This window comes from Phyllostomus hastatus, unplaced genomic scaffold (genome assembly GCF_019186645.2).
Source record: "Phyllostomus hastatus isolate PE091 unplaced genomic scaffold, TTU_PhHast_1.1 phas_scaffold_755, whole genome shotgun sequence".
Classification (NCBI taxonomy): Eukaryota; Metazoa; Chordata; class Mammalia; order Chiroptera; family Phyllostomidae; genus Phyllostomus; species Phyllostomus hastatus.
The window spans coordinates 326,614-393,722 of NW_025334039.1; the positions used below are offsets into that span (position 1 = coordinate 326,614).

The 67,109-nt window shown below is 51.6% G+C and overlaps 3 protein-coding genes and 2 non-coding genes across 7 annotated transcripts; all 5 read right to left on the reverse strand.

Annotated features, from left to right (window-relative positions):
* Nucleotides 1-2,169: 2,169 nt before the first annotated feature.
* On the reverse strand, nucleotides 2,170-16,922 carry APOL5 (apolipoprotein L5). 3 transcript variants are annotated; one of them, XM_045826608.1, is made up of 6 exons: nucleotides 16,707-16,922; nucleotides 15,833-16,059; nucleotides 15,342-15,511; nucleotides 12,944-13,051; nucleotides 9,179-9,296; nucleotides 2,170-5,628 (listed from the first exon to the last, which is right to left on the reverse strand). In XM_045826608.1, the coding sequence occupies exons 4-6, from the start codon at nucleotides 12,972-12,974 to the stop codon at nucleotides 4,572-4,574; spliced, it is 1,206 nt and encodes a 401-aa protein (XP_045682564.1). In that variant the 5' UTR covers nucleotides 12,975-13,051; nucleotides 15,342-15,511; nucleotides 15,833-16,059; nucleotides 16,707-16,922; the 3' UTR covers nucleotides 2,170-4,571. The 3 variants fall into 3 exon arrangements, with proteins under 3 accessions (XP_045682564.1, XP_045682566.1, XP_045682565.1); XM_045826610.1 differs by lacking the exon at nucleotides 15,833-16,059; XM_045826609.1 differs by lacking the exons at nucleotides 15,833-16,059; nucleotides 16,707-16,922 and adding an exon at nucleotides 15,667-15,807.
* A 9,182-nt stretch (nucleotides 16,923-26,104) lies between these two features.
* APOL6 (apolipoprotein L6) lies at nucleotides 26,105-31,602 on the reverse strand. The gene is made up of 5 exons (XM_045826560.1): nucleotides 31,418-31,602; nucleotides 31,009-31,072; nucleotides 28,101-28,902; nucleotides 27,230-27,272; nucleotides 26,105-26,376 (listed from the first exon to the last, which is right to left on the reverse strand). Exons 2-5 carry the CDS (start codon nucleotides 31,023-31,025, stop codon nucleotides 26,153-26,155), a joined length of 1,086 nt encoding a protein of 361 aa, XP_045682516.1. The 5' UTR covers nucleotides 31,026-31,072; nucleotides 31,418-31,602; the 3' UTR covers nucleotides 26,105-26,152.
* A 13,385-nt stretch (nucleotides 31,603-44,987) lies between these two features.
* Nucleotides 44,988-45,090, reverse strand: LOC123810751. The gene has a single exon (XR_006784305.1). It is a non-coding gene; the product is annotated as a U6 spliceosomal RNA (small nuclear RNA).
* Nucleotides 45,091-46,472: 1,382 nt separating this feature from the next.
* Nucleotides 46,473-53,143, reverse strand: LOC123810657 (apolipoprotein L6-like). The gene is made up of 5 exons (XM_045826549.1): nucleotides 52,962-53,143; nucleotides 52,552-52,615; nucleotides 49,647-50,451; nucleotides 48,777-48,819; nucleotides 46,473-47,920 (listed from the first exon to the last, which is right to left on the reverse strand). Exons 2-5 carry the CDS (start codon nucleotides 52,566-52,568, stop codon nucleotides 47,709-47,711), a joined length of 1,077 nt encoding a protein of 358 aa, XP_045682505.1. The 5' UTR covers nucleotides 52,569-52,615; nucleotides 52,962-53,143; the 3' UTR covers nucleotides 46,473-47,708.
* A 13,176-nt stretch (nucleotides 53,144-66,319) lies between these two features.
* On the reverse strand, nucleotides 66,320-66,422 carry LOC123810752. The gene has a single exon (XR_006784306.1). It is a non-coding gene; the product is annotated as a U6 spliceosomal RNA (small nuclear RNA).
* Nucleotides 66,423-67,109: the final 687 nt, after the last annotated feature.

Genomic DNA, 67,109 nt, shown 5'->3' on the forward strand with positions numbered 1-67,109 from the left:
TGGGCGATGGATTCTCTGGCCCAGGTATGTGCCCTGCTCTGGAATCAAACCCACAACCTTTTGGTGTACGGGACAGCACCCCAGTTGAGCCACATCAGCCGGCCAGGGCCCCTGATGGTCCTATTTTAAATTGCGTTCTTGCCCACCTGATACTTAGTATTTTACTTCCCAGATGTATTTTTCTCCCTAACACCCATCAGTTTACATTCTATTGCAGGGGTGTCAGACTCATTTTCACCGGGGGCCACAGCAGCCTCGGGGTTGCCTCCTAAGGGCAGAATGTAATGTTAGGACTGTATAAATGTAACTACTCCTTAACTAGGGGCAAGGAGCTCGGTGCTGCTGCTGGGTAGAAACAAGGTGCCGGGCCGGATAAAACAAGGTGGAGGGCCGGATGCGGCCCACGGGCCTTATGTTTGCCACCTGTGTTCTATTGTATAATTTACTTATTATGTTTCTAATTTACTAATGTGTGTTTCTAATTAGTAAGCATAATTCAATTATGTTTCCTCATTTAATTATGTTTCTTGTCTGTCTCTCCCACCATCACCATGAGAGCATAGACCCCATGAAGGCAGGGATTTGTTTACTGCTTTACCCTCGATGCCTAGAACTGTGCCTTTCACATGATAGGTGTTCAGGTGTCTGGATGGATGGATGGTGGTTGATGTTAATGAGGTGACTTTTGCAAACCACCTGAGGTTGGGGGGTACTTGCCAGGAGTACTAACCACGTGATTAGGGTTTACTTCCTTACCTCCAGGGAGGGAGGAGGGGCTGGGGGTTGGATCAACTGCCGGTGGCCGATGAGTTAATCAGCCACACCTGTGTAATAAGGCCTCTGTCAAACCTCAGAAGGAAGGGGTTCAGAGAGCTTCCGCGTTGGGACCCAGAACTCGGGCGTGCACAGCCCTGCCAGACCCCCCGCTCCACGAGGACCAAGCCCCTTTGCTCAGGACCTCCCTCCCCCCATGCATCTCTTCTTCTGGCTGTTGACTGGTGTCCTTCAGTACCCTTTGTGACCAGGCGGCAATGTGGTGAGTGAATGGCTTTCCTGAGTTCTGTGAGCCGTTCTGGCAAATCAGTTCAATTGAAGGAGTGTATTAAAGTCAGCTGTTTCGTATTTGTAGTCAGCTGTTTTGTATTTGTAGTCAGCGGGTCAGCGGGCCCTGATGGCGATGGTGTTTGAAGTGGGCGTGGCCTCGTGGGATGGAGCCTGGGGGTTTCTGGGCAGGTAGTGCCTGCGCTGGATTGGGTTCTCAGACACCTTGTTGGTGTGGGGACTCCTGCACACGCACGTGCGCGCTCACATGCAAACACGCACAGCATGCACACAAACACACACGTAGGGGCTGAGTGCAGGAACCCAGAAGACTAGGCTCCCCTGGCCGTCAGCTGTTGCTCACGTCACGGGAATGGTCTTCAAGGAGAACACTCGTTCTTCTCTCCCTGTGGCTTCATGTGGTGGTGAAGATGGTGAAGAGACTGTTCATCCCAGTGATCTAAGAAGTAAACCAGGCCCTGCCCGGCGTGGCCCCATGGGCTGGGTGTTGTCCCACAAAACCAAGGGTCACCGGTTCGATCCCTGGTCAGGGCACAGGCCTGAGTTGCAGGTTTGGTCCCCAGTTGGAGTGTGTGCAGAGGCAACTGATGGATGTTTCTCTCCCTCTGTTTCTCCCTCCCTTCTCCTCTCTCTAGAACCAATCAAAATTCAAAAAAAAAATTTAAAGTAAATGAACACCAGCAGACTATAAGTTGGTATTTATTATTTTTCATCTTCACCTAAGGACATTTTTTCATTGCTTTTAGAGGCAGGAGAAAGGACAGAGGAAGGCAGAGAGAGAAGCATTGATTGGCTGCCTTCTGTATGCACCTGACCTGGGATCCAACCTGCAGCCTTTCAGTTACAGGACAACACTCAAGCCACACCAGCAAGGGCAAGTTGGTCCTCTTTAGAATGAAAAACATTCTTTTGTTTTTTAAAGACTTAAAATTTCTTTTAGAAAGAGAGAAAAAGAGGGAGAGAAACATCGATGTGTGGTTGCCTCTTGAGAGCCTCCTGCTGGGGACCTGCCCCACCACCCAGGCATGTGCCCTAACCAGGAATCGAACTGGCAACCTTTTGGTTCGCAGGTTGACACTTAATCCACTGAGCCACACCAGCCAGGGTAAAAATTCTTTAATTTTGATGTAAACATTTATTATGTATTCTTTCCATTTTATAAAACAGTAATTCACATACTAGAAAACTTGAAAAGTACAGAAAGGCAGAAAGAAGGAAGTAACCAAAATTCCCTCTAAGTAAAGCCGGCCACTGGGCGGCCCTGCTGCTGTTTCCTAGCGGGGGGTGGGGTGTGTGTGTGTGTGTGTCTACCACACACAGGTTCGCTTCCCCTTGTCAGGTAAAAGGTGAGAAAGTGTATATACAAGTTTCATTCTGCTCTTCTCGTTTAACAGGACAGAACAGCATTTTGCATGTTAATCCAACTATTCACTCTGAAAGCATCATTTGATAGCTACCTAACAGTCTCTTAAGCGGGCGAACAGTGTGTTTAACCAGTCTCCTGGTGCTGCGGCGTTTTCCCGGTGTCCCATTCTTCAGGTCCACGTTCTGCTGCTATAAAGGGGACCACTTTCTCTCAGGGACACGTTTTCTCAAATCGCTGCCGTTTCCCGGCACTGCGCACTGGGGACATAGACCGGGTCCAGGCTCGGGCGGCAGACTCCATGACAACGACCCCGTGCACGGTGGGACTGCCATGACGGATGGGGTGGGGGCCGGGTGAGAAGGGGAGGGGGGGTGTAGAGCATCGTGTGTCATGAAATAAAGGGGGTTTTCCCACTTACTTATCGTTGTACTGTGTAATTACATACACTTTGGAAAATACACACATTCTCCATGTCTCTCAGCCCCAGTTGAAATTTACACGAATATTTAGGTCTTGGAATCTAACCCTATGTGTCCACACAGAGAACCTGATCTCTTGTACATCCGGCCGGGTCCCCGGCACCTCTGGAGTCCCCGGGGGTGGTGGCAAACGGCGGCAGGTCTCCTGGCCCCCTGGCTCGGTGCCTCGTGACAAGCAGAAGTGATCCCACCTGGGGTTTTCGTAGCTGAAGGTGTCAGTTTGCCTCTGCTGAACCAGGGTCCGTGGAGACAGCCCCACCAACAGGGGTGAGAAGGACAAGGAGGCAGTCACTTCCGCAGCGGAGCTGGGGGCCCGTGGCAGGTTCCCAGCTCCCGTGGGGCAGGGCAGGGCGGAGCAAGGTGGCCCTCCACCTGCCGGGCTGGCCCACAGCGAGGCCTGGCAGGCTGCCCGGCGCTACTGTGCTCGGTGACGCTTGTGCTCTGAAGAGCTGAATGGATGGCCCCTCCAGCTGGAAGGGCACACGGTCAGCGTGCAGAAGGACCGGTGAGGTGACTGGCGAGGACACCAGCCCAGAATGAATGTCCACAGAGCAGAGATGGAAGACACCAGCTTCCCTCACCACGTGGGGGGCCCCCCTCCCCACACAGCCCCCCACCTCGGGTGTAAGGGCACCTGTTAGAGGCTCCCCCAGCGCCCTGTCTCCCTCACACCACCTACCCCTCCTCCTCATTAATGGTGTCTCTGGAGTCTGTCCCAAGTACCATTTGGGCAGAGACTGTTTCCTCAGGAGGCCTTAGGGGCCCCGCCTGCACCCGGTCTAAGCTTCTGCTCCAAGACAGGCAAGGAAGAGGCAGGCCAGACCCCTCAGCATAGCAGCCCGAGTGTCTCACACTTCACCCCCAAACCTGCCCCTGCGTACTCTGAAGTCAGAAAGGGAACCCTCGGGGTGAACATATATCGATGAGAAAGGGAAGAAAGCACTCACACCCTGAAGCGGGGGCTCCCAGACTCTGCCCCACAGCAGACTTACTGGGAGATGCTTTAGAACTCCCAGAGCCCGGGCCCTACCGCAGACCAGTTGCCTGCTCCTGGCGTACAGCCCGCCCGCTCGCCAGTGTGCTCTGAAGTTTCCCAGGCGATTGCAACATGCAGACCAGGTTGGGTCCACTTCCTTAATCCTCGGCCCCGCCACCGGCCTCGCTAATTAAAACCTGTCTGATGAGTAGACGGGTGACTGGATCCGTGAGTCTTCTGTGCCCCTTTCCGGCGTCACAGGCAGTGGCCTTGCTACCCAGTCCCATGCCACCCTCTCTGTGGACTTACAGTGGGATTTTGACATTCTGCTTCATTTTCCTGGTGGGAGTTTTCATTTCCTTTTTTTTTTTTTTACAAATAGATGTAGTTAATGTCTCTGAGTAAGAGAGCCTAGAAATACAAACTCATTTTCAAATAAAAGCCCTTTCCTAACTCATTTGAAATGATCGCCTCGATCGGGAAGTTTGGCACCCATCTGGGCACACCCGCGATGCGCGTGGCACTGCCAGATGCCGGGGGCAGGCCCACCCGCCCGCCCGCCTGCCTGGAGGGTGAGCTCTCTGTATGAGGACAGACAGCGAGCACCCAGCGGACACCCCCTGATTTCAGAAATGTCTGCTTGGTGCTTTGGGAGGGTGGCACAGGGTGCCAGAAAGAACACCGGGACCTAACTGAAGTGAGGGGTATGGGAGGGCCCTCCCTGAGAAAGGGCAGATGTGATTACATATCTGTGCGCCTGCCTGTTTAGCAAACCGCCCCCCGCCGCCCCGTCCCCACAACCCCAGCAGCCTTGCTCTCCTTCCCACCTCCCAGCTCTGTTCCTACCTCCTGCCTCCAGGCTCCTGTTCTGCCTCAGAATGATCTGCTGGTAGCGCCTGGACAGGTGGCTCAGCTCCTGCTCCAGCTCCTCGGCCTGTGTCCTCAGGTCCATGGCCACCTCTGTCCTCGCCCCCTCCCTCAGGTGCTGCCAGTCCCGCAGGACGCTCTTCACATCCTGCACGAGTGAGATGCCGGCCCCAGCTACGCCAGCTGCCCTCAGCACCCGTGCACCGCGGGTCATGGCTAGCGCGGAGCCCCCGCCCACAGCTCTCTGCACCCCTGTTGCCCTCCAGAAGGGCACACGGCGTGTGGTCACAAAATTCCTGACCCTCGCCATGAAGCCAGGGTTGGCCCGGGCCTCCCAGTAGGCGCGAAGTTTCCTGACGCTCCCGAGGATTTCACAACACCTCTGAGCAGCCTCCCATGTAGTCTCGACCGGAGAAAGACTCACTCCTCCGCCAGCCTCGGGCTCTGGTGGCTGTGGAAAAGCCACCAGTCTGCTGGCTTGGGCTCTTGCTGACGACTTGCTCCTGTCTTCTAAGACATTTGTCACAACGTTGGTGACAAAAGCTGCTGCCCCCAGGCCCTGCCCAGCCACTGAGAGTAACAGACTGCCCCCTGCTGTCACGGGCGACAGGGCCACACCCAGGATGGTCATGGCCGCGGACACGGCACCTGCAGAGCTGGCTACCAGGTTGGTCTGGGTGAGCGTCTTATGGGCCGAGTCAGCTTCGTCTGCGATGGCTCTCAGTTCCCTGATGGTCTTTTCCAGCCTGTGCTTCCGCCAGGGGAAAGCCCAGAGGAACATTCTTTCCTCCCGCGGCAGACATCCCCATGGCGGGTCCCCTTCCTCGCGGCGCATCAGCTCCTGTCCCAGGATGTAGTGCAGCATGCCGGCTTCGTCGCTGCAGAGAGGCCACATCGCACGGTTACTTTCCCAGCCCTGGGACGGGCTCCCCAGGGGGTGCTAAAGACCCCTGGCCACCTGCGCCCTCGAACACGTTCAGGGAGCAGGGCCTGGGAATGCGGGGACAGCACTCTCCCGGCCAGGCCCCCCGGGGGCCGAGTTTTCTCGGAAGAGCATCGTCCGTGCCATCCCCACTGCGCGTCGAGACTGACTCGCCAGGTGGTCACTGGTGTGATGAGTGAAACATGACAGAAAAGCATTGCTGACTTTTGTCAGCAAACCTTTGTCTCTCATTTATTTTTTACTGTGTTTTTCTCCATTACTGTCTATCCCCCTTCTACCCTCTTCCACCCCCACACGCACCCCCACCCTGGCCCAAGTACCCACACCGCTCTCTGTGCCCGTGAGTCCTTTTTCTTTCTTGTTTGACACCCAGCCTTTTCTTAATAAATACACCTGTGTGCACACATACACAATGTATACGTCTGTAACAGCGTGAGCACTTCCGTCCTGGGAAGTAGAGTGCTAAGAGCCTATAGAGTCTCAGTTTTTAAAAAATGTTTAAAGGCGATCTACCTGGATATGGTGGTTGCTTCCAGGGAGGGGAGCCAGGGAGCTGGGGACAAAGCCTTGAGGGACTTTACTCTTTACCATTCCTCCTTTTGTTCCTTTTAAGTGTTGTGTCTTGTGCATATAGTAGACTTGCTCCAAACAAGTTAGTACAACAACCAACACTTCTAAAGGAAAAGGCGGGGGGACCTCGAGGAGACACCCAACTATTACCTCTCCCACCCGGAGAGCTCCTGGTTTGCTATGCACCTGCCACCGCTGTGCACTTTGGGGACCCAAAGTGGACCTCACAGAGGGGTGGCTGTGCCCAGACACCACAGGTTCCGCTCTGTTCACGCGTTACCGGGCCAGTAGGAGAAGCGCCTTGTCTTTTAAGAAAAAGTGACGACGAAGAAGAAATGCACAGCTGATAAAACCCTCTCCATTTAACTGACATTTCCCCTGTCTTTCTGGAGAGAAGGCCACCATTGTTTAATCTTCCTGTGGGACTAGTTTGGTCCAGCTCCTGGAACAGCAGTTCCGCAGGGTCTTTGAGGATCACCGTTCTAAGTAAATCTGTCTGGGAGGGTCTGGGGCTCCCCGAGTGGACACCACTGGACTGTGCAGGATGCTGCCGTCCACTTCCTGTGACCCTCGAGAGTCTGACTGGAGTGACGGGTCCCTTGGGTCCATTCCTGTCTCCCTTCCAACAGAGCGTCTGCGATGGGCGGGGCCTGGGTTTAAGGCTACGGGAGGGCGTGTCTGCGGGAAAGAAGGCGGGCTCATGGGGCCACCCAACCGAGACCAAGCGACCCCAAGGTGCCGAAGGAACTGTGGACAATGGCTTTAGAGCCCTCTGCACCCTGGGCAAGGCCATCGGCAGCCTCAGGTAGAACAGCCAACTGACATTCGTCCCCATCGAGTCACTTATAAAAAGAAAAGCTTAGCTGCTTAGCCCGAGTTGTCTTTGGGGGTCTTTGTACACGCAGGAGTGCAGCCCCCCGCCAATCCAAACCTTAGACGGAGCTGTGGGACGTTAGACCCAGAGGCTCACCACGACCATCTGCTACACAGATGGGAAGAGGTGCAAACCCCCCTGCCATGTTGGTAGAAAGGGGTCGAGACCACTGAGCTGAGAGGATTGTGAGGCTGCGTCCAGGCTCTTGGGGAAAGAATACTAGGTTCGGGCTGTGCTGCTTCCCGGCACCACGGAGAACGGCCATCTGCCACGTTTCCACCACGAGTGAGGCCCAGCCCCCTTTTCACAGAGGAGAAAGCTGGCCCCAAGAACAGAGTGATTCACATACAGTCCAGTTAGTGGTGGAATTACAGAGAGGATGCGGATTCTAAGGAAGAAGGTACTTAAGAAGGTGAGTGGGTTCCTGGTGGCTAACTGGACCTCAAATTAAACAAATAAAAAACACAACCTAGCAGCCATTTCTACATGCCCCGCGGCCCCCCCCACCGCCCACGCAAACTGCGCTGCAGAGAGAGCCCTGCACTGTGTTTCTGCCCTCTGAGCCAGCCCTTATAAAGGAGGTCCTGGGATCCTGTTTCAGCCAATAGCACTGAGGCTCTCCCCACCCAATTGGATCTGCACAGCTCTGACCAGTCGGAGCAGATCTGACCAATCAGGATAGTGTGTTTTGGACCAATCAAACTACACAGATGTGGAGTTCTCATTTGCATGAGAACATACCAATCAGGGATCAGGGGTGGGGACTTCTGTTCACATGGGTCAGCAGTCCTCTGGCTCTGAGTGTGCACTTTTCCCTTTGCACCACTTTCGTAGCTGAGCTGAAACACTGATCTTGCCACAGAACAGGGCAGACCTGCGCAGAGCAGAGCAGTCTAGCCAGAGAGGGGCCTGCCCCGGGTCCGCCTCCCAGGCGCAGGTACCACAGTTGAGCTTTTCAAAGGCAATGAAGTTCCCTTTTTCACTGCACCCCAAATCGGGGATTCCTGTTGGTGCTGCATTGGCGCCCACAGCCATTGGTTGACAGAACCTAGGACTCCACCTTTCCAGAACCCTCTAGTCTGCCCCACCACTGCTGAAAAAGGAAACACCACCTCTCGACCTTCACCGGAAGAAGGAAGAGAGACGTGTGCACAGGCTCGCTGGAAGCCTCCTGACTTGGTCCAAGTCGGTTGGTCAGCCAGCGGCGGAAGGGATGCATGTTGCTCTGAGTTGGCTCGGGGGTTAACGGGAGCTAGGCGGAGGGATCTGAAGGGTGGAAGAGGGCCCGGTAATAGTGGGAGGCTGGGCTAAGGACATGGCTCCGTAGAAAGGCCTGTTTCCAGTCCCAAAAGGGCAGGGAACTCTGGTTTGCGTCACTAAAGCAGGTTTTATAATTTAAGAGCTTGGGCTAGCACTGCACCTCATTTTACAAAACTCCTAGATACTTAAGCAAGAGTAAGTATGACCTGTGTCAGGCAGCGGAATCTGTTCTGGGAAGAACGCTCTAGCTGAGCTCTGCCGAAGAGCCGGGGTGGCCAGGGGCAAGCTGCGGGAAGGCAAGGCCCAGGCATTTGGGTCTCAAGGGCGCGGGCAGAGAAAGGCCGGGGAAGCAGTGCTCCCGGACTGGGCAAAAGGGAGCAAGTTGTGCTGCTAAGAATCCATCACCTAGCAGGCCGGGTGTCTGAGCACCTCTGAAAGTGCTTACTGGAGGTTTTTAATTTCCTTTGCTAAGATACATCCTCTTATTTTCTCCTGCACATCTCCAGTTGCCAGTGCAGGTACCCGAGACAGCACGGCCGACTCCCGCCACCTCCGTGGGAACACACAGGTTTCCTACTGTGCAGATAGTGCCGGCCCAGAACCCAGTCTGAACATCAACAGTCAGGTCTCCTTCCTCCTTCATTCCAACATGGAGCGCCAGGTCTGTGCCAGGCGCCGGCTCTGGACAACGAGCGCACATCAGCCCAAATCCCTGGCTCCCAGAGCTCTCATCCTGCTGACTCCCCCCCCCCAACCCCCGAACCTCCCTTCTCAGGATTACCTTTCCAGCCCGAGTCTCTCCACCACCGTGTCCAAAGTCCACGGGTTACAGAGGAGCCAGCGTATGTCCTCTGTGGTCAGTTCGGCCAGACGTTGGATGATGCTCTGGTGCAGGTCATCTAATCGTGATATTGGGGAATAACACAGACTAGGTTAGGGTACGTGAAAAATCATAACGTTTCAAAAATGGCACATTTCTGCCTCATGGTTGTAATCAAACTGTGATCGATCACCAGTACCCAGTGCTAACGGCTGCTGTAGCCAAACTGGTCATCTCTTCGGTTTCTGATAGCAAAGCAGGCTGGTGAAGGGCTTCGGAAATTTTGATGTTACAGTTGCAAGAATCTTCTGGCAATCGTCCCATAGCCCAACGACAGACACAGAGACGATCAGGGCCCCTTCACTGAGAATACTGCAAGCTTGAAAGCAGGTGAGCGCTCATGCTGTCCAGCCTGCTACAACCTGTAATCCCGACAGGGTTGTCCGTCTCTGCGCAAGCCTTCCTGGAGACGAGGAGTCCGTGGGCCGGTCAGGTGTTTGTTCAGCCAGGTAGGAGACAGGCAGTGGGCTCTGCCGCCACAAAGATGTCACTTTGGTATGTGGATCCCTTGGGGCTGTGGGCCCTTGAAAAACAGCAACGCACGGAGGCCGGCCCTCTTTGAACGGCCCTCCTCCGCCTGCGGACACCCGAGCCCCCGAAAGGAACTCAGTGGCCACACGCCCGCCCCCCCCCCCCCGGGTCTCGTCAACAGGGGAGACTGGCTCTCGGCCCAGGAGAGGAGACTAGAAGTGGACATCACACCCAGGCAGACTCTGTCACACGTTATCATACCTCCCCTCTATTCTTCCAAGGGCCCACTCTTATCTCCTAAAAAAATAAAAATATCTACTCCCCCTTCAGAGGCCTACTACATCCCCTCCCCTTCCTCTATGAAATGGTGTTGAAGGCAGATTCTAAGCCACCTCGGGCAGTTCCGCGTTCTTCCCTGGATCTCTCCCAGTTGTACGTTGAGACACATGGGTGCACAAACCTTTCTTTTTCTCCGGTTCATCTGTCTTCTGTCGCAGGGGTCTCAGATAAGAACTCAGAAGGCTAGAGGGAAAATTGTTTTTTCTCCCCTACACAGATAATACTGTGCAGCTACCCACGCTTAGAGACTCTCTTGTTGCTCAAAAATCACTTTAAACGTATTTTCAGTACAATTTGACAGAATTGCCCCCAGCACTGTTGATTTTATTCCTTTACTTCAATTTACTCGTCAATGCATCTTCTCTTCCCCATGGCTTCTATCACGTACTCTCCCCGTGTCTGCTGGTTTTAAAATGTGATATTATGGGGCAAGTCTTTTCCTTGTTGCTACGCAGTCGTCATAGGATCCTTTCCGACGACTGCTGTCCCGGCAGAGAGGACCTGCCTTCACATTTGCAGAAACACTCCCTTCCTGTGACACACTGGGGTCCTCACGTCTGCGCCCCCCACATGAGTCCTTCCTGGAACAGACTGGCCCTGCCCTGGTTGCTGTCTCCGCCGTGGCCAGCGACTGGCTGCTCGCGGCTCTGCAGGCAAGACCTGGGGAGCTGCGTAGGTGCCTCGTCGCGCCGGAAGGAGGACCTTCTTCGCCGTTGCAGTGTGGACAAGTGCGGGCCTCAGGACACAGCCTGGCTGAGTGCCAGGTCTGCGGTATTCCCGCCGGGCCGCGCAGCAGGGTGTCTCAGGGACTCTGTATGTCCTTTTCCTTTTAAGTAAGATTTGTTGCTTCTCCAGAGTTCACGCTAACATTGTTTCCTGCTTTTAATATTGTGTTCTCCGGTTTGTTGTTTAGTCTACAGAAATAGTGTTCATTTTTAATACTCCTCTGTGCTTCACTGAATTTTTACTAATCGCAATAGTGATTGAATGAATAACTCATAAATACATAATGCTTGTTTCCCTCCCTGGTCTTTCAATGCTTATTTCTCTCTTTGGGGCTCCGTGCCCTACTAGGTTCGCCTGAATGCTTAAATGACTTAATTTTATGAAACTGACTCCAGTATTTCACCGTTGGCATTTGGTCTACACAAACCACTCTTTCTCATAAGGCAGTGTGCTCTGCTCCTATAGTGACATGTCTTCATTGGGGTCAGAGACTGAATTTTCAGACTCTAACGAAATTATCGTAGTTTTCCTTTTTTTTAAATTTATCCCACGGGTATAGAGTATTATGTTCATAAATTTCCATATATTGAATTATCCTTATATTCTGTGAAAGCCACACTTGACCATTACAGCTTTTTGTATCAGTATGTTACAGATTTATATGCTCTAGTGTTATACTTAGTATGTTCATCTTAGAGTCATAAAGGATATTGGGCTATAGTTTTATTTCCTTATAATCAAGATTTATTAGTAGTATTCTATTTGCTTCACTGAGTATAGGTAATAACCCATTTCTGTTTCTGGAACAACTTCTATGACAAAAAAATGCTGATTTTCCGAACGTTTAAAAGGACTTGCAGGCTTCTCTATGTTTGCTGCATCTCCTTGGGACGCTTTCTTGTCTGCACGGAGCCTGGTGACACGTTAGAACAAAGGCCCCGAGTGCATGACACTGAGGTTCTTACGTCTCACACTGTAGCTGACTGCCCTCCCTGTCCTGGCCCGGGGTCACTCTCTGCCCTGGGGAGGCGGGGAGGGAGAGTGGGCGCGGTCAAAGCTCTGGGAAGCAGAGTGAAATCGCAGCGGGCGTGGGCGGCCCATCCCACGCGTGCTGGGGCTGGGTCTCCCGGGCAGGAAGTCACGGTTTCCTTCCAGGTTTAGTAAAGGCTCTCTGAGCCTTTGTGATATTTATACCTAGGATCACGGGGAAAACAGAACCCTGGCTTGTGTTTCATGGCTTTCTGGCTGGTTTCACAAATTGTCATGTTTCATATCTCACCACATTTCCATAGTTAAAAGTGTGTCTTCTGCTGGGAAAGCGCAGAATACCCCACTATCTGGAAGAAGGCTTCCTTCTGGCCTCTTCTTGCCTGGCTCCTCCCACAGACAGCATCATCCTTCTCTGATTGGTCAAGATTCCCTGCTACTGAGGGGTGCATCTGGTACAGGCTGGTCCTCCTCTGTCCGGGACTGCAGAGGGATGCTCACAGCCCTCTCCCCTCTGTCTGCTCTGCTCCCAGGAGGATGGATGAGCGGGCCCCATCTTGTTCACCATGCCACTGTCCCCCCACACCCACACCCACCTCTCACTTGGGCCCTCTCAGAACTGAAAGGCTAGTCTCCCGAGCTGTGGGTTTGGGTGTAGAGGGAGGAAGAGGCTCTCTGGATTGAACCACATAAGCTGTCCTATCTTCCCACTGCCACGGTCTCTGTCAAGGACACTGAGTGAGGGGGTCTGGCTGGACCAAAACCAAGTTCCGGGAGTTCTGGGGGCCCTGACTGCACAAACAGATGCTGACCTCCAAACTGACCACAAAAGCCTGCCACTTGAGAGTCACGGGGGCCAGGAGGGTAAGGCAGATGCTGTACGTGATATGAAGAGATACTGATTTGGGGCTCCTAAAATACGGTCTCTGTTACTAAGGGAGCCCCAGCTTCTGCCTCTAATTGTAGGGGCAGTGTGAGAGGGTCTTATGGGAAATAGGGACCTAGACCCCACCTTCACTGCAGGAATGGGGGTCACCCACATACAGGGTCTCGAATCACCTCCCAATCTCCAGTGTCATCCGTTATATGCCAAGGCAGTGAACTGGGGATCAAAAGACTTTGCCGAGGAAAGGGGAGGGTCACCTGAGTAGTGTCCAGCTGCTGCCGCGGCCATGGTGCCTCCCGGGCTCCTTGGTGCTTCTCTCTGTACCGGTGACAGTGGGTTCTGGGCCCGAAGGGGTGGAGCTTCGCCTGCTCAAGAAGAGAAGACCCCACAGTCATCCAGAGAGCAGTGGCTTCCTAGAGAGCTGAGACCTGGGGACTCAGACCTGGGAATTCATCAAGAGGTCAAGTCCACGGAAGGTGGCCAGCGCAGGGGGACAGGGAGCTGAAAAGGGAACCCTGGGAAATGCCAGATTTTGGTATCAGTGAATAGGGAACGAGGGACAAGGAATAAAAGGCTGCGGGGGGAGCTTTCCGAGAGGCAGGGGAGATAGAGGGAGGAAACCAAAGTCCATTTCTTCTCATGTCACGTCTCACTCCTGTCCGTCCGCGTGAGAATGTAGCGACGCCCAGATCGTGTTGTATGAACCCTTTGGGGGACGGTGAGTGCTACAAATTATCCATTTCTCTTCTTTGGGCAATTACCCAAAAGTAACACAAAATGATACAAGCACCTGCTACTAGAAGCTAAAAAGAAATAAAAGTAAAAAAATAAGTAGGACCTAGTTTAACAGAAGGCCAAACTCAACGGGAATGGGCCAGGCTCTGGGAGGAAAGCGGGCAGGAGTGCCCACAACGGCCCTTTTTGGAAAGAGTGGGCCATGACTACCGATTGCAGGGGGGAAAGCCCCTCTTCAAGGGGAGGGACTTTCGCAAAGTGCAAAACTAAAATCCCTTTTTAAACTGGGACAAATAAGCTGTGCGGGTTGGTGCTAAATCTGGCTTGGCTCCAAGACACAGGGATGCAGGACTGAGTGAGGAGCAGCGTGAGAACAGCCGTATCTGTGGGACACAGTCTGTCCTTGAGACCAACGGGAGAAGAGACCCTGCACTGTGACCTGTCTGCATGCTGACCGGTTCCTTGCCTGGGGGGTGATACGGACCGACGGCTCAAGCAGAAGGCCCTGCATCCGGAAGAACGGTGCCGCTAGCCTAGAAGGCAGCAGCCCAGGGTTCCTCCTTATTTCCATCGCCCACAAACAGCTGGCCCAAGCGAAAAGGCGGCCAATGCAAGGCCCACTCAAAAAATGGTAACAACTGCAAAAAAAACAAACAACCCAGCTGAAAAAAAAAATGGGCAAAGGACTGGAGTAGATACTTCTCCAAAGAAAGCGCATGAAAGAGGCTCAGCATCACTCATCATGGAGGGTGATAGGCATCAAAACCACAGCGGGCTACCCCTCACCCCCGTTAGGGGGGCTGTCACCAGAACAGAAAAAACACGGTCAGTACCAAGGGTTGGCCAGGTGGTGGGGAAATGGAAACCCTTGTTCACTGCCTGTGGGACTGCCACATGCTGCGGCCACTGCGGACGGTGGGCGGTTACGAATAAAAATGAAAGGCAGCATCGCCCTACGACCCCGAGGTCTCATTTCTGGCTACACATCCTCAGGGGTCGAAAGCAGGGTCCAGAGCAAATGCGTGTGCGTCCGTGCCGTCGAGCGTCATCCACAACAGCTGAATGTCCGGGAATGGATGAGCGTCTAGGTAAATGGGATCCGTCCGTGCCACCGAGTACTGTTCCTCCTTCGGAAGGAATGGAATCCTGCTAATGCTACAGCGCAGTCTGGGTGAACTTTGCAGACACTATGCAAACTGGTTTTTTTTTGAAAGAGTAAAGAATTTAGGTGATACAAAGGAACTTAATAGGGATAGCACTTCATGAAGCAGGTGCTCCCCATTTGGAGAAACGCCAAATGAGGGGGCAGGCAGGCAGTTTTTACAGAGATGAAAAGAGAGAGAGAGAGAGAGAGAGAAGACCTGGTTGGTGGATCCACAGAGCCGAGGTTGTCCGGCCTGAAAAGGCCCAGGGTCGGCTTTCCCTTGGGGGGGACCAGCTGACGAGATACGCTGCATTCCCGGTCAAGTGCAGCATTTACAAGGGAGACAAACACTATCTGAGTTTTGCTGACACAGCACCCCAGGCAGGAGCAGCTCTGTCTTGGGCCTAGAAAGTTCTTTTAACATAACTAAGTGAGCTAAGCCAGTCACAAAGGACACATAGAGTATGGTTTCATTTCTATGAGGCACCTAGCAAAGTCGAATTCACCGAGACGGGAAGCAGGAGGGTGGTAGGCACCAGCAGCTGACGGGCCCAGGCAGTCAGTGTTGGATGGGCACAGAACCAGTGTGGGAAGATGGAAAGTTCTGGAGAACAGTGGCAGGGATGCTTGCCCAACAATACGAACATGCCCACAGCCACTGCCCTGCACACTCAGAAACAGCTGAAGTGGTCAGTTCTGTTCGTACATTCTACCAGACACAGACAAAGACAGTAACCACGGCAGAATTCGGGAGAGGGCAGCCCGAGAACACTCACCTGAGAGCCACGGCAACGGCCCGCGGGAGATGGGGACACTGATCCCCAAGGTGGTGGCGCCGAGCGTGGGAGCGACGCTCACCTCCTCCTAGGACCAAACTGGAACGACAGCCGAACTACAGAAAACTCATCCTGAGTGACCAACGGGACTTCTTCAGCTGGGGAGAAGCCTGAAAATCAAGGCAGACGGAAGAAAACGCTTCACCACAACGGAAGTGATAGGCAACCCCAGGGAGGCGCCAGGGGGCTGGCGGGGCTCCGAGGGGCAGCCACTGAGGTTCTGGAGGGTTATTTCCGTGGCTGGGGGGGCAGGGCAGGGCAGTACCCCTGAAAGATGTGGGGTCTAAACCCCAAGCTGGACTCCCCAGCTTACAGCACCAGAGCCGATGAGAAGCAGCAAGCAGAGTGCCTGTCTGCCAGGAAGAGAAGGCTCCAGATGCAGAGGGCCCCTTAAAGGGCCCACGCTCAAAATTTCATTTGCAGACACTTACCTGGGCTCCAGCAGAGGGAGGGCAGAGCAGACTAGAGCCACCCAAGGAGTGTCTGAGTTGGTGGCTCTGGGGAGAGCGCTGAACAATCAGTGACCAGGATCCCTGAGCTGAGTCATTGCCCACACAGCTGAAGCCATCTTTCTTGGGCAGGGCCCTCCCCTCCATGGGGCTTCAGGCTGGGAGGAAGCAACAGCCCCACCCACAGGAGTCCCTCCTGTGGAGCAGAGCTGGAAACAATTTCACTGATGAGCACTAACAGGAAGCCTGCAGGCCAAAAGGATAGCTGGGTGCTTGGAGGCTTTAGCTGACCCCCGCCCAGCTGGGTGCTGATAAAGCCGCCCTTGGTGTGCAGCCTTGTCCTCTCTGCACACACGAGGGCCCGTCAGCGGAGCCAAGAGCTGGGGATCCCTGAGAGCTCCAAACTAATTGCCCAGGGCCACTCGCAGGCCAAGTCTGACTTCTGCAGCAGAATCTTTGGGGATGTGTCTAATACAGGGAAACAAACACAAAGAGGCAGTAATGGGGAGACAAGGGAACAGGCCCAAATGAAAACAAGAGACCTCTCCAGAAGAACTAGATGAACTGGAGGCAAGTAATTTATCATGTATAGAGTTTGGAGTTGTGATTAGAAGGACACTCAACAGCATGAAAACAGACACAGAAAGCGTGCAAAGGGCCCAGGCAGAAACAAGGAATGCAATATGTGGAATAAATAATACACTGGAAGGAGTAATAGTAAGTGTGATGAATGAAGCAGAGGGTCAGGTTAGCGACTTGGAAGACAAGGTAGAAAAGACACCCAAGCAGAGCAACAGGAAGAAAAAATATTCTTTTCAAAAATCAAAACGAAAAAAAGAAAATTGCGAGCACTCACTTGGCCATGAATCCTTTTTCGTCTGGGAGGCGGTTTCCTGGACACTGCAGGAAGGCCCAGCAGCTCCGCGGGCGCCAGGAAGATGTGGTCAGACAACTGGGAGAATGGAACAGACACGGGGGAAGCGTAGGAAGGAAGAGGCAGGAAAAATAAAGCCGTCAAAGAACAAACGTTTACTGGAATCCACACAAGGGAAGAGAGACCCTATGAAAAACAAAAACAAAACAAAGCGACGCTGAAGGCAGAGAGGAAGAAAGTGAGCAAAATGAAGTGAAAGCAAAATGCTGAAAAGGTCTGGCAGGCATGCACAGCACCGAGGCTCCAACGCACGCCGGCTGGGTGCCTGCAGAAGGAACCTGAAGGATACGGCGCGGCAGCACAGATACCGGAGCAGCACCGGTGACGGCGGCAGGAGCATTGACCGCAGAGGGTCCGTGAGCGTGAGCGTGCGCATGCGCATACGGCAGTTCTGTCACGTTCACGCCCCAGAACATCTTGGGGCCTGGGATAAAGAGGCGTTTTGATTCATAATAACTTGAGTATACTTTTCAGAATGTATCTAGAAATTGATAACGCTTCTACCTTCTGGCTTTTTATTTACAACTACATAGATTTTACACGTTCATTCTAACGGATGCAGACACTTAGGAAGCAGACACAAGTCCCTTTGACCCCACTACCTGGGATAATCACCGTACAAACTACTATTTTTACGGGGGTATTATTTAATAAAGGACTTCACACCCACATTGGTCCAAACAACCTTGTAAAGTGAGTGCGTATGTGTCTCTTGCGTTGTACAGCCAAGCAAAATACAGTTTGTCCAGGCGAAGTGTGTGCTCAGTTTCTCCCTGTGCTCACGGTACTCGGACACGGGGAACCACTCTTTAGTTGGTCCTCTTTTCGCTTCCACACCGGGTGCCCCCAAATTAAAGGCACGTCTCTCTAAGTTCAGAATTTGAGGCAGATGAGATGAGGCAGCTTTGAGTCAGGCTTCCAGACCACTGTCTTCTGTGCCACCCGGACATAGGACAAAGCGCTTGCTAAGTAAGTAACCACTAATCACTGGGTAGGTGAGGGCACATAAACGTTTTGGCCATCCCATCCCAATTAGGCTCAGAATGTAGAGCATATACCTTTGGGACAGAACCTTGACTGGGGACCTCCCACCCCTTCCTTCCTCCTTTGCAATCATGGTGATATTTATGAAGCACGACCATGACCTTGAGGTTCCTCACGTACCAGCACCTCTCACACTTCCTGGGTCCACAAGTGCCCAGGGATCTTGTCAGATTGCTGATTTGGTTTCATAGGTCTTGGAAAAGGCCTGAAATTCTGCGTTTCTAACTATACTCCTGGGAAGCACTCACGCTGCCTGCCTGTCCCAGACCAAACTTGGAGTAGTTCTTAGGCAAGAAACCCTTCCCCGGCTCCCAAGTTCCAGTCCAGACTTTCACTGTGGCTTTGTGGCCCTCGTGACTTGACCCCAGATCGTGTCCAGCCTTGGCCTCTGTTTGCTTTGCTGGATGACCCCTGACCTGCAACATTACTGCCACCACCACGTGTTTAGTGGGTGCAGTGTCAGTTTTGCAAGACGGGAAGGTGCCGCAATGGACGTAGGGGAGGGCTGCACAAGGACGAATGGACTGTCAACCACTGAGCTGTGATGCTCAGACGTGGTTCAAATGGTAAATTTTATGTTATGTATATTTTACAGCAGTCTTTAAAAAGAGAAGGAGAATTGCATTTACCCAATTTTAAAAACATTGCTTGTGCCACACATGCGTAAGCTGTGGTCATTCAGCTGCCCCAAATTCTGTTCCTCTTTCTTAAAATATTATTTTGGTCTACCTTCTAGACCATGAGAGGGCACAAGTCTGGATCCTCAGGCCTGTCCAGGGGTTCCAAGGCTTGCTTCCCTGAGCTCAGCCCATGAGCTCTCCCGGATTTGAGAATTCAGATACCCACACTGTGGCCTCTTTGCCCAGATGAGGGTGGTAGATGTTATAAATAATACTTTTTTAAAAAATGGAATGGAGTCAGAGTGTTTTTTTGCTGAGCTGCTGCAGACCAACACTGTCGAAGGAACCTGCCCCCTGGGGTGGGGACAGCAAAACTTGCAAAGTGGAGGGAGCTGCTGGTGACTTCCCCGGGGGCCCAGTGGGCAGAAGCCACCTTCAGAGAAAGCCTCATCTGGAAGGTTCCATGGAGTTCAGAGTTCACAAGGCACTCGCCAGGAAATTGCCTCTGGGGGTGACGGTGAACTCCCCAGAGGTGATGCTCCATGCTGTTGCACCCCAGGGCTGAGCACTCTGAGGAAGAGGGAGGGAGTTCACATTGAAACCTCCTCCTCCTGCAGCATGTCCTCTGATGAGGAAGCTCAACCTGGAGCCAGGGGCAAAGGAAAAGTCAGGGAGGCCCATCCAGCTCCAAGGCCACACGCCCTGCGCTCAGGGTGCCCTGCACTCGAGGGTGGGTTTGAAGCCGAGGAGGCGCGGTGAGTGAACACTTGGTGTGGGGACAGGGTCCTTACGGCCGTGAGTAAGGGAGTTTGTGGTACCATTCCCGAACTCTTCTCTGTGTTTGGAATTACTCTGAAGTTTAAGAACTTCACTGAAACTGGACAAAATAAGACTTTGGAGAAAAAGATTTTTTTTTTTACATTATGATTTGCATTGGATTCTAAAAGAGGAATCGATTTTGGACTTTGATACTTTTGGACTTGAAAACAATTTGATTTCTTTGAACTTTAAACTCACCAGGACAATCTGATTTCTGACTAATTTCCTTAAACTTTAATTTGCAAGAATATTGACTTTCAGTATTTTTCCCTGGGCCATGTGCAACGTAAAGGAGTTCATGTGCAATGCGGGCTTCCTTCTCATTGGCCCTTTACTATTGGACTATGTTTACATGTTTACATGTTTATGCTAAACCTCAACCTCATTGCAAAGCCTCTGAAGAGCTCTGTTGGATGTGGCTTGACAACATCTGGGATGGGAGATGGGAGAAGAGAGACCTTCTCCCATCGTTCGTGTTCCAATCTGACCCATCTTGAAAGCTCTTGGCGGCACATTTTACACTGGCCGGCAGCCGACCCAGCACGATTCACGCAGCAGAAGTGACCGGCACCCACGAGCAGCTGGGTGGAGCAGAGAGTGGGGCTGCTCTGCAGGACGGCTGATGGCCACCTGCAGACCACAGGCGTAACAGGTAAGTTCAATGCATCATCAAACGAAGGCTGGGAAGGATTGGAAGGATACTTACTCCTCACTCCTGTGTCCGTGTGGAAGAATTCCATCCAAGCAATACTTCCAGTCTCTCCCCTTCTCTCGCTCACCAACTCCAAGAAAGCATGAGTGGGTTCCATGGTGGGAAGATGGCCGGAGGGAGCTGACACTGATTTGGGGTCCGCCGGCCTGAGAGCATGCAGCACGTTGTCTAAGCTGGGCAGGCCTGGCTGACACCGTCCAAAGTGGCAGGTGCCCTGCGGCTAGGACCATCTAATTCAGGAGCGGGTATTAGCCAGCTGACCCGCTCAGCCCACCCGAAGCTACTTCCTTCCACGCCTCTACTCGGGCTGGCACTCTGATCTCCGCCTGCCTGCCTCCTGACCTCCTTCTTCACTGGTTCTAAACCTGGGTGGGAGAGCAAGATGTGCTCCTTATCAGCCCCCCACACCCCAACGCACCGTTCAAATTATCTTCCTCTTCTAAATTCTTTTGTCCACATTAGTGCTATCCAATAGCATCATAATGCGAGCCACACATGTAAGTATACATTGGATACATTTTCTGTAGTCACATTATATTTTACTTAAAGCAATATGGCATCATTTCAACTTAGGATTTAAATGATTGTGAAAATCACCGGCCAAGATGGAGGCATAGGTAGACATACTGTGCCTCCTCACACTACCCAAAGAAGGACAACAACAAATTTAAAAAAAAACCAGAATTGACAGAAAATTGAACTGTATGGGAGTCGGACAACCAAGGAGTTAAAGAAGAAACATTTATCCAGACCTGTAGGAAGAGCAGAGATGGGCAGCTGGGCAGAGAGGACTCTCGGCAAGGCGGCAGCTTGTGGACTGGTTGATTCCACATTCACATGCAGATAAACCTGGAGGAACAACTGGGGAACAAGACAGACTGCACAACCCTGGGTTCCAGTGTGGGGAAATAAAGCCTCAAAGCTTCTGACTGAAAACACCTGTGGGAGTTGAGGTGCCAGGAGAGATTCCCAGCCTCACAGGAGAGTTCGTTGGAGAGACCCACAGGGTCCTAGAATGTGCACAAGACCACCCACCTGGGAATCAGCACCAGAAGAACCTAATTTGCTTGTGGGAAGCAGGGGAAGTGACTGAAATCCGGCAGAGAGTGGAGCAAGCGCCATTGTTTCCCTCTTGGACCCCTCCCCCACATACAGCATCACAGCACAGCCACATGGGTTACCCCGCCCTGGTGAATACATAAGGCTCCACCCCTTACTACATAACAGGTGTAGTGAGTAAAAAAAAAAAATGGCTGAAATTAAAGAATAGATCAAAGCTCCAGAAAAAATACAACTAAGTGACGAAGAGATAGCCAACCTGTCAGATGCATAGTTCAAAACACTGGTAATCAGGATGCTCACAGAATTGGTTGAATACAGTTGCAAAATAGAGGAAAAATGAAAGCTATGCTAAGTAAAATAAAGAAGAATGTACAGGGAACCAACAGTGATGGGAAGGAAACTGGGACTCAAATCAACAGTGTGCACCAGAAGGAAGAAATAGATATTCAATCAGAACAGAATGAAGAAATGAGAATACAAAAAAAAAATGAGGAGAGGCTTAGGAACCTCCAGGACATCTTTAAACATTCCAACATCCAAATCATAGGGGTGCCAGAAGGAGAAGATGAGCAAAAAATGGAAACTTATTGAAGAAATAATGAAGGAGAACTTCCCCAATCTGGCAAAGGAAATAGACTTCCAGGAAGTCCAGGAAGCTCAGAGAGTCCCAAAGAAGTTGGACCCAAGGAGGAACACATAATTACATCATAATTACATTAGCCAAGATTAAAGATAAGGAGAGAATCCTAAAAGCAGCAAAAGAAGACAAGAGCATTACCTACAAAGGAGTGCCCATAAGACTGCCAGCTGATTTCTCAAAAGACACCTTTCAGGCAAGAAGGGGCTGGAAAGAAGTATTCCAAGTCATGAAAGGCAAGGACCTCCATCCAAGATTGCTCTATCCAGCAAAGTTATCATTTAGAATGGAAGGGCAGATAAAGTGCTTCCAGATAAGGTCAAGTTAAAGGAGTTCATCATCACCAAGTCCTTATTATATGAAATGTTAAAGGGACTTATCTAAGAAAAAGAAGGTAAAGAACATGTATAGTAAAATGACAGCCAACTCACAACTATCAACAACTAAACCTAAAAACAAAAACAAACTAAACAAACAACTAGAACAGGAACAGTATCACAGAAGTGGAGATCACACAGAGTGTGGCAGATACCGGCCAGCAGTATCCATCCCTGCTGCAGATGCTCATCGAAACACGAGAAAAACATACGCAGAGACAACTGAGTCCTGTGGGGGAATAGGGCTGAAACGGCCACTCTCTCAAGAGGAGAACATCCCATTTTCCTGCCCAAGCAGGTTTTTATTAAGAATACAGACACAGTTTGTGGATTAACAGTCTGGCAGGGGAGATCAAAAGGAATAGGTAATTTTCAAAGGGTCTGACAGAACTCCCGCTGGGATTCTGGGCAAAGTTTGGGGTTTTATCACTACAGGACCTAAAAGGCTAGTCTCATTTCCTGCTTGTGCCTTCAAATTCTAATTCAATAGCATCCTCCAGCAAGCAGATCTCACAAGATCTTGTATATTCTATGTCCCAGGCCTGATTACCCCGGGGGTCCGCCAGCTCTGGTCTGGACTGCACCGCCCCTGTTATTTCCACAGGCCTGAGTCAACAGAGGAGACAAAGGCAGCCAGGAGATTTGGAATTCTCACAACTAAGAACAAGGACTCAGGCTTTGACAAAGCCAAGGGGGCAGGGGTTGATGTCCATCACCTCTTTATTTCCACAGCCCTGAGTCTCTTCCCAGAGGCCTCCTCGTGATCATGCCTGTCTTAGGCGATTCCCCCGCCCCATGGGAAATCTTACCCGTCATTGGCTAACTGATCAAGCCTAGGAGGCCAGGCACAGAACAGGCAGCATTCATGCCAGGGAAATAAGTTTTGTCTCCTTAGTGGCTCCTGGTTCAGAGGTCTCTCACTCAACCTAAGTCATGGGGGGTTACAGCTTCCTGAGACCAGGCAGGGCGGGCCCCAACAATGGAAGGTTATCAGCGGGGGAGTGGGAGGAGGAGAGAGGGGAAAGAGGTACAGAGAATAAGAAGCATAAATGGTAGGTAGAAAATAGAGGGAGGGTAAGAATAGTATAGAAAATGTAGAAGCCAACTAATTTATACGTATGACCCATGGACATGAACTAAAGGGAGGGAATGTGGGTGGGAGGGGGTGTGCAGGGCAGAGGGGACTAAAGAGGGGGATGGGATAACTAATAGCGTAATCAATAAAATATATTAAAAAATAAATGATTATAAAAATTATTAGTGAGACATTTTATGTATGTTTTCATACTAAGCCTTTATAGTCTAGTGGATCCTTTATACTTACCCCACATCTTAAACTGGACTCGCCACATTTCGAATTCTCTGTGACCACTTGCCTACTGGCCAGCATACTGAACAGCCCTGCTCTATGTGACCTTGGCCATCAGAGAGAGGAAGCCTTGTTTTGTCTGTGATTTTGTGCAGCTGGATCGTAGCCACGAATTAAGAATATCTCTGCCTTCCTGCCCATCACACTAACGTACTCATGTTTTGTTTTGTTGAGGGACCGAGAAAGGGCGCAGGCAGCTTTGCAACACCTGTTCTTGGAACGTAGCACTAAGCACTGGTGGGAACACAGCAGCCTTTTCCTTTCAGTTGAAAGCAAGATTTTAGACCCAAGGGAATGTGACTTCCAGGTGAAAACAATGTGCACTTCATCACCAATTCAGGGCCACTCAAAGCTCATGGTTGGCCGGGGTGGACCAGGACACAGCAGAATGACACATGGAGGTCCCCTAAGACACCTCAGCTCCTCAGGTGCTAATGAACCTGATAGCAAGGTTTCTCAACCTCCATCAGGGCCCACCCCCCTTCGCCAGCCACTCGGGTGTGCTTTTAGGGACCGGGATCCCTAGTTTGCTTTTAGTGTGGGGTGGGGGGCAGGTCATGGGCTGGGCTGTTGACCTCCTGAGGTCACAGGAGTCCTCATGGGTAGGACAAACTCGCTGGCCACTTTGGAAAGTCTAACACTCTGGAAAAACCTCACGCTGTGGTGCTTGTGGTGTTGAGGGGCATCAGGGAACAGATGGGGCCGTTTTCACTGGAATACGTGCATCTCCCTCATCTCAGTGAGGGATACATGATGTCTGGGAGAAGGGATTGTTTTCCCAGAACTCTCTTCCAACGGACCGTGGTGGAGGGGGTCTGCACCCCTCAAGGGCACCCAGGAAGAGCCCCGCTGCACCCAGGGGAGAGGAGAACAGAGTGGGTGGTTCCGGCACCCTGAGTAGCTTGGAGAAGTCCTGGGCTTCCCCTGCCTGGGGGTAGATTATCGTAGTGGGGAGGTATGACGAGGGGAAGGCATCGGTCCACAAGAATTGCAGGTGGTGTCGGAGACGATGCTTCGGAGAAGGAGACCCTGGCACAGGGAGCAGCGTGGGCTTGGAGGCTGGCAGGGAGGGAGCCCGCAGAGGCGCTGCCTGGGTGGGGAGCAGGAAGGCCGAGGGGCCAGAGCTGGGGGAGGAGCAGTTAGTTCAAGAGCTGCTGCCCCCCTGGGAGAGAGTCTGAGAAGGGGAGAAGCGGGGGCAATGAACTCTCCCGCCTCCTCTGATAGGGGTTCCGACGCTTTATTCAGGATTTGCATTTCTGGCAAGGGGATTTCCTGCCAGACCCGCACCACTCTGAGTGGGGCGCCGCACGTCCGCACCCGGGTGGAGCCGTGGACTTCGTTCCCGTTACGCCGACCTCACGGCTGAACAAACCAGAGCGCGGAAATGGCACCAGGCACAGAGGCGTCAGAGATGAGTCTCAGATCTCCATTCCCCAGCTCATTCTTCCCTTTGGTTCCCTCCCGGACACGCCACAAAACAAACACGACTCAGGCCTGCAGACTCTCTGGTTCGTGCCGTGTACTTTTATTGGTGACGTTTATCCGGGACTCCGAGCACTCGCAGACACGGAGAGAACGCTGTGAAAAGTGCAGGGAGCTGTTTCCTTACAGTGAGTGGCATTCGTGACCAATTCCAGCAAAGACGTGAGAGCTACAGAAGCAGAAAACATCACGCCTGCGCGTGGGAACACTGGCCTCCACAACCTCTGGGCCGGAAGACCCTGGCTGTGCCCCGTGACGTTGAGAGTGGGACTCTTTCCTGCGCTTTTAAAATCTTTCCCAAATTCCCTATAATGCGTGTAACAAATGAATGTGGTAGGATGGGGGAGAGCCCTTCTTTTCCTTCATGAGGTCATTTTTTTTATTTTAGGTATCCCAGTTCAGGGACTCTGTTTTTAGGGAAGCATTCTGGGGAAAATGCAACACGCTTTTGGCACACAGATACTCGTTTTACTCCCATGGACGATGAGAAATTTTCAACGACCGAAGAGTTCCTGCAGGGGAAGGGACGTGCAGTGCACGGTTCTTCCCGGTTCATCTTCCAAGCTTCTCGCTCAGCCCACAGACCTTAGGGATCCGAGCAACTAGGGCACACGAAGGCACGTGACCCAGCTCTAACCAATCAGACTGGGTCTGGGGTTTTGCCCCGCCCCTTTCCAGATGGGAGGGGCACACCTGGGAGTGCTGGGGCCATCAACCTGCACCTGCCGGGATGTTGTCTGGGAAATGCAGAGACAGGGGCCTGGTGACGTCATTTTTACCCTCTGGTTCCAAGACACAGCTGAAGCACGGATGTACCCCTTAGGTTCTTAGTCACAGGAGGCAATAAATTGCTCTTTCTATATAGGCCAGTTGACTTGATTTTGATATTGCGGTGACGAATGGAGGCCTAATGCAAAGACTGTGTACAGTCAGGAGAATATTTTACAGCCTGAGACACAGTGAGTGGTAGCGGGTGTTGCGCGTGAACGCAGTGTGTGGGGAAGTAGCGGGTCTGCAGACAAAGGAGAGCGGGAGAGTATGGGGGAACCCAGGGGCTGCGGATCCATGGGGGGCGCCCAGGGGCAGCCAATCACAGCCCCGTAGCGCCCGTCAGTGTGTTCACACCCACCCACTCCCAGGAAGCACAGGAAGGAAATCTGATGCCAAATACAAAACGCTGTCCCCCTTAGAAGGTGCGTGATTTCCACCCTTTTATTTCCTTTCCAGAATTTCAAAAAATTGCTCTTCATCTCAATGCATACGACAAGGAAGCAGCTAAAACATAAACAGCAACACAAAACAAAGCAAAACAAAGGAAATAAATCACAGCACATAAAAATAAATCAACACATTTAAGCAAAAGCAAGGCAAAACCAAAAAGGGCACATATTTCTAAGATCCAACGTTCAAAGGACTTCCCAGATCTTGGGTCTTCAGGGCCACTGGGGTAGAGGAGGTCCCAGAACCAATCTTTTGTGTCAACCGAGGAGGAAGAGAAAAGAGAAGCACAGCATGAGTGGAAGAAGGAACCACACCTTATCAACCACAGTCCCGCCCACAGAGCCACTCAGAAATGGAGCCGGTGCTGTGCTCCCAGAGAGAGTGCCCAGCCCGACTCCGGCCCCAGATCTGGGCAATGTTGCAGTGACCCTCACACTGGGCCTCAGCAATTGTGTGCCCAAAACTGTCTACAGAGATGCCGAGAAAACAGTTACTCTGACGACGGGCCTGAAAATTCAAAGCATTCAGCATCCTGTGTTGGGTCATCTGCACCCACAGAAGAGCTGTCCTTCTGTGGATGGAAATGCCCCCCCTCTCATACACACCCTGCCTTTGACTCTGAGCAGTATGTCATTCGGGCCTCTGCCTGAATCCCTGATGGCAGAATAGGTATTCTTAGGGATCTCCAATCCACAATTGTTTCCCTCTCACTTTGAAAGGCCTTTGTATTTTGCGGGTGACACCCTCCACGTCAGGGACCCCACTGTCTTGCCATCAGCACTCAGTATAGAGCCCAGAATGAACAGTGATGCAGACTGACTGTGGGACTGAGTGACTGGGGACTGAAGGAGCCGAGTGCCCGAGAGAGCACCCCCCGCCCCACCCGGCCATCGTCACGAAGGAATGGGCAGTGAGTCACAGAGTGGCAATGGATGGGACAGAAGGACCTTCACCACACTCCCTAGCTGACAGTGCCCTGGGGACCCAGCAGGCCCCCCAGCTAGTGAGTCTGCAGGCCTGTCCTCTGCCAACCTTGCCCACAACCACCCTGTCCCCTTTATTGCAACAGAGGCCCCGGGGCTTAGCCTGGCTTTGTGCTCACCTATCACCGGGAGTACTCCTTCCCAATACCATCGCCATTTTTCCTGCAAGAAACAGAAACACCCATCAAGGACAGCTCTCGGAGTTCCAGGGCCCCACGGTGGACAGATCCAGCCCAGCCCTGACGTCAGGCTCCCTGGTCTCTCCATCCTGACTCTACCCCACCTGGCTGGGGGGATGGGCCAGGTCACATAAGCTCCCTGTCATGGTCATCCCAGACATCGTGATGGAACACCACAGGCTGGGAGGCGTCAACAGCAGGAAGGTATTTTCCGATGGTTCCAGAGGCTGCAGGGCCCAGACCAAGGGGCCGGCCGGTTTGGTTCCTGGTCAGGACTCCCTTCCCGGCTGGCAGACATCCGCCTTTTCGCTGTGGCCTCACATGGCCTTTTGGTTGGGCTGGCACAGGCTGAGGGAGACACCTCATGTGCTTCTCCCTTCTCCCATGAGGACATCGGCCCCATAGGGCCCACCGGTATGGCCTCATTCCACCCCGATTACCTCCCCGAAGTGTCATCTCTAAATAGTCACACTCGGTCGGAGAGCTTCAACATATGAATATTATGGGGACACATTTCAGTCCCTGACACTCCCTGTGGCTCTGTCCTCTTCTGTACAACTGGGAAGACCCTCTCCCCAGCACAGGCACCTCAGAGAGCATCCAGGGAGAAACAGAAGGTACAACCAGGTCTGTCAGGACCAGCCCCTCATCTCCAAGAGCCCCACGTCCTCAGGACCATCCATGCAAATTTCACTCACACAGTGGCTTCCTTAACACCCTTCCCAGAACTCCTGGGAGTGCCCAGGCACCCCAGTTCCACCTGCCCCACCTCCATCCCCCCCCCCAAAGTTGAGGAAAGGCACAGCCTTACCTTCTGCTTGAGGTGCTCATAGAGCTTGGTGAGTTCTGTCAGCTGTCTCTCCATCTCCTGGGCCTTGGCCCTCAGGTCTTCTGCCAACTCTGTAGTTGTTCCCTCCTTCAGGTCTGTCACGTTCCTCATGAGGGCTTGCAAGTCCATGCCAAGGGCGAGGAAGGCTATCCCACTTTTCTGCAAGCGAGTAGTGTGGCTCATCACCATCGCTGTACCTTCAAAGGCCATCTGCACCTGCTTTTTCGTTCTGGACGAGACTTGGCCAGTGGTCAGGAGACGCTCGGCAGCTGCGGCCAGGCGCGGGTAGTTCTTGGCTATCTGATAGGCATTGACATTCTTCTCGATGTTCCTGATGTTTGTTCCAAGATTAATGGCACATTTTGCAACATTTTTGGCCAAGTGTTGCTCAGTGTCAGGCACTTGGATGTCGGCCTGAGCTTGGATGTTTTTTTTGTGCAGGTATTCCAAAATGTCGGTGATGGTGCCGGTGGCCCCAGCTGCCGTCCCAATGCCCGTAGCAGCAGCAGAAAGCATCAGGCTCCCTCCAGCTGTTGCTGGAGCGAGGACTAAACCCAGGATGCCCATTATGTTGGAGACGACAGAGACACTGTTGGACACCATGTTGACCTTCGTGAATGTTTGGTGGGCTTTATCCATGTCATCTGCAAGAGCATGGAATTTAGTGATGGCCGCTTCTAGTTCCGCTTTAAAGATGGGAAACTCTTTCAAAAATTCTCTTTCTTCATCAGAAAGATCTCTATCTTCTTGCTCCACATCTTCACCCAGAATGTAATTGTTGTCCCTGTGGATGAGTGAAATAAGGAGTTGACCTCAATCTCTCATATGGGAAAACCAGATTCTTAGGCCCAGGTGGTGTCCGGATGTTCTTGCACCCCAACTTTGAATCTCCCCCACATCTCCCTAACACCTCCGGTACCTCCGACCTGACCCCAAACAGTCCCAGAGGTCGTTGGGGGCCGCTGCTTCCATGAAGAGGAGAAACACATCAGAGGGGCATCCGGAGGAACACATGGGACACACACAGCCTTGGCCAACGAGATGGAGAAGGGAGGACAGTCCTTATGGACATTTGCTGTTCAGGGAGACTATGGAACTGGTCTGAGAAGAGGTAGCAGGGAAATGCTGAGACCCTAGTCAAGATCAGAGACCTGGGACTAAAGGAGGGAGAGGTCTGGGCAACAACGTAGGAGAGAGAGGATCCCAGGTGCTGGGCAGAGTGGAGAGTTCTGAGTATGTCCAGGTGAGTCAGAGGAGGGAGGCACCATATTGTAGAGTGCATCCTCCACTTTGATGGCCTTGACTTTGGCTCCCATGGTGAGTCTTTGCTTCTGTCAGGAGGTGTACCCCCAGAGGGCCCAGAGAAATGCGATCACTAATGTTCTGAATGCCCTCCTTGTCACTTGGCAAGCTTTCCTTGGCCCCTCAAGTAGACGGGACTGGTCTTCATGGAAGAAGTCAGGGACCATGGGGCCCAGGCCCTTCCTCCCCAATATGTCCCAGTAGGAAGTATGATGGGACCATGGCCAGCCTGGCCGAGTGTGTCCTTCACAGGGCAGCAGTAACCAGGGGAGAGCAAAGCCTACACCTTTGGGCACTTTCCTCCTACATTCCCTTCAGGGCGAGATCAGGAGGCCAGGTGGGGGCTGGCTCCCAGGCTCAGAAAGGAGTGGCAGAGCTGAAATGAACCCTGGAGGGGGTCTGAGCTGCCTGCTTTTATTTTCAGGGGAGAGAATGGAAACCTAGAGGGGAAAGGGGCCTCGCCCATAGAACACGGCCCACAGAGTTTGGGCTTGAATGGGGCGCTGGCCCCAGGACCATGAGTACATCCACTGCCCAGGAATCCCTCGCTGGGGCAGATGTATGCAGACACAGCCTTTAGTACCTCTCTCTGCACACACACACACTTCCTCAATGGAAAAGGTTGAAAATGAAATCTGCCACCAAGAAACCCTTTAGTGTGAATGAATGAATGAATGAATGAATGCATATAAGCCCATAATCAGTTAATCAGCTGCTGTAAATCAATTTACCGAGCAGAAGTTTGCTGGGGACTGCAGTGGGGAAGGAGGCGGGCATGAGGGCGAGGAGGAAGACCCTGCTTTGGAACTGGACCTTGGCGGGTGCCACCATCCAGCCCACCCCCTCACCTCAGCCTTTCCCAGGTGTGTAGGGACTGAGAAACAACAACGAATACGTATTTACAGATACACACAACACCACTTTGCATGAATTCTAGGGTTTTGTCTTTAACGTGGTCAACAGCAAAGGCCAGCTTGGCTTCTTGTGTTTCTTAATTAAACCAAAGGCCTCCAGTACAGATGCTTGGACCCCGGTCCATCCCGCATCAGGCAGCCACACCCTCTGATATAGTGTCAGGTGGCAGTCGGATTCCACAAGGCAAACACACACCTAAATCACTCCTCAAATGTTCCCTGACTGGCACACTGTGCTGGAGGCTGGTGACATTACGTGTGCTGACCCACGGAGACTGGGCTTCATTCGAGAACGCAGCAATGCCACAGGGTTTTCATGGTGACTCGTGGGCCAAGAAGACTGAATTCCTGCTTCATGTGCCTCCCAGAGGTGAGACCCCCACCCCCCAGTGGGACAATTTATACCCTTAGGGTCGGTCCTGTTGCTCAATGTCACATACCTAATTAGATCTTGACTTGATCTCCAAAATATTTAGTTTACCTTGTGGAATATTTTCCCCCAGGAGAATATGCCTTCCTACATGAGGGACAGGCCCACGTTGCAACTGATACTTGGGAACACATTAGTTGCATATCATTTATAATACCGGAGCATTTCTGCAGAAGCAGCGCTTCTCCGGGGACAAAACCCTCTGAGTGACCTTTGCAAACCAACACCAGCCTCACATTCTTACCCTGAATCCTTGCTCATCTTGTCCGTGGGCGAGTCAGGGGTGTCCTCAGAAGTCCAGTGACTTTCTGGTTGGAAACATGAAAACAAGGTCACTTCAGGTATCAGGAAACCTTATGAAATTCCCTGGCCATGGTGGGCAGGGGAGATGCCACTTGGTGGGTCACACCACACTCTTAATCAGGTTTTCATTTAAATTTTAAGTGGTCTATGAGGCAGAGATATTGTCCTGGTGGATCAGTAAAAAATGTGAACTTTAGACCTTTCTCAGGCTCACAAAGTTAGTCACTGAGAGGATGGGGATTTGAACCCATAGCCAGCCCTGACAACAGCTCCGGTTCTATAGCCGACCTCTGGGGCACGTCATCCTTCGGGGGCCCCAAAGCAGCCTCCCCTCCTCTGCTGTGTCCTACCTGTTCTAACTGCAGCCTCAGGCCTGGAGCTAGAGGAAGGCTCCCGTCCACGTCCTCTGTCCTCGCCTCTCTGGGGGCCTCTGGTTCTGCAGGAAGGAGACCGTGAGCAGCCGGCTGCAGAGGACAAACAAAAGTGCGGAGTCTCCAGCTGGTGTGGTTGGCCAGGGCCTAGTCCCGAGCGCTGCTGCTCTGCTCTGCTCTGCTCTGAGCAGCATATATACTGTGAGGGATTATGAAAATGGGTCCTGGTTATACATTAAAGCACAAAAATGCCATTTCTACAGCACCACCTGTTCTGGGAAAACAGGGCTTTCCGAGAAAGGCCTTCTACTTTTACTTTCCTTTTTGCTTCTTTGTCTAGCAGATGTCAGAGGGAGTTGGAAAGGGGGACCACTCAGAGGGCTGTGGGGGACAGGTGGCCACTGGTCATGCAAGGACGCTGAGGATGAGCACAATACATGGAGCCTCAGCCTCGGTTCCCCATCTGTGAAATGGGTATTAAAGCAGCTCCACAGCAGCAGAGAGCTGTGGCGAGGAGCCGAGAGCCAGCTGCATGGCACTCAGCAATCCCGCCATGGGAAGCTGTAAGGACTGTCCTCCCACTGCTGTCCTACCCTCCGAGGTGGCGACACTAAAGCTCGGATGCCTCTTGTCTGAATTGTGAAATGCAAAACACTCTAAAAACAGAAACTTTTTTTCATAGTTTATTGAGTGGTAAAACTTGACCTGAATGGGTGTGATTTCAGCTTTGATGTATCCCACTTAATTTGAATATTCATTGTTTCACTGCAGAAATATTAACCGTGCTTGGCTAAGGCACTCAGATGTCCCACAGTGTGTAATGTCTGCACCTCTCCAAAAATCCCTGAAGTTGGAGCCTCCAAAACACATCTGTGTTGGGAACTGCCCTGCCTGGTTTCAGAAGCTGTGACCCCCACATGGCTAAGGCTGAGTGAGTGACCTTTGGACCATAAGCCACTAAGGAGACAAAGCTTATCACCGTGGCAGGGGGGCCACCTCTGCCCCTTTTACTTGACCCTGCCTGACCCCCAGTGCCTGATCAGTTAGCCAATGATGGGTAAGATTCCTCAAGAGAGGAATGATCTAAGACAGGCATGATCACAGGGGCCCCCAGGGAAAGACTTGAGTGGCTATAGAAAAAGGGGGTGATGGACCCTTGCCCCTCAGCTTTGACATAGCCTGAGTCCTCATTCTGTTTCCAAGAAGTCTCCTAATCTCTTGGCTGCCTTTTTCCCCTGCCTGACTTAAGCCTGAAACAATGACAGAGGGTGGTGCAGCCCTGCGCTGAAAAGAGCGTGCTCCCCAGGTGATCAGGCCTGAGAAAGAATATATAAACTCTTGTGAGACCTGCTTTGCTAAGAATGCACTCAGTTAAATGATCAGGGTCCGAGTAGGAAATGAGATCGTTTCCCAAAGTTGTGTAGCCCTTTAGCTAACAGACTGTGGTGACTCAGAATAAGCCCTTATAGTTCTTTGTATGCTATTTATTGTTTGATCCTTACTGCCTGACAATGATTAATGAGCTTTATATATACACCCTGTATTCCTGTGCACACTGAACCCAATAAAAGCTTGTCAAGGCAAGGGTCGGGGCACTCTCCTGTTGAGAGTGTGGCCAGGCCACTCCCAGGCGCTCTCCCCTTGAGAGAGTAGCCGTGTCATCCCCTTTTGTTCCACAGGACTCTGTAGTCCGTGTGTGAATTTCATCTCATCCATAATGCCGCAGACACTACAGGCCGGTGTCCGAGTCATATCTGGCCACCATGATTTCAGAGACACCACTGTGGTCCTGATTCGCCCATTTTGCAGAGGAGGAATCTGAGACCTCAGGGTGGTCGGTGGCTTGCCGGTGTTCCTGCAGCTGAGGAGCAGCAGAGCCAGTTCTGGACTCCGAGTCTGTGGGGGAGAGCCGATTATGCAGCCAGGGGCTGACACTTTTGTGTGTGTGCACGCAGAGACCATGTGCCATGGGGTTCACTCAGAGTTACAGGCCAGCAAGTCCCCATGTTCTCTCTGGCCCGACGTGAGGCCACATGGGGGGCTGCTGCTTTGCAGGAGGTGTGCCTGCTCAGCGGGTCATGGCTTTGCAAGGGGTGGGGGCTAACTGACACCCCCCTCCAGCACTGTGAGCAGGAATGACAGGCTGGGCCACGGAGCTAGGATTCACAGGGGCCTTTCTGGCCCTGGCATCGGGCCTCCCACACTTGGGGACCCTCTGAACAGAGACTGTCCTCTCAGTGGAGTCCAGCGTCTCTTTGCTTTTCCCTGCCCAGGTCAGTTAGGGATAGGGCTGCGCTGCCCAGAGAGCATGACTGGCCAAATGGAGCACAGGTGCCCTCTGCCCCGGCATTTGGCAGCTGGAATTCTGCAGGCGGAGTGGAGCAGGAGAGAGGGCACTGAACTTGGCCCCTTGGCCACTGGGTCCCGGGCCCCTGCTCTTTGTCTTAACAACCCTGCAGCACCACTGCACCCACTCCCAGTGGTCTGGAGGGGCTGCATGAGTTTATATCTTCGCATGGTAAAGACCGTCACCCACTCTTGCCATCCTTCTCATTTTTATACACACCAGATGCACCTTTCACGGGCGATTTGAGAGACTCTTGACGGCATGTTCCCCTTCCTTCTCCTGCCTGCATTTAGAAAGAAATGCTTTTGTGATGTGGGGTGGGGGATGGGAACTGCCTCGGGTGGGACATGGGGTGTCTGGGAACAGACCATTCTGTGCCCGATTCCACTGTTCGGTTCCTTTCCCCACACAACCAAGCACATCTCTGGCGCCATGGGGGGCCCTGCCATTTAAGTCAACGCTGCGATGGTGTCAGATGCCGATGGCGAAGGCCTCAGTCCTGCAACATGCACGAACCTCAGACACAGGTCTCAAGTCCTGGTGTCACCACCTGTGAGGTTCTGGTGACCCCCGTCCTCGGGTTCGGTGAATTTGCTCGAGTAGCTCAAACAGCGCACAGAACTCAGGGAAATGTCCTACTTCCTGGGTGGCCAGCTCCTCATAAAGAACGTGACTCGGAACAGCAGATGGAAGAGATGCACCAGGCCAGGCATGGGGAGGGGCCTGGAGCCCCCACACCCTCTCCAGGGGCCCCGCTCTCCCACCAGCACCCCCCGCCCCGTGTTCACCAACCAGAAGCTCTCCCAACCCCATCCTTCCCACAAGCACCGCTGATGATGCCAATGACCCTTAGCACCTGAACTCAAACCTCCAGCCTGTCGCCCCTCCCCAGAGGTGGTGAGGGAGGTGCGGGACTGAAATATCCAACCTCTAATCACCTGGTTGGCTCCCCCCGGCAACCAGCCCCCACCCTCGGGTGAGGCAGGAACATTCCAAAAGTCCCCTTATTAACACAAGGCGCCTTTATTGCTCTCATCGCTGAGGAAAGTCCAAAGGTTCAAGACCAAATATAGGTATTTCTTTTTCTAAACCACAGCCTCACGGAATGTTTCCTGCACGGTCTCATCTCGTCCACTGGGTCCTTCTAGAGGCGGGGAGCACAAGGCCGCTTAGAGTCACCAAGACCGAGGCCCGTGGGGTTGAGCACCTCCCAGAGGTGCCGTGCCTGACACCCCCGCTAGGTGCTGGGGTCGGGTTAGAAGCTCAGTCTGTGCAGCTCCCAGCTCTCCCACCATGAGAGCACGTCTCGGGAGCCCTCAGTGCACGTCCATGATGCACGAACGAGTGAGCTAGCCAACCCACTCTGGTGGCAGCCTGGCCAGGCACCGGGCGCCCTTCTGGGCCACAAGCGACAGACCCAGCAGGAGCCGGCGTGGGCAAAAACAGACATGGATCTGAAACCTGTTTCCAGTTCAGTCGTTTTCATCCTGCAGGTCATTGTGTCATAAAATCAACTTCGTGGGTCCCAGCACTTATGAAAGAAGGTGTTGAGGGACAGAATGGAAAGTATCAGAATGCATCATACTTAATAAGGGTATAGCACTGTTTCATGAAAATTACACACATATGGCCATAACATGTGCCTGTGGGGGTGTGTGTATGTGTGTGGACTGCAGTGTGAAGTGGGTTGTCAACAGGATGTTTGGGGGATCCTGATCTGGCTTGTGGAGCATGGGGAAATCCACAGGGTGTGAGGGGTTCGGCACCCCATCATAGGTCATAGGTCCGTCTCATGCTCTCTCTCCTGTCCCCCAAACTCTGTGCTTTTCTCGCGGTGCCAGCCTCATTCAGTACCCCTGTAGGTGGGCTTTTTCCAGAACAGAGGGAACACAGCCTCAGGCCCAATCCAACTCCCATCCTCTGTCTCCTGGATTTTCCCTGTAAGAACGCTTGTCCCTCTGGATCCAGGAAGAAGATTCCTTGGGAAGACCCCTCTGGACTAGCCTGTGACCCTGGCCCACCGGTGGCTGTGGCCAGGGGACTGTGGTTCTTAGCCTCGGATGCCGCATTCCCTCTCTTGTGGCAAAAGCAGCGCCCTGTTTCTGGAAGTCCTGACCAGAACCAGGAGGCTGGAGGGAGGAAGAAATGAGGCCCAAGTAACAAGGGTGGCACCCTTTCGGACAGGCCGACCAATGAGTGTCCTCTGTGGTGGGCCAGGTGCCAGAGAGCAGGCTGCTGCCTGCTCTGCCCAGGGCCATCTGGACAGCATTTTGCAAAGTGGCTTCTTTCCTGTGCGGCTGACCCTCTGAGGCGTGGGGCAGGGGCGCCTGTGGGTCTGCAGAGCCCGGGCTGGGCCGCCCCCTCTGCGTGGACAGAAGAACCCACTAAGGGGTGTCTGCAAGGCTCTCAGGACTTGGACTTTGGGCGCCTTTTCACGTTGACCACAGGAAGTCGGCCCCCTGGCACCAGAACCTGCCCTCTTGCTCAGCTGGGGGTGGTGTGGTCCCCCAGAGGCTCATTCGAGTATCCAAGGAAAGGCTGGGGTGGCTCTCAGAAGGGTTCTGGTGGCCCAGGGTGGAAAGTCCAGAGGCCACTGGAGCCTACCTTCCTGCCATGGCTGTGGGCGCGCCCCTCCCCCGCACGGGTGGGTGGGCAGACGGACTCTCACGGCCAGCCGGGGCCCCACCACCACCGTGATCCCATCACCCCCAGGAGTGTCTTGGGGGGGGAGGAGCCCCAGCCTCAGGAATGCGTGTGGAAGGTGGCGGGTGACCTCCCCTGGCACCGCCAGTGCCCTGGCCACACTGCAAAGCAGGGGAATCCACCGGGTGAGCCGGGGTCCTTTCCGAGGTTCCGGCGGTGCGATCCCTAGATCTAAGGCTCTGTGACCGGAGATCCCAGGAACTGAAAAGCCCGGATTACTTTGTGCCCTTGACGGCTGCCGAGATCCCAGCCTTGGTCTCTCCCCAGCCCCGTGGACTTGTTTTTGTTTGTTCAGACAACCCCAGGCGCCCCAAAAGGCCACCCACAGAAACGTGTTTGCTCTTGGGTGCGGCCCCGCCCCCCCGCCGCCTTGTCTAAGGGGAGGGTGCGCTTCTGCCAGGGGAGATGGGGTCCCCGCAGGGGCGGTGAGCTCTCCCGTTTTTATAGGCATCGCTCGGAGGCACCTGTACCTTTGTCTTCTTTTCTCTCCTTGGCAATCAGCTCCCAGCTCCAAAGCGACCTAAGTTCCACGGCTCCCAGTGCACGTGGTTCCGGTGTCACGAGATGGAGAAACGGTGACTCACCAGAACTCAGAGAGGCTGCCCTGGGCCTGGAGGCCCGACTGGCCTTCTCTCCATGAGCAAAGCAGGCCGACAGGGCACCAGCCTCCGCCCTTGGGAGAAGCACATTTTGAGGCTGGAGGACAAACACGTGCCACCTGGGGACGGGGGAGCAGGAGCTGGGCAGAGGTCAGAGGGGACCGAGGGGAAGGAACGCCAGGTGTGGGGCTGTGGCCAAGCGGAGGAAATGGGGCTGTTTGGTCATTGCTGCCAGGTGTGACCTTGTCAGTGAGGATGCCGCCTCCGGCCCTTTCGGGATTGTCCCATGCGGCCCTGAGCACGCGCTGGCCGGGAGGCCCAAGGAGAAGGCTTCCCTGGGCTGCTGCACGGGCCCCACCACCTAGCACGTGAGGTTCGAGACTCTCACTCTAGATGCTACAATTCCCCGGGAAAGAAGGCGAGTGTTTGGCTCCATGGAGAACCACGCAGACTCCCACTTCACCCTGTGCTGTGCGGAGAGCAGGTGCAAAGTCTCGGTCGCTGGGGACAGCCACAGGGCTGAGAGGCAGGCACCAGTCTCAGCCAGGTGGCTGCAGTGGAGGGGTGGTCCAGCAGGACCCCCAGCGAGACGCGCGGTGCAGCCGAGCTCAAGCAAGGGGTGGTTGGAGCTCTGAGTTCTTGTCACCCCCTCGGGGCGCAGGTCCCACTCATGTTGGTGACCAGATGGAGTCTTTATCCAGGTGTCCACACTTGTGGCTTGGGGCGTTTGGGGCCCTGCCAAGGTGTCCCCATTACCACCGTCCTGCCACGCTGCTGCCTGTCACAGCCGACAGTGGCTCCACGTTGGGTGGTCACAGGCGCAAAGTCCGCTCTGCTGCTGCTCCATGCAGGACCTGGGTTGTGATTTGCACAGAAAAGCAGAGACCAGAGACTGAACGGTACTGGTAAGAAGAGGAAATCTTCTGGCAAGGGGGAGCTCGGGCTAAATCCATGCGAATTCGGTCGCAGTAGGCATTTGACTTTATTTGTAGCCTGAGCTGGGGTCGGTGGCCCCTAGGGACCAAGCGCAACAAGAGCCACCTCTCCTGATCTTACTGTGGGCTCAGTGATAAGGGTTCCGTGTGCGTAGGTCGACCCTTCAGCCATCCCGGGAGGCCAGTTTGCTGTGGCCCCGTTTCACCACCCAGAGCACTGAGACTGGGAGAAGCAGATGACACGCCCGAGGCCACAGCACAGCCATGGGCAGAGCTGGGGCCAGAGCCCAGGCAGCTGGGCACGGAGGCCAGAACCCGGATGGATCGCTGTGCTCTGCAGCCTCTGGACCCCAGGGTTTACGGTTGGATTCATCTGTTGAAACTCTATGCGCTGTGCACTCACCGATGTGGCTCAGCTGGTTGGGCGTCAGCCTAGAAATCAAAGCCTCGCCTGTTCGATTCCTGGTCAGGGCACAAAGCCTGGGTTGCAGGCCAGGTCGCCAGTGGGGGACATGCGAGAGGCAACCAATCGATGTTTCTCTCCCTCCCTTCCCTTCTCTCTAGGAATAAATGCAGAAATTCTTTAAAAAAATAATTAAAAATAAAGCCCATGCACTGTTCTCTGGCTCTCTCCAAAGAGGACAGGAGTCGTGTCCTTGAAAAACAGGGACCCCAAGGTCAGGGGGATGGTCTCCGTGGTCTTCAGAGCTGCCCCTGGCCTACATGGAGAAGGAGATGGGAGTGTGGACCCCGAGGCAGGAGCCGCAGGGACTCCGCCAGAGCCAGCGCAGGCAGCCAAGGCCCCAGGCACGCAGCCAGCACAGAAAGGATCCCCTCCCACCACCACATTCTCGGCCATTCAGCGCAGGAAGGGTGGGCTCCCCCAAGCCCTGACGGCATCCAGATGGTTTTTCACTAAAGACTTTCCCAGAAAATCTTGGGGGCCCAGGGCAGCGTGGGCTGGGAAGGAGCTCCCGCCCGGTGTCAGGAGACCAGGCTGCCCCCTTGGATGCCCTGTGGGGTCCTGAGCAAATCCCTTCTCCCCTGGGCCTGTGTTTCTCCATCCATAGTGGGTTGACTGGTAACCCCAAAATGAACCATCCGCATTCTTGCCCCTGGCACCTGTGAACTCGAACTTATCTGGAAACAGGCTCTTTGCTGATGTCATTGCGTTAAGGATCTCAAGATAAGGTCATCCAGGATTTAGGGTGGCCCTAAACCCAAGGACAGAGTCCTTAGAAGAGACAGAGGAGGAGGCCCAGAGACTCACGGGGGCTCCGGCAGGGGGGGTCAGTGGCCACGTGAAGTCGGAGGCAGAGATTGGATTGGCGCAGCCACAAGCCTTGGGCATGTTCCTCCAAGTCCCACAGCCCAGCCAGCAACAGAACGGGGGACCCTAAACCCTCGGGAAGCAGCGCTAAGTGTGTTGCATCCTCGTATGCTGCGCACTTGGGAGTTTCCAAGGCACTTCTCCATCCGTTATCCACCTGGTCCCGGCCAGTGGACAAGGTTCCTTGTTCGACAGGTATTCACCAAGCACCTCCTGCTTGAAAGGTGTCTGGGAGACAGCAGGAGTGCAGGCCCGGCAGTGCGAGCTCCCAGTGGGGCGCTGAGGGGGCTGGCCCAGCTGTTATTGTCAGCGTGAACTTGGCCGTGTCCCAGGCAATGAGAATACAAGACGGAAAAGGGCCCCGCTCTCCCAGGCCTCCCAGTCCATCAGTTTCACACTCATTGTGTGACAGGGTCCAAATCCAGCCATTTCAACTCAGTTGGGTTTTTTTTAAGTGGTTTCTTTTTTGTTTTTAATCATTGTTCAAGTACCATTTTCTCCCTTTTACTCCCAATCCAGCCCACCCACCCAACCCTCCCCACTTTCCTCCCATTACCACCCTCCCCCTAGTTTTTGTCCATGTGTCCTCTAAATTTGTACCTGTAAACTCTTCCCATTCTCCCCTGAAATTCCGTCCCCTCTCCCCTCAGAACACTGTCAGCCTGTCCTCTATTTCAAGGTCTTTGGTTAAATTTTGCTTGTTTCTTTGTTTTGTTGTTTAGGTTCCTGTTAAAGGTGAGATCATATGGTATTTGTCTTTCACCGTCTGGCTTATTTCACTTAGCATAATGCTTTCCAGCTCCATCCAAGCTGTTGCAAAGGGTAGGAGCTCCTTCTTTCTTTCTGCTGCATAGAATTCCATTGTGTAAATGTACCATAGTTTTTTGACCATTCATTTACTGATGGGCATCTAGGTTGCTTCCAGCACCTAGCTATTGTAAATTGTGCTGCTATGAACATCGGGGTGCATAGGTTCTTTAGGATTGGTGTTTTAGAGTTCTTAGGATATAGTCCCAGCAGTGGAATTGCTGGGTCAAAAGGCAGGTCCATTTTCAGTTTTCTGAGGAAGTTCCATACTGCTTTCCATAGTGGTTGTACCAGTCTACAGTCCCACCAACAGTGCACTAGGGTCCCCTTTTCTCCACAACCTCTCCAACACTTGTTGTTTGTTGCTTTGTTTATGATGGCCATTCTGACCAGTGTGGAGTGGTATCTCATTGTGGTTTTAATTTGCATCTCTCTGAATCAAGCTAGCAATATTGAGCATTGTTTCATGTGTCTGGATTTTCTGTATGTCCTCCTTGGAGAAGTGTCTGTTCAAGTCCTTTGCCCATTTTTTAATTGGGTTGCTTGCTTCTTAGAGTGTAGTCGTGTAACTCCTTTATATATTTTGGAGATTAAACCCTTGTCTGAGGTATCATTGGCAAATATGTTTCCCTATACAGTTGGTTCTCTTTTTATTTTGATACTGTTTTCTTTAGCTGTGCAGAAGCTTTTTATTTTGATGAGGTCCCATTTGTTTATTCTTTCCTTTATATCCCTTGCTCTAGGGGACATGTCAGTGAAAAAGTTTCTGCGTGAAATATCTGAGATTTTCCTACCTACATTCTCCTCTAGGACTTTAATGGTGTCATGGTTTATATTGAAGTCTTTTATCCACCTTGAATTTATTTTTGTATAAGGCGTAAGCTGGTGCTCGAGTTTCATTTTTTTGCACATAGCTGTCCAGTTCTCCCAACACCATTTTTTGAGGAGGCTATTTTTATTCTATTTTATGTTGCTGCCTCCTTTGTCAAATATTAATTGACCGTAGAGACATGGGTTTATCTCTGGGATCTCTGTTCTGTTCCATTGGTCCATGTGCCTGTTTTTATGCCAGTTTCAGCCTGTTTTGATTGCAGTGGCCTTGTAGTATAGTTTAGTGTCGGGTATTTTGATCCCTCCTACTTTACTCTTCTTTCTCAAAATTGCAACAGCTATTTGGGGTCATTTATGATTCCATATAAATTTTTGAAGTGTTTGTTCTATGTCTGTGAAATAAACCATTGGTACTTTAATAGGTATTGTATTGAATGTGTAAATTGCTTTGGGTAGTATGGACATTTTGATTATATTAATTCTTCCAATCGTGAACATGGTACATGTTTCTATTTGTTTGCATCTTCCTTGATTTCTTTCCTCAGTATTATGTAGTTTTCTGAATACAGGTCTTTTACATCTTTGGTTAGGTTTATTCCTAGATATTTCATTTTTCTTTTTGCTATTTCAAATGGAATTTTTTTTCTTGGTTTCTGCTTCTGCTGTTTCATTGTTGGTGTACAGAAATGCCTTTGATTTCCAGATATTGACTTTGTATCCCGCTGTTTTGCCAAATTCATTTATTATGTCAAGCAGTTTTCGGGTGGGGTCTACAGGATTTTCTATGTACACTATCATGTCATCTGCAAACAGTGACAGTTTTGTTTCCTCCTTTCCAATTTGGATACCTTTTATTTCTTTTTCTTATCTGATCTCTGTGGCTAAAACTTCCACTACTATATTGAATAGAAGTGGTGAAAGTGGACAGCCTTGTCTTGTTCCTGATCTTAGTGGAAAAGATTTTAATTTTTGCCCATTGAGTATGATGTTGGCTGTAGGTCTCTCATATATGGCCTTTATTATGTTGAAGAATGCTCACTCTATTCCCACTTTGTTGAGTGTTTTTATCATAAATGGGTGCTGTACCTTATCAAATGCTTTTTCTCCATCTATTGACATGATCGAGTGGTTTTTGTCTTTGCTTTTGTTTATGTGATGTATGACATTTACTGATTTTCGAATATTGTAGCATCCTTGCATCCCTGGAATGAATCCCACTTGGTCATGGTGTATGATCTTTTTAATGTATTGTTGGGTGTGGTTTGCCAGTATTTTGTTGAGGATTTTAGCGTCAATGTTCATCAGTGATATTGGCCTGAAGTTTTCCTTCTTTGTTGTGTCTTTATCTGGTTTTGGAATTAGGATGAGGTTGGCCTCATAAAAAGAGTTTGGGAGTCTCCCATCTTTTTGGATTTTTTTGAATAGTCTGTGAAGGATAGGGGTTAGTTCTTCCTTAAATGCTTTGTAGAATTCTCCTGTGAAACCATCTGGTCCAGGGCTTTTGTGTGTTGGGAGTTTTTTTTGATTACTGCTTCAATTTCTTTTGCTGTTATTGGTTTGTTCAGGCTTTCTGCTTCTTTTTCACTGAGTTTTGGAAGATTATCTTTTTCTAGAAATTTGTCCATTTCACCTAGGCTCTCAAATTTCTTGGCATACAGTTCTTTGTAGTAATTTCTTACAATCCTTTGTATTTCTGTGGTATCTGTTGTAATCTCTCCTCTTTCATTTCTGATTGTGTTTATTTGGGTCTTCTCTCTTGTTTTCTTGATGAGTCTGCTTAAAGGTTTGTTGATTTTGTTTATCTTTTCAAAGAACCAGCTCTTGGATTCATTGATCCTTAGAATTGTGCTTTTAGTCTCTATGTCATTTAATTCTGCTCTGATCTTGGTTATTTCCTTCCTTCTGCTTGCTCTGGGCTGTCTTTGTTGTTGTTCCTCGAGTTCTTGTAGACGCAGGGTTAGGTTGTTTGTTTGAAATGTTTCTAACTTTCTCAGGTGGGCCTGTATAGCTATGAACTTCCCTCTCAGGACTGCCTTGGCTGTGTCCCATAAGTTTTGGGTTGTTGTGACTTCATTTTCATTTGTTTCCAGAAACCTTTTGATTTCTTCCCTAATTTCATTCTTGACCCATTCATTGTTTAATACCATGCTATCTAATCTCCATGATTTTGAGTGTTTTGGGGATTTTTTTTCCTTGGGGTTGGTTTCTAGCTTCAGTCCCTTGTGATCTGAGAAAATGCTTGGTATGATTTCAATTTTCTTGAAATTGTTGAGGCTTGTTTTGTGTCCTATTATGTGGTCTATCTTTGAAAATGTTCCGTGTACATTTGAAAAGAATGTGTATTAGCTTCTTTGGGATGGAGGGCTCTGTATATAACAGTAAAGTCCATTTCATCTAAGGCCTTGTTCAATGCCACAGTATCTTTGTTGATATTTTGTTTGGAAGATCTGTCCATTTTTGATAGTGGGGTGTTAAAATCCCACACTGTAATTGTGTTGCTGTCAATATCTTTCTTGAAGTCCTCTAAAATTTTCTTTATGTATTTGGGTGCTCCTTTGTTGGGTGCATATATATTTACAATATTTATGTCTTTTTGGTGGATTCTTCCCTTGAGTATTATGAAGTGACCTTCTGGATCTCTCTTTATGGACTTTTTTTGGAAGTCTATTTTGTCTGATATGAGTATTGTTACCCTGGCTTTTTTTTTCCTGTCCATTTTGCTTGGAAAATTTGTTTCCCGCCCTTCACTTTCAGCCTGTGCAGGTCTTTTATCCTGAGGTGGGTCTCTTGTAGGCAGGATATATGTGCGTCATTTTTTCTTATCCATTCAGCTGTTCTATGTCTTTTGATTCGAGCATTTAATCCATTTACGTTTAAGGTTATTATTGATAGGTACTTATTCATTGTCTTTTATGTACGTGTGTTCCTCTCCCTCTCTCTCTCTCTCTCTCTCTCTTTTCCTTCCCTTCCTTAAAGCAGTCCCTTTAGAATCTCTTGCAGAGCTGGTTTGGTGGAGGTGTATTCTTTTAGACTTCTTTTGTCTTGGAAGCTTCTTATTTGGCCTTCTATTTGGATTGAGAGCCTTGCTGGGTAAAGTAGCCTTGGTTGCAGACCTCTGGTTCTCATTACTTGGCATATTTCTTGCCATTCTCTTCTGGCTTGGAGTGTTTCCATTGACAAGTCAGCTGTTAGCCTTATTGGGGCTCCCTTGTATGTTACTTCCTGTTTTTCCCTTGCTGCCTTTAATATTCTCTCTTTCTCTTGAATTTTGCCATTTGAATTATGATGTGTCTTGAGGTGGGCCTCTTTGGATTCCTCTTGATTGGGACTCTCTGTGTTTCCTGGATTTGTGTGACTTTTTCTCTCATCAAATTAGGGAAGTTTTCCATCATTACTTTTTCAAATAGGTTTTCTATCCCTTGCTCTTCTTCTTCTCCTTCTGGTATCCCTATTATATGGATATTAGTACGTTTCACATTGTCTTGCATTTCTCTTAATCCCTCTTCATTCTTTCTGAGCCTCTTTTCCTTTTCTTGCTCTTTCTGGGTGTTCTTTTCTACTTTGTCCTCCAATTCGCTAATCCGGTCTTCTGCTTCATCAATCCTGCTATTCATTCCTTCTACTGTGTTCTTCAGTTCAGAAATGGCATTCTTCATTTCCTCTTGGCCCTTGTAGATAGTTTCTATTTCCTTTTTCATGTTGATATAGTTTGCAGTGAGATCACTATAGTTTCCCTGTAGTTTCTGGTAGCTCATTGTGAGTTCATTGAGCTTCCTGATAATCATTGTTTTGATCTCAATATCTGATAGTTGAGTTGCCTCTATTTCATTTAGCATTTTTTCTGAGGCTTCCTCCTTTCCCTTCATTTGGGGATCATTTCTTTGTCTTCTCGTGGTTCGTGAGACTCTTCTTGTTACCCTCTGTTTCTTGATCTGATCTGTTCTGGTTCCCTGTGATTATGGTGTGAACTTCTGTGGTAGAATACCTGTGGGATTCAAAAAATATGGAACACTTCACGAATTTGTGTGTCATCCTTGCACAGGGGCCATGCGGATCTTCTCTGTATCATTCCACTTTTAGTATGTGCTGCCCAAGCGAGCATTTAAGTGGTTTCTTGTTAAACATGTGGTTTCTTTCTCAGCTATAACGAAATCTAGAGCCCGCACATGCACGGAGGGCTCACTCGGAGCCAGGCGTGGTGTCAGGTACACTGCCTCATTTAAACCTCCCCATACACCACACCTTACTCGGCAGAGGCTGTTACAACTGCCATGCGATGGAGGAAGAAACCGACGAAGGAGAGGTTCAGGAGCCTGCCTGAGGTTGAGCGCTGGCTGTGAAGCCAGAGCTCAAATGCACTGTACTGCCCCCTGTTGATAAGCATTCCCAGGGCTCTATGTGGGGGCAGGGGATGCTCAGAGGACACGATTCCCAGGATCCCAGTCTTTCCTGATCAGTGCTCAGTAAGTCGGGTACCCCTTCCCGCCCCTGATACCCGAGAGCTGTCACCTCCACAAGGCGGGGCCAGGGTACACATGTGGGAGGAGAGAGGACGTGGAGGTGGGGCCCTGGACTGAGCCCACTGAGAAACAACACATAACTTTGAAATGTGTACCGAGTATTCAGTTTGCGACGACAATGGTGAATATCCCCTCAGAGGTAAATGAAGCAAGTCTGTGACCTGGTCTTGCTGGTGATGAAGACCCCCCCACACACACACACCACCGAAGGAGGGGCTGGCAAGGTGGAGAGGAGACCTCTCCAGGTCCAAGTGGCCCGGGAGAGGCTGATGGGGGAGTTCGGCCTCACTGCCCTCACCCCACTCCAGCTGCCAAAGTCAAGAGAGCAGAACAGAGCCGGGGGTTCCGGCACCCTGAGTAGCTTGGAGAGTTCCTGGGCTTCCCCTGCCTGGGGGTAGATTATCGTAGTGGGGATATATGACGAGGGGAGGGCATTGGTCCACAAGAATTGCAGGTGGTGTCGGAGACGATGCGTCGGAGAAGGAGACCCTGGCACAGGGAGCAGCGTGGGCTTGGAGGCTGGCAGGGAGGGAGCCCGCAGAGGCGCTGCCTGGGCGGGGAGCAGGAAGGCCGAGGGGCCAGAGCTGGGGGAGGAGCAGTTAGTTCAACAGCTGCTGCCCCCCTGGGAGAGAGTCTGAGAAGGGGAGAAGCGGGGGCAATGAACTCTCCCGTCTCCTCTGATAGGGGTTCCGACGCTTTATTAAGGATTTGCATTTCTGGCAAGGGGATTTCCTGCCAGACCCCCATTACTCTGAGTGGGGCGCCACACGTCCGCACCCGGGTGGAGCCGTGGACTTCGTTCCCGTTACGCCGACCTCACGGCTGAACAAACCAGAGCGCGGAAATGGCACCAGGCACAGAGGCGTCAGAGATGAGTCTCAGATCTCCATTCCCCAGCTCATTCTTCCCTTTGGTTCCCTCCCGGACACGCCACAAAACAAACACGACTCAGGCCTGGCGACTCTCTGGTTCGTGCTGTGTACTTTTATTGGTGACGTTTATCCGGGACTCCGAGCACTCGCAGACACGGAGAGAACGCTGTGAAAAGTGCAGGGAGCTCTTTCCTTACAGTGAGTGGCATTCGTGACCAATTCCAGCAAAGACGTGAGAGCGACAGAAGCGGAAAACATCACGGCCTGCGCGTGGGATCACTGGCCTCCGCAACCTCTGGGCCGGAAGACCCTGGCTGTGCCCCGTGACGTTGAGAGTGGGGTCTTTCCTGCGCTTTTAAAGTCTTTCCCAAATTCCCTATAATGCGTGTAACAAATGAATGTGGTAGGATCGGGGAGAGCCCTCCTTTTCCTTCATGAGGTCATTTTTTTTATTTTAGGTATCCCAGTTCAGGGACTCTGTTTTTAGGGAAGCATTCTGGGAAAAATGCAACACGTTTTTGGTGCACAGATACTCATCTTACTCCCATGGACGATGAGAAATTTTCAACGACCGAAGAGTACCTGCAGAGGAAGGGATGTGCAGTGCAGCGTTCGTCCCAGTTCATCTTCCAGCTTCTCGATCAGTCCACAGACCGCAGGGATCCCAGCAACCAGGGCACACGAAGGCACGTGACCCAGCCCTAACCAATCAGACTGGGTCTGGGGTTTTGCCCCACCCCTTTCCAGATGGGAGGGCACACCTGGGAGTGCTGGGGCCATCAGCTTGCACCTGCGGGGATGTTGTCTGGGAAACGGAGAGACACGGCCTGGTGACGTCATTTTTACCCTCTGGTTCCAGACACAGCTGAAGCACGGATGTACCCCTTAGGTTCTTAGTCACAGGAGGCAATAAATTGCTCTTTCTATATAGGCCAGTTGACTTGATTTTGATATTGCGGTGACGAATGGAGGCCTAATGCAAAGACTATGTGTACAGTCAGGAGAATATTTTACAGCCTGAGACACAGTGAGTGTAGCGGGTGTTGCGCGTGAACACAGTGTGCGGGGAAGTAGCGGGTCTGCAGACAAAGGAGAGCGGGAGAGTGTGGGGGAACCCAGGGGCTGCGGACCCACGGGGGGCGCCCAGGGGCAGCCAATCACAGCCCCGTAGCGCCCGTCAGTGTGTTCACACCCACCCACCCCCGGGAAGCACAGGAAGGAAATCCGATGCCAAAGACAAACCGCTGTCCCCCTTAGAAGGTGGGTGATTTCCACCCTTTTATTTCCTTTCCAGAATTTCAAAAAATTGTATTTCATATCAATGCATTATGACAAGGAAGCAGCTAAAACATAAACAGCAACACAAAACAAAGCAAAACAAAGGAAATAAAACACATTATATAAAAAATAATTAAAACCTTTAAACAAAAGCAAGGCAAAAACCAAAAAACCACCTATTTCTAAGATCCGACGTCCGAAGGAGTGCCCAGATCTTGGGTCTTGGGGGCCACGGGGGTGGAGGAGGTCCCAGAACCAATCTTTGGTGTCAGCCGAGGAAGAAGAGAGCAGACAAGCACAGCATGAGTGGAAGGAGGAACCACACCTTATCAACCACAGTCCCGCCCACAGAGCCACTCAGAAACGGAGCCGGTGCTGTGCTCCCAGAGAGACTGCCCAGCCCGACTCCGGCCCCAGATCTGGGCGATGTTGCAGTGACCCTCACACTGGGCCTCAGCAATTGTGTGCCCAAAACTGTTCACAGAGATGCCGAGAAAACAGTTACTCTGACGACGGACCTGAAAATTCAAAGCATTCAGCATCCCGTGTTGGGTCATCTGCACCCACAGAAGAACTGTCCTTCTGTGGATGGAAATGCGCCCCCTCTCATACACACCCCTGCCTTTGACTCTGAGCAGTATGTTCTTTGGGCCTCTGCCTGAATCCCTGATGACAGAATAGGTATTCTTAGGGATCTCCAATCCACAATTGTTTCCCTCTCACTTTGAAAGGCCTTTGTATTTTGCAGGTGACACCCTCCACGTCAGGGACCCCACTGTCTTGCCATCAGCACTCAGTATAGAGCCCAGAATGAACAGTGATGCAGACTGACTGTGGGACTGAGTGACTGGGGACTGAAGGAGCCGAGTGCCCGAGAGAGCACCCCCCGCCCCACCCGGCCATCGTCACGAAGGAATGGGCAGTGAGTCACAGAGTGGCAATGGATGGGACAGAAGGACCTTCACCACACTCCCTAGCTGACAGTGCCCTGGGGACCCAGCAGGCCCCCCAGCTAGTGAGTCTGCAGGCCTGTCCTCTGCCAACCTTGCCCACCCCCCCACCCTGTCCCCTTTATTGCAACAGAGGCCCCGGGGCTTAGCCTGGCTTTGTGCTCACCTATCACCGGGAGTACTCCTTCCCAATACCATCGCCATTTTTCCTGCAAGAAACAGAAACACCCATCAAGGACAGCTCTCAGGGTCCCAGGGCTGCATGGTGGACAGATCCAGCCTAGCCCTAACGTCAGGCTCCCTGGTCTCGCCATCCTGACTCTACCCCACCTGGCTGGGTGGATGGGCCAGGTGGCAAAAGCTCCCCTGTCATGGTCATCCCAGACATCATGATGGAACACCACAGGCTGGGAGGCGTCAACAGCAGGAAGGTATTTTCCGATGGTTCCAGAGGCTGCAGGGCCTAGACCAAGGGGCCGACCGGTTTGGTTCCTGGTCAGGACTCCCTTCCCGGCTGGCAGACGTCCACCTTTTCGCTGTGGCCTCCCATGGCCTTTTGGTTGGGCTGGCACAGGCTGAGGGAGACCCCTCATGTGCTTCTCCCTTCTCCCATGAGGACATCGGCCCCATAGGGCCCACCGGTATGGCCTCATTCCATCCCGATTACCTCCCCGAAGTGTCATCTCTAAATAGTCACACTCCGTCGGAGAGCTTCAACATATGAATATTATGGGGACACATTTCAGTCCCTGACACTCCCTGTGGTTCAGTGTCCTCTTCTGTACAACTGGGAAAACCCTCTCCCCAGTGCAGGAACCTCAGAGAGCATCCAGGGAGAAACAGAAGGCACAACCAGGTCTGTCAGGACCAGCCCCTCATCTCCAAGAGCCCCACGTCCTCAGGACCATCCATGCAAATTTCACTCACACAGTGGCTTCCTTAACACCCTTCCCAGAACTCCTGGAGTGCCCAGGCACCCCAGTTCCACCTGCCCCACCTCCATCCCCCCCAAAGTTGAGGAAAGGCACAGCCTTACCTTCTGCTTGAGGTGCTCATAGAGCTTGGTGAGTTCTGTCAGCTGTCTCTCCATCTCCTGGGCCTTGGCCCTCAGGTCTTCTGCCAACTCTGTAGTTGTTCCCTCCTTCAGGTCCGTCACATTCCTCATGAGGGCTTGCAAGTCCATGCCAAGGGAGAGGAAGGCCATCCCACTTTTCTGCAAGCGAGTAGTGTGGCTCATCACCATCGCTGTACCTTCAAAGGCCATCTGCACCTGCTTTTTCGTTCTGGACGAGACTCGGCCAGTGGTCAAGAGACGCTCGGCAGCTGCGGCCAGGCGTGGGTAGTTCTTGGCTATCTGATAGGCATTGACATTCTTCTCGATGTTCCTGATGTTTATCCCAAGATTAATGGCACATTTTGCAACATTTTTGGCCAAGTGTTGCTCAGTGTCAGGCACTTGGATGTCGGCCTGAGCTTGGATGTTTTTTTTGTGCAGGTATTCCAAAATGTCGGTGATGGTGCCGGTGGCCCCAGCTGCCGTCCCAATGCCCGTAGCAGCAGCAGAAAGCATCAGGCTCCCTCCAGCTGTTGCTGGAGCGAGGACTAAACCCAGGATGCCCATTATGTTGGAGACGACAGAGACACTGTTGGACACCATGCTGACCTTCGTGAATGTTTTGTGGGCTTTATCCATGTCATCTGCAAGAGCATGGAATTTAGTGATGGCCGCTTCTAGTTCTGCTTTAAAGATGGGAAACTCTTTCAAAAATTCTCTTTCTTCATCAGACAGACCTCTACCTTCTTGCTCCACATCTTTACCCAGAAGAATGTAATCCTTGTCCCTGCAGATGAGTGAAATAAGGAGTTGACTTCAATCTCCCATATGGGAAAGCCAGATTCTTAGGCTCAGGTGGTGTCCGGATGTTCTTGCCACCCCAACTTTGAATCCCCCCCACATCTCCCTAACACCTCCAGTACTTCCGACCTGACCCCAAACAGTCCCAGAGGTCACTGGGGGCCGCTGCTTCCATGAAGAGGAGAAGCACATCAGAGGGGCATCTGGAGGGACACATGGGACACACACAGCCTTGGCCAACGAGATGGAGAAGGGAGGACAGTCCTTGTGGACATTTGCTGTTCAGGGAGACTATGGAACTGGTCCGACAAGAGGTAGCAGGGAAATGCTGAGGCCCTAGTCAAGATCAGGGACCTGGGACTAAAGGAGGGAGAGGTCTGGGCAACGACGTAGGAGAAAGAGGATCCCAGGTGCTGGGCAGAGTTGGGAGTTCTGAGTATGTCCAGGTGAGTCAGAGGAGGGAGGCACCGTATTGTAGAGTGCATCCTCCACTTTGATGGCCTTGACTTTGGCTCCCATGGTGAGTCTTTGCTTCTGTCAGGAGGCGTACCCCCAGAGGGCCCAGAGAAATGCGATCACTAATGTTCTGAATGCCCTCCTTGTCACTTGGCAAGCTTTCCTTGGTCCCTCAAGTAGATGGGATTGGTCTTCATGGAAGAAGTCAGGGACCGAGGAGCCCAGGAACTTCCTCCCCAATATGTCGCAGTAGGAAGTATGACGGGACCATGGCCAGCCTGGCCGAGTGTGTCCTTCACAGGACAGCAGTAACCGGGGGAGAGCAATGCCTATGCCTTTGGGCACTTTCCTCCTACATTCCCTTCAGGGCGAGATCAGGAGGCCGGGTGGGGGCTGGCTCCCTGGCTCAGAGAGGAGTGGCAGAGCTGAAATGAACCCTGGAGGGGGTCTGAGCTGCCTGCTTTTATTTTATTTTCAGGGGAGAGAATGGAAACCTAGAGGGGAAAGGGGCCTCGCCCATAGAACACGGCCCACAGAGTTTGGGCTTGAATGGGGCGCTGGCCCCAGGACCATGAGTACATCCACTGCCCAGGAATCCCTCGCTGGGGCAGATGTATGCAGACACAGCCTTTAGTACCTCTCTCTGCACACACACACTCCCTCAATGGAAAAGGTTGAAAATGAAATCTGTCACCAAGAAACCCTTTAGTGTGAGTGAACGAATGAATGAATGAATGAATATAATCCCATAATCAGTTAATCAGCTGCTGTAAATCGATTTACTGAGCAGAAGGTCACTGGGGATTGCAGTGGGGAAGGAGGCGGGCATGAGGGCGAGGAGGAAGACCCTGCTTTGGAACTGGACCTTGGCGGGTGCCACCATCCAGCCCACCCCCTCACCTCAGCCTTTCCCAGGTGTGTAGGGACCGAGAAACAACAACTGATATGTATTTACAGATACACACAACACCACTTTGCATGAATTCTAGGGTTTTTTCTTTAACGTGGTTGACAGCAAAGGCCAGCTTGGCTTCTTTTGTTTCTTAATTAAACCAAAGGCATCCAGTACAGATGCTCCGGCCCCGGTCCATCCCACATCAGGCAGCCACGCCCTCTGACATAGTGTCAGGTGGCAGCCGGGTTCCACAAGGTAAACACACACCTAAATCACTCCTCGAACGTTCCCTGATTGGCACACTGTGCTGGAGGCTGGTGACACTACGTGTGCTGACCCACGGAGACTGGGCTTCATTCTCGAATGCAGCAATGCCACAGGGCTTTCTTGGCAACTCGTGGGCCAAGAAGACTGAATTCCTGCTTCATGTGCTTCACAGAGGTGAGACGCCCTGAGTGGGACAGTTTATACCCTTAGGGTCCCATTGCTCAATGTCACGTACCTAATTAGATCTTGACTTGCTCTCCAAAATATTTAGTTTACCTTGTGGAATATTTTCCCCCAGGAGAATATGCCTTCCTACGAGGGGGACAGGCCCACGTTGCAACTGATACTTGGGAACACATTAGTTGCATATCATTATAATACCGGAGCATTTCTGCAGAAGCAGCGCTTCTCCGGGGACAAAACCCTCTGAGTGACCTTTGCAAACCAACACCAGCCTCGCTTTCTTACCCTGAATCCTTGCTCATCTTGTCTCTGGGGGAGTCAGGGGTGTCCTCAGGAGTCCAGTGACTTTCTAGTTGGAAACATGAAAACAAGGTCACTGCAGGTATCACAAAACCTTATGAAATTCGCTGGCCATGGTGGGCAGGGGAGATGCCACTTGGTGGGTCACACCGTACTCTTAATCAGGTTTTCATTTAAATTTCAAGTGGTCTATGAAGCAGAGATATTGTCCTGGTGGATCAGCAAAAAATGTGAACTTTAGACCTTTCTCAGGCTCACAAAGTTAGTCACTGGCAGGATGGAGATTTGAACTCGTGGCCAGCCCTGACAACAGCTCCCTGTTCTGTAGCCGACCTCTGGGGCACGTCATCCTTCGGGGGCCCCAAAGCAGCCTCCCCTCCTCTGCTGTGTCCTACCTGTTCTAACTGCAGCCTCAGGCCTGGAGCTAGAGGAAGGTTCCCGTCCACGTCCTCTGTCCTCGCCTCTCTGGGGGTCTCTGATTCGGCAGGAAGGAGACCGTGAGCAGCCGGCTGCAGAGGACAAAGAAAAGTGCGGAGTCTCCAGCTGGTGTGGCTGGCCAGGGTCTAGTCCCGAGCACTGCTGTTCTGCTCTGCTCTGCTCTGAGCAGGAATATATACTGTGAGGGACTGGGAAACCGGGTTCTGGTCACACAATGCAGGCGCGTAAACACCAATGCCTGCAGCACCACCTGTTCTGGGAAAACAGGGCTTTCCGAGAAAGGCCTTCTACTTTTACTTTCCTTTTTGCTTCTTTGTCTAACAGATGTCAGAGGGAGTGGGAAAGGGGGACCACTCAGAGGGCTGTGGGGGGCAGGTGGCCACTGGTCATGCAAGGACGCTGAGGGTGAGCACAACACATGGAGCCTTAGCTTCGATTCCCCGTCTGTGAAATGGGTATTAAAGCAGCTCCGGTGGCAGAGAGGTGTGGTGAGGAGCCGAGAGCCAGCTGCATGGCACTCAGCAATCCCGCAGTGGGCATCTATAAGGACTGTCCTCCCACTGCTGTCCTACCCTCCGAGGTGGTGACACTAAAGCTCAGATGCCTCTTGACTGAATTGTGAAATGCAAAACACTCTGAAAACAGAAACTTTTTTTCATACTTTATTGAGCGGTTAAACTTGACCTGAATGGGTGTGATTTCAATTTTGATGTATCCCACTTAATTCAAATATTCATTGTTTCACTGCAGGAATATTAACCGTGCTTGACTAAGGAGGGCCACTCAGATGTCCCGTAGTGTATAGTGTCTGCACCTGCCCAAAAATCCCTGAAGTCGGAGCCTCTAAAACACATCTGTGTTGGGAACCGCCCTGCCTGGTTTCAGAAGCTGTAACCCCTACATGGCTAAGGCTGAGTAAAGGACCTTGGGACCATAAGCCACTAAGGAGACAAAGCTTATCTCCCTGGCAGGAGAGACACCTCTGCCCCTTTTACTTCACCCTGCCTGGCCCCCAGTGCTTGAGCAGTTAGCCAATGATGGGTAAGATTCCTCAAGGGAGGGACGACCTAAGACAGGTCATTTCCCAAAGTTTTGTAGCCCTTTAGCTAACAGACCCTGACTCAGAATAAGCCTTCATAGTTCTTTGTATGTTATCTATTGTTTAATCCTTACTGCCTGACAATGATTAATGAGCTTTACGTATACACCCTGTATTCCTGTGCACACTGAATCCAATAAAAGCTTGTCAAGGCAAGGGTCGGGGCGCTCTCCTCTTGAAAGTGTGGCCAGGCCACTCCCAGGCGCTCTCCCCTTGAGAGCGTAGCCGTGTCATCCCCTTTTGTTCCACAGGACTCTGTAGTCCGTGTGTGAATTTCATCTCATCCATAATGCCTCGGGCACTGCGGGCCGGTGTCCGAGTCATATCTGGCCACCATGATTTCAGAGACACCACTGTGGTCCCAATGTGCCCATTTTGCAGAGGAGGAATCTGAGACCTCAGGGTGGTCGGTGGCTTGCCGGTGTTCCTGCAGCTGAGGAGCAGCAGAGCCAGTTCTGGACTCCGAGTCTGTGGGGGAGAGCCGATTATGCAGCCAGGGGCTGACACTTTTGTGTGTGTGCAAGCAGAAACCATGTGCCATGGGGTTCACTCAGAGTTACAGGCCAGCAAGTCCCCGTGTTCTCCCTGGCCCGACCTGAGGCCACATGGGGGGCTGCTGCTTTGCAGGAGGTGTGCCTGCTCAGTGGGTCATGGCTTTGCAAGGGGTGGGGGCTAACTGACACCCCCCCCCCCGGCACTGTGAGCAGGAATGACAGGCTGGGCCACGGAGCTAGGATTCACAGGGGCCTTTCTGGCCCTGGCATCGGGCCTCCCACACTTGGGGACCCTCTGAACAGAGACTGTCCTCTCAGTGGAGTCCAGCGTCTCTTTGCTTTTCCCTGCCCAGGTCAGTTAGGGATAGGGCTGCGCTGCCCAGAGAGCATGACTGGCCAAATGGGGCACAGGTGCCCTCTGCCCTGGCATTTGGCAGCTGGAATTCTGCAGGCGGAGTGGAGCAGGAGAGAGGGCACTGAACTTGGCTCCTTGGCCACTGGGTCCCGGGCCCCTGCTCTTTGTCTTAACAACCCTGCAGCACCACTGCACCCACTCCCAGTGGTCTGGAGGGGCTGCATGAGTTTATATCTTCGCATGGTAAAGACCGTCACCCACTCTTGCCATCCTTCTCATTTTTATACACACCAGATGCACCTTTCACGGGCGATTTGAGAGACTCTTGACGGCATGTTCCCCTTCCTTCTCCCTCCTGCATTTAGAAAGAAATGCTTTTGTGATGTGGGGTGGGGGATGGGAACTGCCTCGGGTGGGACACGGGGTGTCTGGGAACAGACCATTCTGTGCCCGATTCCACTGTTCGGTTCCTTTCCCCACACAACCAAGCACATCTCTGGCGCCATGGGGGGCCCTGCCATTTAAGTCAACGCTGCGATGGTGTCAGATGCCGATGGCGAAGGCCTCAGTCCTGCAACATGCACGAACCTCAGACACAGGTCTCAAGTCCTGGTGTCACCACCTGTGAGGTTCTGGTGACCCCGTCCTCGGGTTCGGTGAATTTGCTCGAGTAGCTCAAACAGCGCACAGAACTCAGGGAAACGTCCTACTTCCTGGGTGGCCAGCTCCTCATAAAGAACGTGACTCGGAACAGCAGATGGAAGAGATGCACCAGGCCAGGCATGGGGAGGGGCCTGGAGCCCCCACACCCTCTCCAGGGGCCCTGCTCTCCCACCAGCACCCCCCGCCCCGTGTTCACCAACCAGAAGCTCTCCCAACCCCATCCTTCCCACAAGCACCGCTGATGACGCCAATGACCCTTAGCACCTGAACTCAAACCTCCAGCCCGTCGCCCCTCCCCAGAGGTGGTGAGGGAGGTGCGGGACTGAAATATCCAACCTCTAATCACCTGGTTGGCTCCCCCCGGCAACCAGCCCCCACCCTCGGGTGAGGCAGGAACATTCCAAAAGTCCCCTTGTTAACACAAGACGCCTTTATTGCTGTCATCGCTGAGGAAAGTCTGAGGGTTCAAGACCAAGTATAGCTATTTCTTTTTCTCAACCACAGCATCACGGAATGTTTCCTGCATGGTCTCATCTTGTCCACTGGGTCCTTCTAGAGCCGGGGAGCACAAGGCCAGCTTAGAGCCACGAAGACCGAGGCCCGTGGCCTTGAGCACCTCCCCGGGTGCCGCACCTGACACCCCCGCTAGGTGCTGGGGTCGGGTTAGAAGCTCGGTCTGTGCAGCTCCCAGCTCTCCCACCATGAGAGCACGTCTCGGGAGCCCTCGGTGCACGTCCATGATGCACAAACGAGTGAGCTACTCAACCCACTCCGGTGGCAGCCTGGCCAGGCGTGGGGCGGGCAAGGCATGCACCCTGCTGGGCCACAAGCGACAGACCCAGCAGGAGACGGCGTGGGCAAAAACAGACATCGACCTGAAACCTGTTTCCAGTTCAGTCGTTTTTATCCTGCAGGTCATTGTGTCATAAAATCAACTTCGTGGGTCCCGGCACTTATGAAAGGAGGTGTTGAGGGACAGAATGGAAAGTATCAGAATGCATCATACTTAATAAGGGTATAGCACTGTTTCATGAAAACTACACGCATATGGCCATAACATGTGCCTGTGGGTGTGTGTGTGTGTGTGTGTGGACTGCAGTGTGAAGTGGGTTGTCAACAGGATGTTTGGGGGATCCTGATCTGGCTTGTGGAGCATGGGGAAATCCACAGGTTGTGAGGGGTTCGGCACCCCATCATAGGTCATTGGTCCCTCTCATGCTCTCTCTCCTGTCCCCCAAACTCTGTGCTATTCTTGGGGTGCCAGCCTCATTCAGTCCCCCTGTAGGTGCGGCTTTTTCCAGAACAGAGGGAACACAGCCTCAGGCCCAATCCAACTCCTGTCCTCTGTCTCCTGGATTTTCCCTGTAAGAACGCTTGTCCCTCTGGATCCAGGAAGAAGATTCCTTGGGAAGACCCCTCTGGACTAGCCTGTGACCCTGGCCCACCGGTGGCTGTGGCCAGGGGACTGTGGTTCTTAGCCTCGGTTGCCACATTCCCTCTCTTGTGGCAAAAGCAGCGCCCTGTTTCTGGAAGTCCTGACCAGAACCAGGAGGCTGGAGGGAGGAAGAAATGAGGCCCAAGTAACAAGGGTGGCGCCCTTTCGGACAGGCCGACCAATGAGTGTCCTCTGTGGTGGGCCAGGTGCCAGAGAGCAGGCTGCTGCCTGCTCTGCCCAGGGCCATCTGGACAGCATTTTGCAAAGTGGCTTCTTTCCTGTGCTGCTGACCCTCCGAGGCGTGGGGCAGGGGCGCCTGTGGGTCTGCAGAGCCCAGGCAGGTCCGCCCCCTCTGCGCCAACAGAAGAACCCACTAAGGGGTGTCTGCAAGGCTCTCAGGACTTGGGCTTTGCACGCCTTTTCAAGTTGCCCACAGGGAGTCGGGCCCTCCCGCATCAGAACCTGCCCTCTTGCTCAGCTGGGGGTGGTGTGGTCCCCCCAGAAACTCATTTGCGTATCCAAGGAAAGGCTGGGGTGGCTCTCAGAAGGGTTCTGGTGGCCCAGGGTGGAAAGTCCAGAGGCCACTGGAGCCTCCCTTCCTGTCCTGGCTGTGGGCGTGCCCCTCCCCCGCACGGGTGGGTGGGCAGACAGACTCTCACGGCCAGCTGGGGCCCCACCACCACCGTGACCCCATCACCCCCAGCAGCGTCTTCGGGAGGGAGGAGCCCCAGCCTCAGGACTGTGTGTGGAAGGTGGCGGGTGACCTCCCCTGGCACCGCCAGTGCCCTGGCCACACTGCAAAGCAGGGGAATCCACCGGGTGAGCCGGGGTCCTTTCCGAGGTTCCGGCGGTGCGATCCCTAGATCTAAGGCTCTGTGAACCGGAGATCCCAGGAACTGAAAAGCCTGGATTACTTTGTGCCCTTGACAGCTGCCGAGATCCCAGCCTTGGTCTCTCCCCAGCCCCGTGGACTTGTTTGTTCAGACAACCCCGGGCACCCCAGAAGGCCACCCACAGGAACGTGTTTGCTCTCAGGTGCGGCCCCGCCCCCGCACCGCCTGGTCTAAGGGGAGGGCGAGCTTCTGCCTGGAAACTGGCTTCGGGGGAGATGGGGTCCCCGCAGGGGCCGTGACCTCTCCCGTTTTTACACGCGTCGCTCAGAGGCACCTGTACCTTTGTCTTCTTTTCCCCTCCTTGGCAGTCAGCTCCCAGCTCCAAAGCGACCTAAGTCCCACGGCTCCCAGTGCACGCGGTTCCAGTGTCCTGAGATGGAGAAACGGTGATGCACCAGAACTCAGAGAGGCTGCCCTGGGCCTGGAGGCCGGACTGGCCTTCTCTCCATGAGCAAAGCAGGCCCACAGGGCACCAGCCTCCGCCCTTGGGAGAAGCACGTTTTGAGGCTGGAGGACAAACGCGTGCCACCTGGGGATGGGGAGCAGGAGCTGGGCAGAGGTCAGAGGGGACCGAGGGGAAGGAACGCCAGGTGTGGGGCTGTGGCCAAGCGGAGGAAATGGGGCTGTTTGGTCATTGCTGCCAGGTGTGACTTTGTCAGTGAGGATGCCGCCTCCGGCCCTTTCGGGATTGTCCCGTGCGGCCCTGAGCACACGCTGGCCGGGAGGCCCAAGGAGAAGGCTTCCCTGGGCTGCTGCACGGGCCCCACCACCTAGCACGTGAGGTTCGAGACTCTCACTCTAGATGCTACAATTCCCTGGGAAAGAAGGCGAGGGTTTGGCTCCAGGGAGAACCACGCAGACTCCCACTTCACCCTGTGCTGTGCGGAGGACAGGTGCGAAGTCTCGGTCGCTTGGGACAGCCACAGGCTGAGAGGCAGGCACCAGTCTCAGCCAGGTGGCTGCAGTGGAGGGGTGGTCCAGCAGGACCCCCAGCGAGACCCGCGGTGCAGCCGAGCTCAAGCGAGGGGTGGTTGGAGCTCTGAGTTCTTGTCACCCCCACAGGGCGCAGGTCCCACTCATGTTGGTGACCAGATGGAGTCCTTACCCAGGTGTCCACACTTCTGGCTTGGGGTGTTTGGGGCCCTGCCAAGGTGTCCCCGTTACCACCATCCTGCCACGCTGCTGCCTGTCACGGCTGACAGTGGCTCCACGTTGGGTGGTCACAGGCGTCCGCAAAGTCCGCTCTGCTGCTGCTCCATGCAGGACCTGGGCTGTGATTTGCACAGAAAAGCAGAGCCCGGGGGCTGAACGGTACTGGTAAGAAGAGGAAATCTTCTGGCAAGGAGGAGCTCGGGCTAAGAGCCATGTGAATTCGGTCGCAGTAGGCTTTTGACTTTATTTGTAGCCTGAGCTGGGGTCGGTGGCCCCCAGGGACCAAGCGCAACGACAAGGGCCACCTCTCCTGATCTTACTGTGGGCTCAATGGCAAGGGCTTCGTGTGCGAAGGTCGACCCTTCAGCCACCCCGGGAGGCCAGTCTGCTGTGGCCCCGTTTCACCACCCAGAGCACTGAGACTGGGAGAAGCAGATGACACGCCCGAGGCCACAGCGCAGCCGTGGGCAGAGCTGGGGCCAGAGCCCAGGCAGCTGGGCACGGAGGCCAGAACCCGGATGGATCGCTGTGCTCTGCAGCCTCTGGACCCCAGGGTTTACGGTTGGATTCATCTGTTGAAACTCTATGCGCTGTGCACTCACCGATGTGGCTCAGCTGGTTGGGCGTCAGCCTAGAAATCAAAGCCTCGCCTGTTCGATTCCTGGTCAGGGCACAAGCCTGGGTTGCAGGCCAGGTCGCCAGTGGGGGACATGCGAGAGGCAACCAATCGATGTTTCTCTCCCTCCCTTCCCTTCTCTCTAGGAATAAATGCAGAAATTCTTTAAAAAAAATAATTAAAAATAAAGCCCATGCACTGTTCTCTGGCTCTCTCCAAAGAGGACAGGAGTTGTGTCCTTGAAAAACAGGGACCCCAAGGTCAGGGGGATGGTCTCCGTGGTCTTCAGAGCTGCCCCTGGCCTACATGGAGAAGGAGATGGGAGTGTGGACCCCGAGGCAGGAGCCGCAGGGACTCCGCCAGAGCCAGCGCAGGCAGCCAAGGCCCCAGGCACGCAGCCAGCACAGAAAGGATCCCCTCCCACCACCACATTCTCGGCCATTCAGCGCAGGAAGGGTGGGCTCCCCCAAGCCCTGACGGCATCCAGATGGTTTTTCACTAAAGACTTTCCCAGAAAATCTTGGGGGCCCAGGGCAGCGTGGGCTGGGAAGGAGCTCCCACCCGGTGTCGGGAGCCCAGGCTGCCCCCTAGGATGCCCTGTGGTGTCCTGAGCAAATCCCTTCTCCCCTGGGCCTGTGTTTCTCTGTCCATAGTGGGTTGACTGGTAACCCCAAAATGAACCATCCGCATTCTTGCCCCTGGCACCTGTGAATGTGAACTTATCTGGAAACAGGCTCTTTGCTGATGTCATTGCATTAAGGATCTCAAGATAAGGTCATCCAGGATTTAGGGTGGTCCTAAACCCAAGGACAGAGTCCTTAGAAGAGACAGAGGAGCAGACACAGAGACTCACGGGGCCTTGGGGGCGGGGGTCAGCGGCCACGTGAAGTCGGAGGCAGAGATTGGATTGGCGCAGCCACAAGCCTTGGGCATGTTCCTCCAAGTCCCACAGCCCAGCCAGCAACAGAACGGGGGACCCTAAACCCTCGGGAAGCAGCGCTAAGTGTGTTGCATCCTCGTATGCTGCGCACTTGGGAGTTTCCAAGGCACTTCTCCATCCGTTATCCACCTGGTCCCGGCCAGTGGACAAGGTTCCTTGTTCGACAGGTATTCACCAAGCACCTCCTGCTTGAAAGGTGTCTGGGAGACAGCAGGAGCACAGGCCCGGCAGTGAGAGCTCCCAGTGGGGCGCTGAGGGGGCTGGCCCAGCTGTTATTGTCAGCGTGAACTTGGCCGTGTCCCAGGCAATGAGAATACAAGACGGACAGAGGCCCCGCTCTCCCGGGCCTCCCAGTCCATCAGTTTCACACTCATTGTGTAACAGGGTCCATATCCAGCCATTTCAACTCAGTTGATTTTTTTTAAGTGGTTTCTTTTTTTTTAATCATTGTTCAAGTACCGTTTTCTCCCTTTTACCCCCAATCCAGCCCACCCACCCAACCCTCCCCACTTCCCTCCCATTACCACCCCCGCCCCCTAGTTTTTGTCCATGTGTCCTTTAAATTTGTTCCTGTAAACCCTACCCATTCTCCACTGAAATTCCCTCTTCTCTCCCCTCTGGTCACTGTCAGTCTGTCCCCAATTTCAGTGTCTTTGACTATATTTTGCTTGTTTCTTTGATTTGTTGTTTAGGCTCCTGTTAAAGGTGAGCTCATATGGTATTTGTCTTTCACTGCCTGGCTTGTTTCGCTAAGCATAATGCTTTCCAGCTCCATCCACGCTGTTGCAAAGGGTAGGAGCTCCTTCTTTCTTTCTGCTGCATAGAATTCCATTGTGTAAATGTACCATAGTTTTTTGATCCATTCATTTACTGATGGGCATCTAGGTTGCTTCCAGCACCTAGCTATTGTAAATTGTGCTGCTATGAACATCGGGGTCCATAGGTTCTTTTGTGTTGGTGTTTTAGAGTTTTTAGGATATAGTCCCAGCAGTGGAATTGCTGGGTCAAAAGGCAGATCCATTTTTAGTTTTCTGAGGAAGTTCCATACTGCTTTCCATAGTGGTTGTACCAGTCTGCAGTCCCACCAACAGTGCACGAGGGTCCCCTTTTCTCCACAACCTCTCCAACACTTGTTGTTTGTTGCTTTGTTTATGATGGCCATTCTGACTGGTGTGAAGTGGTATCTCATTGTGGTTTTAATTTGCATTTCTCTGATAGCTAGCAATATTGAACATCATCTCATGTGTCTTTGGATCTTCTGTATGCTCTCCTTGGAGAAGTGTCTGTTCAAGTCCTTTGCCCATTCTTTAATTGGGTTGCTTGTCTCCTTAGAGTGTAGTCGTGTAACTCCTTTATATATTTTGGAGATTAAACCCTTGTCTGAGGTATCATTGGCAAATATGTTTCCCTATACAGTTGGTTCTCTTTTTATTTTGATACCGTTTTCTTTAGCTGTGCAGAAGCTTTTTATTTTGATGAGGTCCCATTTGTTTATGCTTTCCTTATATCCCTTGCTCTAGGGGTCATGTCAGTAAAAAAGTTCCTGCATGAAATATCTGAGATTTTCCTACCTACATTCTCCTCTAGGACTTTAATGATGTCACGGTTTATATTTAAATCTTTTATCCACCTTGGATTTATTTTTGTATAAGGTGTAAGTTGGTGCTTGAGTTTCATTTTTTTGCACATAGGCTGTGCAGTTCTCCCAGCACCATTTGTTGAAGAGGCTATTTCTACTCCATTTATGTTGCTGCCTCCTTTGTCAAATATTAATTGACCGTAGAGATGTGGGTTTATTTGTGGGCTCTCTGTTCTGTTCCATTGGTCCATGTGCCTGTTTTTATGCCAGTAACCAGCCTGTTTTGATTGACAGTGGCCTTATAGTATAGTTTAGTGTCAGGGTATTGTGATCCCTCCTACTTTACTCTTCTTTCTCAAAATTGCAGCAGCTATTTGGGGTCGTTTATGATTCCATATAAATTTTTGAAGTGTTTGTTCTATGTCTGTGAAATAAACCATTGGTACTTTAATAGGTATTGCATTGAATGTGTAAATTGCTTTGGGTAGTATGGACATTTTGATTATATTAATTCTTCCAATCCATTAACACGTTATGTGTTTCCATTTGTTTGTGTCTTCCTTGATTTCTTTCCTCAGTGTTATGTAGTTTTCTGAATACAGGTCTTTTACATCTTTGGTTAGGTTTATTCCTAGATATTTTATTTTTCTTTTTGCTATTTCAAATGGGATTTTTTTCTTGGTTTCTGCTTCTGCTGTTTCATTGTTGGTGTACAGAAATGCCTTTGATGTCTAGATATTGACTTTGTATCTCACTGTTTTGCCAAATTCATTTATTATGTCAAGCAGTTTTTGCTGGAGTCTATAGGATTTTCTATGTACACTATCATGTCATCCGCAAACAGTGACAGTTTTGTTCCCTCCTTTCCGATTTGGATACCTTTTATTTCTTTTTCTTTTCTGATATCTATGGCTAAAACCTCCAGTACTATATTGAATAGTAGTGGTGAAAGTGGACAGCCTTGTCTTGTTCCTGATCTTAGTGGAAAAGATTTTAATTTTTGCCCATTGAGTGTGATGTTGGCTGTAGGTCCCTCATATATGGCCTTTATCATGTTGAGGAATGCTCCCTCTATTCCCACTTTGTTGAGTGTTTTTATCATAAATGGGTGCTGTACCTTATCAAATGCTTTTTCTGCATCTATTGATATGATCATGTGGTTTTTGTCTTTGCTTTTGTTTATGTGATGTATTGCATTTACTGATTTGCAAATATTGTACCATCCTTGCATCGCTGGAATGAATCCCACTTGGTCATGGTGTATGATCTTTTTAATGTACTGTTGGGTGCGGTTTGCCAGTATTTTGTTGAGGATTTTAGCGTCAATGTTCATCAGTGATATTGGCCTGAAGTTTTCCTTCTTTGTTGTGTCTTTATCTGGTTTTGGAATTAGGATGATGTTGGCCTCATAAAAAGAGTTTGGGAGTCTCCCATCTTTTGGATTTTTTTGAATAGTCTGTGAAGGATAGGGGTTAGTTCTTCCTTAAATGCTTTGTAGAATTCTCCTGTGAAACCATCTGGTCCAGGGCTTTTGTGTGTTGGGAGTTTTTTTTGATTACTGCTTCAATTTCTTTTGCTGTTATTGGTTTGTTCAGGCTTTCTGCTTCTTTTCCATTGAGTTTTGGAATATTATCTTTTTCTAAAAATTTGTCCATTTCACCTAGGTTTTCAAATTTCTTGGCATACAGTTCTTTGTAGTAATTTCTTACAATCCTTTGTATTTCTGTGGTATCTGTTGTAATCTCTCCTCTTTCATTTCTGATTGTGTTTATTTGGGTCTTCTCTCTTGTTTTCTTGATGAGTCTGCTTAAAGGTTTGTTGATTTTGTTTATCTTTTGAAAGAACCAGCTCTTGGATTCATTGATCCTTAGAATTGTGCTTTTAGTCTCTATGTCATTTAATTCTGCTCTGATCTTGGTTATTTCCTTCCTTCTGCTTGCTCTGGGCTGTCTTTGTTGTTGTTCCTCGAGTTCTTGTAGACGTAGGGTTAGGTTGTTTGTTTGAAATGTTTCTAACTTTTTCAGGTGGGCCTGTATAGCTATGAACTTCCCTCTCAGGACTGCCTTGGCTGTGTCCCATAAGTTTTGGGTTGTTGTGACTTCATTTTCATTTGTTTCCAGAAACCTTTTGATTTCTTCCCTAATTTCATTCTTGACCCATTCATTGTTTAATACCATGCTATCTAATCTCCATGATTTTGAGTGTTTTGGGTTTTTTTTCCTTGGGGTTGGTTTCTAGCTTCAGTCCCTTGTGATCTGAGAAAATGCTTGGTATGATTTCAATTTTCTTGAAATTGTTGAGGCTTGTTTTGTGTCCTATTATGTGGTCTATCTTTGAAAATGTTCCGTGTACATTTGAAAAGAATGTCTATTAGCTTCTTTGGGATGGAGGGCTCTGTATATATCAGTAAAGTCCATTTCATCTAGGGCCTTGTTCAATGCCGCAATATCTTTGTTGATATTTTGTTTGGAAGATCTGTCCATTTTTGATAGTGGGGTGTTAAAATCCCACACTATAATTGTGTTGCTGTCAATATCTTTCTTGAAGTCCTCTAAAATTTTCCTTATGTATTTGGGTGCTCCTATGTTGGGTGCATGTATGTTTACAATATTTATGTCTTCTTGGTGGATTCTTCCCTTGAGTATTATGAAGTGACCTTCTGGATCTCTCTTTATGGACTTTTTTTGGAAGTCTATTTTGTCTGATATGAGTATTACTACCCCGGCTTTTTCTTTTTTTTTTTTCCTTTCCATTTGCTTGGAAAATTTGTTTCCAGCCCTTCACTTTCAGCCCTGTGCAGGTCTTTTATCCTGAGGTGGGTCTCTTGTAGGCAGGATATATGTGCGTCATTTTTTCTTATCCATTCAGCTGTTCTATGTCTTTTGATTCGAGCATTTAATCCATTTACGTTTAAGGTTATTATTGATAGGTACTTATTCATTGTCTTTTATGTACGTGTGTTCCTCTCCCTCTCCCTCTCCCTCTCTCTCTCTCTCTCTCTCTCTCTCTCTCTCTCTCTCTCTCTCTCTCTCTCTCTCTCTCTCTCTTTTCCTTCCTTTCCTTAAAGCAGTCCCTTTAGAATCTCTTGCAGAGCTGGTTTGGTGGAGGTGTATTCTTTTAGACTTCTTTTGTCTGGGAAGCTTCTTATTTGGCCTTCTATCTGGATTGAGAGCCTTGCTGGGTAAAGTAGCCTTGGTTGCAGACCTCTGGTTCTCATTACTTGGAATATTTCTTGCCATTCTCTTCTGACTTGGAGTGTTTCCATTGACAAGTCAGCTGTTAGCCTTATTGGGGCTCCCTTGTATGTTACTTCCTGTTTTTCCCTTGCTGCCTTTAATATTCTCTCTTTCTCTTGAAATTTTGCCATTTGAATTATGATGTGTCTTGAGGTGGGCCTCTTTGAGTTCCTCTTGATTGGGACTCCCTGTGTTTCCTGGATTTGTGTGACTTTTTCTCTCATCAAATTAGGGAAGTTTTCCATCATTACTTTTTCAAATAGGTTTTCTATCCCTTGCTCTTCTTCTTCTCCTTCTGGTATCTTTATTATACTGACATTATTACGTTTCATATTGTCTTGCATTTCTCTTAATCCCTCTTCATTCTTTCTGAGCCTCTTTTCCTTTTCTTGCTCTTTCTGGGTGTTCTTTTCTACTTCCTCCTCCAATTCACTAATCCAGTCCTCTGCTTCATCAATCCTGCTTTTCATTCCTTCTACTGTGTTCTCCAGTACAGAAGTTGCATTCTTCATTTCCTCTTGGCCCTTGTTGATAGTTTTTATTTCCTTTTTCACATTGATATAGTTTGCAGTGAGATCGTTGCAGCTTCCCTGTAGTTTCTGGTAGCTCATTGTGAGTTCATTGAGCTTCCTGATAATCATTGTTTTGAACTCAATATCTGATAGTTGAGTTGCCTCTATTTCATTTAGCCTTTTTTCTGAGGCTTCCTCCTTTCCCTTCATTTGGGGATTGTTTCTTTGTCTTCTCATTGTTCTTGAGACTCTTCTTGTTAGCCTCTGTTTCTTGATTTGATCTGTTCTGGTTCCCTGTGATTATGGTGTGAACTTCTGTGGTAGAATACCTGTGGGATTCAAAAAATATGGAATGCTTCACAAATTTGTGTGTCATCCTTGCACAGGGGCCATGCGGATCTTCTCTGTATCATTCCACTTTTAGTATGTGCTGCCCAAGTGAGCACTTAAGTGGTTTCTTGTTAAACATGTGGTTTCTTTCTCAGCTATAATGAAACCAAGAGCCCGCACACGCACGGAGGACTCACTCGGAGCCAGGTGTGGTGTCAGGTACTCTGCCTCGTTTCAACCTCCCCACACACCACACCTTTCTCGGCAGGTGCTGTTACAACTGCCATGAGACGGAGGAGGAAACTGAGGAAGGAGAGGGTCGGGGGCCTGCCGGAGGTTGCAGCACTGGCTGTGAAGCCAGAGCTCAAACCCACCGTACTGCCCCCTGTTGATAAGCATCCCCACAGCTCTATGTGGGGGCAGAGGATGCTCAGAGGAGACAGTTCCCGGGATCCCAGTCTTTCCTGATCAATGCTCAGTATGTCGGGTGCCCCTCCCTGCCCCTGACACCCCCGCGCTGTCGCCTCCACAAGTTGGGGCCTGGGTGCATGTGTAGGAGGAGAGAGGACGTGGGGGTGGGGCCCTGGACTGAGCCTGCTGAGTAACACATAACTTTGAAGTGTGCACAGATTATTCAGTTTGCAACGACAATGGTGAATATTGCCTCAGAGGTGAATGAAGCGAGTCTGTGACCTGGTCTTGCTTGTGACGAAGACCTCCCCCCTCCCCGCCCACTGAAGGAGGATCTGGCAAGGTGGAGAGGAGACCCCTCCAGGTCCAGGTGGCCCGGGAGAGGCTGAC

Bases quoted from the DNA above. Each gene is read 5' to 3' on its own strand.
- APOL6 (XM_045826560.1), bottom strand. The intron at 27,273-28,100 runs GTAAGGCTGTGC...TGTTTCTTGCAG, and splicing joins ATGAGCACCTCAAGCAGAAG to GAAAAATGGCGATGGTATTG. The intron at 26,377-27,229 runs GTGAGCACAAAG...TTGACACAAAAG, and splicing joins AGGAGTACTCCCGGTGATAG to ATTGGTTCTGGGACCTCCTC.
- APOL5 (XM_045826610.1), bottom strand. From the start codon at position 12,974: ATGGCCGCGGCAGCAGCTGGACACTACTCAG. The intron at 9,297-12,943 runs GTGACCCTCCCC...TATCACGATTAG, and splicing joins AGCAGCTGGACACTACTCAG to ATGACCTGCACCAGAGCATC. The intron at 5,629-9,178 runs GTAATCCTGAGA...GCCTCTCTGCAG, and splicing joins GAGAGACTCGGGCTGGAAAG to CGACGAAGCCGGCATGCTGC.
- LOC123810657 (XM_045826549.1), bottom strand. The intron at 48,820-49,646 runs GTAAGGCTGTGC...TGTTTCTTGCAG, and splicing joins ATGAGCACCTCAAGCAGAAG to GAAAAATGGCGATGGTATTG. The intron at 47,921-48,776 runs GTGAGCACAAAG...CTGACACCAAAG, and splicing joins AGGAGTACTCCCGGTGATAG to ATTGGTTCTGGGACCTCCTC.